The following is a 71,549-nucleotide window of genomic DNA, read 5'->3' as shown; positions in this document are numbered from 1 at the left end:
TTTTACACAACGCAAAATTGACGGAATGTGTACATCTTACAGCAGGGACAGTGCCAGCGCATTCCTGTATTTCCCTAATTTCTCTACTTAGACACCTGGCGTCCTTGTGTCTTAACCAAGACAGCACTAGAGTCGTAATCATACAAGCGACTTATTCAAGTCAGGACTGAAGCCCAGTCTTGACTCCAGTCTTAAGCGGCCATGCTAGTGGCCTATTCTTTAGACTCTAGTTAAGTCTGGACTTAGCTAAGACAGTCTTAAGATTGTTTTGTGCAAGCGGGCCCAGTTTTAGAAATTCTCTTCACAATGGGACGACACCACGAGCGAGCAAAGAAATAAAAATAATGATATGAAAATATTCATTTTCAAGTGTTCATATGGGCGTTAAGCGTACTTTTCAACCACGGCCGCGCGTGCTTCTTTGATTGTATAGAACTACATGTATAGAATGCCCTTGGTAACGGTGCTATGTATTAGTCATATCACCAATCACAACTATAAACGAAATAAAGCATCAAAATTCTACAGCTTGTAATTTCGCCTTGTGCCCTAGATAACAGGAATAGCTTCAAAAACGAAGTGGTTTTTAATGCGAAGAAATTGTGTGAGACGGTCCTGAATGTGGGCGGCATACATTGTTCCCGAATATAGTCTTCGCAAAGTGCCGTCAGCTAGGCACCAAGTGAAGTCCACGTTTACTCATAAGGAAATCTCATTTTTTACACGCTCGTAACCATCTGGTCTAGAGGGAACTCAGTTTGTGGAAGAGTTTTGCAGTTTCTTCCTCTGGTATACAGTGGGACTTCTGTAGTGTTATAACGGCTTAAGGTGTTCACCTACAGGACGCTGCTGCGCGCTGCAGAACGGCCTATGGCTGTCGCTGATTTGCTGTCTACTCAGCATGTGCGCCGCCATTCCGGTGACGTTGATGATCTCCCGGTACTTTCTGCGCATGCGTCACTACCTAGTGGATGGGCAACCGGCCGACGAAGAGTAAGTGCACTTTCCTTCCGCTTTCTCTTCCGATCATACAATTTTTTGGCAGCAGCCCTTGATTCTGCATCCCGATCAGTAACGTACTGCTGCCGCGAAACCTCATCGTTGTCCTTCAAGGACGACTTGAAAGTGCACAGGGTCTCGGATAGATTTCCCCACCTATGGAGTATAACCACACCGAGCGCCGAACTCTACACCTGGCGCTATGGCATTCAACCTAGCCTGCATGCGCTGTTACAATAATTTTGATCCAGCAGCGCGTGCAAATATTAATGCTAGTTTCCTTGGTAGGCCGCCATGAAATAGCTCCTCTGAAAATATATTACATATTGCTCTTAGGAGTAGAGTATACCACACTGCATAAAGTGTTCCGTGTAAAAATGGCTTACTGCGTCGCTATTTACCTGTGGCGCACTGTGTATACTACTTTGTAGGTCGGTAAATTGAGAGATCATTAATGATTTGTTGCTTGCTGGTTTTTGTTTTTTGACTACCACCCTTTCAGAGTTCGAGGCGAGCAAGAAGCCAGGTGTGTACGAGACCGCCTTGCTGTGCGCGCGTTCCATTTCACCACGATCGGGAACTTATTTATCGTTTCCCTACTTTTTATTCATTGTCAGAGTCAAGCAGGAAAAACATCTCAGGTGAGTGCAGTGTAGTTTGCGTGGTGCGAATAATTTGATTCCTAGAGTGACCTGTCCATCATGAATGTTTGCGCTTAAATATGAATAATCTGACCCTGTCTGTAGCCATGGACGGATAAAAGAAGAGGATAAAAGGGGGGAGGGGTGTTGACAGCCTGCCCTCTCACGTCACTCGGACTACAGTTCTCATTGAAAAGTTACGAGGACATGAGTACACACCGGGAAAACATCGCAAATTCCGTACTGAGCCTGCAGTTATTTCCCCCTTTAAGTGACACATGTTCCCGGCGACGGACAAATGAAAACTGGGCAGTATACAGCATTTGCCAAAAGTTTAGAGCACAAATGGTTTGCTTCTAAGCCATATATTATGACTGCTTTAACAATCGTGGAAGTCCTAGCCATTGTAGAGGGTAGGACGAAAATCTTCTTGCCTTCGGCAAGTTTTGAAACCTGTGAATACATTACGAGCCACATAGTATGGTAGCTCATAAGTATAGAGCCCTGGGCTCTAAAATTTTGACAAAGGCTATACATATTTTGTTGTTGCTGTTTCCGTGTGCGCTTTCTAAGACGGTTTCTGCCTTCCCCTTCAGGCGGATCAAAGAAGTGAGGTAAGTACTATCCGAGCTTATGTCGACCGGCAGCTCCTCATTGATCCGCGGAGCCTCCTCGACCTGCGGCCGTACGTGATACACCACATGTGATTTTGACGCCACGGCGTTAAAGGCGAACCTCTGCAGGAAATCCGGCGCTAGGTGTCGTCTTTTGAGAGAAAAATCAGGAGTATGCCACTGCTAGGTGTTATAGTTAGCAGGAAACATGCGTGGCCAAATACAAATTAGTCGGCAAGTTGTGTGACGTCATGAGACCTCGTGATTTCCAAGGATCTGCATGACAACTCGGGCAGCCCTGGCCGAGTCCTGGCATCGCACTGGCCGGAAGCAACGAGACTATAGAAGCTTCCAGTGTTGCTTTGTTCGCGCCGCCGCAAGTTTATGTCACCTAGGACCATCAGTATAATTATGACAGCGCCCGTTTTTAGGACTAAACGAAATCAAGTACGATGCAAGCACTGATAAAAATTAGTCTGGCAATACATCGCGCATTTCTAAGATGCACAGCGAAGTGGGAACAAATACACTCTGCGGTGCAGAGACTTGCAAATAGTGACTTCTCCCGCTCCGTTAAGTAGTCCTAATTTACAACTCATGGCCAAAACAGCCTTTGTTATTCATTATTCCTACTAAACTCTATGGGTGCATACTTGTGCGTATGGCTGAGATGAAGAGGGTGTCTGAAGGGTATACCCGCTGAAACCGTGCTTGAAAACTTGCGAAGTCAAATGCGTCTGAAGTGGATCTGATGGCAAATTATTATGGAGAGGATGTGGCACATCTGTTGCATGACACCCTTTCCCCCAATCTATCAAAGGTGGAGGAGGTCGCCCTGAAACGGCTGAGAGGCGGAGTGGCCCCTACACCCGCAGTTCGGCTGCAATGGCAAAGTGAGAAGATAGACAAATGCCCGCACTGCGAAGCACCGCTTGCGACACCACTGTCCAGCACCTAACATGGGGCTGTTCGTTTTCGAGTAAAACCAGAGTTTACCCGCTTTTTGCACCCCGAACATGCTTATAAGAAAATAGGGTAAAATATTTTCCTATTGCTAGAACAACTGCCCACAGAACTTGTTAAAAGCCCGTATGAAAGCACCAAAACAGAAGTTATTCGAGCGATACTTTCTGATAAAGAGGTTCTTTATGCGAATGCCGTCCTAAGAAGAGATGCACTCGAGCCGCTTTTATATGTCCAGATAACGCTGGAAAGCGGAAAACTCTTGATGCCAAGCTTCTAATACCTCGTAAACGCAAAACTACAGCAGACTGTCAGAGAATTTTTCACGATTATAGGTAAAAGAGATCGAGCAAAAGGTGTTTTGTCTGTGTTACCTAAGAGCTGTGCCACATTAGTAAAAACTTGTGAAACGTTTTGCGCGAAAATATCTACAAAATGGGGCTGCACTCTGACGCACGTTTCAGAAAAAGAACACCAGTTGACAATGTGGAAGCTGGGTGCCGGATTAGATCCATTCCAGAAACGGCTGCTGAGTCAATCGTTTGATGACTACCGACCTCGCTTTATTTCCGTGACGGGCGATGTAGGCTCGCTTCGCGAGGAGTTTAGCCAGTACTTGCTGGAAGCAAGCCCCACAAATGAGTGTTGAACTGATGGACTATTCAGTTCAGTTCAGGCGTTCAGTCGTGTCCGACTCTTCGTGACCCTATGGACCATGTCACGCCACGCTTTCCGGTCTCTCACTATCTTCTTAACATCACATAGCTTCATCTGCAATGCCTCGAGAATGCCATCTAACCATCGCGTTCGCTGTCTACCCCTTCTCCGGCGACCCTCAACCTTTCCCAACATCAAATCTTTCTCCAGCGACTCCTCTCTTCTCATCAGATGACCAAAGTAGCTGAGCTTTAACTTTAGAATTTGACCCTCCAATGAGCAGTCAGGGTTTATGGTCGACAATATCGACTGATTTGATCTTCTGGCAGTCCAAGGAACTCTTAAGAGTCTTCGCCAGCACCACAATTCAAACGCGTCAATTCTTCGGCGGTCAGCCTTTTTCACAGTCCAACTCTCGCATCCATACATCACAACTGGAAAGACCATAGCACGGGTTATACGGATCTTGGTTGGCAGACTAATGTCTCTGCTCTATGGACTATTGGAACGACGCAACTGTGAGCTACCCCGGGCTAGCAAATGCAGCGTTGACATCGCTGTGTCTAGCTATTCGCAGCTGTGACCTTGAGGGAACATTCTCAGCTAAGATTGCATCCGAGACCTATCTGGTCTCTGTAGGTAGCAGAAATGTTGCTCATGCGGATGAATATGTATGCTAATAAGGGCGTGTAAAACTTCGATGACCAGTTCACGTGAATGAAAAGTTTCTTGTCCAAAAACTGACTGTTGTACATCACTGAGAGTAATTAATAATTACGACAGAAACGCCGAATTGTGAAATACTTTCTTGAAAGCAACCCAAAATATAACCCTAATCGTTGCCCACCGATTAGGAGAAATCGAATAAATTATTAGTTTGTAAATTTAACCCGATAAAAGCCCAATTTCGGAGTGTTTCCACGAAAAACCCGATTTCTCCCATATTAAGTTGAAAAATAACGCCCGATTTTTACCCGCGAATTTGAAAAATTATGAAACCCGAAAACGAATAGCCCTAAACACATGCCGAGGAACTTCGCTTGTGCGCAATATTATTCTCCAAAAGGCAGGACTTTCACCAACTAATGAGTTTGATTTGCAGTTATGAATAACGAATAACATTTAAGCTCGCAGTTTATATGTGATTTCTTACATATGACTGGGCTGCACACATTTTATAACGCCGCCCCTTAGTACCATCTTTTATGCCTTGTGGCAAACTTAGCGCCGTAAATAAATAACGTCAAATACGTACCCCGAAAAGGCTTCAGCTATTGGCTGTTCTCGTGAGTTGCTTACGGTGATGAGCGCAATTCAACGTGAACAGCAGGGCTTTGCGGGTGGCGGTGAAAACGTTTTAATGCTCAAACAGTTTCGAAGTCTGAAGACCTCGCTACATGGTCAGTATCCTTAGTCCTGGACACTGTATGACGAGGTCCCGTATCGCACCCGCTTTTGCAGTGCCCTTTGGGCCTCCAGTGTGAATTGTAGTTGAGGAGGGCACTATCCCATGGCTCTCGAGGGGATTCTGAGCGCATGGCCACACCATGTGATACCGCAGATCTCTCCACAGTGCGGGCAGCGCCCATCGATGCTGGGATCAAAGTGTTTGAGAGTACGGCAGAACAGAGGAGTGTTGGTTTGTGGGGTTTAACGTCCCAAAGCAACTCAGGCTATAAGAGACGCCGTAGTGGAGGACTCCGGAAATTTCGACCACCTGGGGTTCTTTAACGTGCACTGACATCGCACAGCACGCGGACGCCTTGATTCTCGCCCCCAGCGAAAAGCGGCCGCCGAGGCCAGGATTCGATCCCGCATCCCTGGGAACAGTAGTCGAGCGCCGTAACCACTACGCCACCCCGGCGGGGTAAACAGAGAAGAGTTCCTGTTTGTAGGCAGCCATCAGCTCATCGCGCGGAATTTGTCCCCGCTATCGCCGCTTGCGGTTAGAGCTTCAAGGGGAGTTATTTCGCATTTACTTAGCATGCATAACACTAATCACCCAAAATTTAATTCCCCATTTCACCATGGCAGCTCACTTGCCAAAATTAACTGGACTAGCTCACCTACATTGCATTTAATTGGTCAAGTAGATCAAGGATTATTACTTTTTTTTTTTTTATTTCGCGATTCCTTTGAACTTTGTGGTTTCGCCCAGGAAATTCCTGGACGGTTTATGCAATGAGCTTACAGAAGCTTTTTTTTCTTTTTTTTTTTTCTGATCTCACTCTGAAAATGCGAGATAGACATTTTTCCGTCCCAAAGTATGAACAACGAAGGCCAGTGAGTAGAATTAATCGGCCGTTTAAAAGCGTGCTCCCAATTCTCTTCGCAGTAGCGTGTGCATGCGTGTTTGCACGTGTACTTGGTGTTGCCTGCTGCTCTCTGCGAGTGATCAATTCGTGACTGCCTCGTGAGCGGGGCACAGTGAGACTGGAATGAGCCGCAGAAGTGTTTGCATGTATTACATTATTTCGGTTTATCTAGTCGGCATCAGGTGAACACCGCACCACGCTAAACGAGTATGCAGTGAAGACGCGCGTGTCACGCCACGTGTTGCAGTGACTGGTCCAAAACAATAACATCATGAACAATAGCGTAGCGTCACGAATACTGTACAGAAGAGAAGATAAATAATAGTTTAATTATTTCGTTTGCCGCTGCAAGTAGCTGTCACCGAATCTCGCCTAACATAGTGGAAACATTCCTCTTTTTTTTTTTCGGCATTGGCAAGAATGCCAGCATACGCACTCGATCATGCAGGGAACACCTGCTGCAGCAAAGCCGCGACGCACGCTGCCTGGTGATGAGCTTCGACACGCTGGAGGCACCGTCGGCGCTTCCGGCCGTGTCGGCAGACAGCGGCAGTTCACAGCTAGCGCGCATCATCCCAACGTCCGTGGTGCGGCGCGTGGGGGTGGACGACCCCAAGGTACCCAGGGGCAAGGAGTCGCCCTTCCGACGGGTTGCGGCCCTCAAGCCCGCCGGTCAGTGGCTGGTTGAAAAAAAAAAAAAGTGTTCTCGACCTGCCCAGACGGCCTAACATGAATACGATTGTCACCTTACGAACCAGAAAGAGCTCTGAATAGGAGGGAACAACAGAAAGCATGAGCGCTGCGCAACAGAAATAATTCGCGGATTATCTGGTAGCCAAGCGCTTTGCACGGCAGTCGAAGCACTTTTGCTGCTACCGGCTCTCAGAACTAGGTCTCGGCCAAATCGAATATTTTTTTTTCTTCTTTTCTTCGTTATTAACGTGTTGAGGATAACGGCTGCAGTCGCTTGAGTTAACATTGTTGTTGCGCCGCGACTATATTCCCAGTCCTGTATAGGCCTGAGAATATTAGTGTGCGGACTGTGCATGCGCGACAACCCTCGTACCCTCGTAGCAGATTCTTGAGACGTTTTAATGCATGCTCTCCCCTGGCGACAGCACACCATGTAGGCGCCACGGAGCGTATGAGATTTCGCCGAAATTCGTTTAGGTTTGCCTCCGTGCTTTTCCCTTCGTTTTTGCCGCGACACACCAACGACGGTGCAGAAAGCATTGCATACTTGAAGCAGCAACGAATACTGTTTGTTACGTTGTGGCGAAGGTTACGAAGTCATCAGACCAGCTCTCTCTGGGCGACCCTCTGACGCCAGCTTGAACACAGCTCGGATCACCTGAGAAAGCTGTTTCCTCGCATAAGAATATATTTTATAGGCAGTTTCGTCGAAGGTACCTGCTTTAATTTCGATGCTAAATTCGCCGTGATTCGGGACGAAAATTGTCGAGAATAGCAGCTAAAAGCATGTCATGCACAATAAAGCCGCTTCAGTCGTCAGAGAGTCACTATCAGTAGTAGTATGTTGTTGTTGCGACTGAAGGAAGAAGGAAAAGAATTTGCATGGGCCTGCTACTGGCTCTGTGGCTGAGCCACCTCCGCTGTCTCGTGCGGACAGAAGAGAAAATAGAGAATACAGGAAAAAGAAGAGGGAGGGAAAGACGCGCGCCGCAACAACAGCCGTCGTCCACCACCGAATCAGTGGCGGGTGCAATGACGGCCTACAACAGATAAAATTCGGTGGCTGGCTAGCTCCCAACGCAAGCGGCATTGAGCTACCGTCCCAACCCCGTAGGGACAGGAACTGCCACCCACCTTGTTGCTGGTTTGGTTTTGATTTGTAGAGCTTAACGTCCCGAAGCGACTCCCTCATGCATATAAGGGACATCGCAGTGAAGGGCTGCGGAAATTTCGACCACCCGGGGTTCTTTAACGTGCACTGGCACCGCACAGCACATGGCGCCTTGCTTTTTGCCTCCATCGAAAAGCGGCCGCCGAGGCCAGGATTCGATCCCAAGTATTTGGGAACAGTAGTCGAGCAATGCGCCACCCCGGCGGAGTAGTAGTATGTTGACGACAGCCTGTCAGGAAGAGCACCTCCTCTAGTAAACAGAGGCGGCACAAATGGCATGCTTACGCGCGATTTTCCAGCATTTGAACACCTAACGTTAACTTTAACGCTACTGATTGACTAACAAGAGCCGCAATTGTTCCTGGCGTGTTGCAGTTCCGCGCGCGACGGTGCGGCCTCTCCGCAGCGCCCTTCAGATGTCCGGTTTCGAGAGCGGCACCCGGAGCGTAGAAGGCGGTGAAGCCGTTCCTGCAGAGGATGACTCTCCTCATAGTCGCGCCTTACATCTCTGAGGTAAATTGCTATTCAAAACATTTTGATATTTCTAATACATCACGCTGAAGTATTGCGCCTCGTCCTTCAGAGGCGGGCGTCAATGTCGCACCACGAGCGCAGGCACGACCTTCCTCAGAAATTTAAAAAAGAACTTATTGAACTTGCAGGAATTGTGCCTCGCTTATGTATGTTTTAGTCTTGGTGAAGCCGTAAGCTTCTTTTATGTATTTGAGCTTGATGGTTTCGCTAAAATTGTGGTGATAGTCAGACAAGCAGGCCAGAACGGAGGGAAAAATTTTATTTCGCTTTATTTTCGCTGCGCCAGCATTTCTTCTCTCATCAGTGGCGCGGACAGGATGTGTTAGTAGAGCCTGTCATCAGTGTGACCTAGCGTGTCCGCACGAATTGTCATGAGAACAAAATCCTGTCACCATCACGGGCCGAACCACCATTCTCCCGTTCCCCAGCCTAGTCAGCAAACCACCACTGTAGGCCGGCTTCCTGAGAACGAGTCCGTAATTGTCTTTGTCTAACCTAACGACGCTGGTAGGTACTGAGGGAAAGGACGACAGCGCCTTCAGTGAGGAAAAATGAAAATTAAGAAAAAAAATCTAAAAACAAAAATGGCCTCGGGTTAGGTTATGGAGCGCAACAAAAGCATTTCGAGATCTGCGCATGCAAAAGGCAATGAATCTCTCCGGCTAGGCGGGCTCTCGGGGCCATCTCGGCGAGGCCTAGGAAAGCGGCGAGGCCTAGGAAAGCGGCGAGGCCTAGGAAAGCGTAGGGGACGTTTTTAGTAATTTCGGAACGATAGTTAACTACAAAGTAAAAGGAAAAAGAACGCGTCCATAGTGGGGACCAAACCCACGACCTTCGAATATCGCGGCCGTTGCTTGCTCTTCCAACTGAGCTACATCGACGGCTGTCCAACCTGCAACTTTGGGTATTTAGGTTGCCTGTAAAGAAACCTTGCCCTATCAAGTCCTGGAGCATCAATGGACAAGAAGTGGAAGCTGTGACAGATTTTCTCTTCTTGGGCTCCAAGATTACCCCGGAAGGAGACTGCAGCCATGAAATTAGGAGACGCCTGCTTCCGGGAAAGAGAGCAATGGTTAGCCTTGACCGCCTAGTAAAGAGCAGAGACATTTGTCTGCCAACCAAGATCCGTATAACTCGTGCTATGGTCTTTCCAGTTGTGATGTATGGATGCGAGAGTTGGACTGTGAAAAAGGCTGACCGCCGAAGAATTGACGCGTTTGAATTGTGGTGCTGGCGAAGACTCTTGAGAGTTCCTTGGACTGCCAGAAGATCAAATCAGTCGATATTGTCAACCATAAACCCTGACTGCTCATTGGAGGGTCAAATTCTAAAGTTAAAGCTCAGCTACTTTGGTCATCTGATGAGAAGAGAGGAGTCGCTGGAGAAAGATTTGATGTTTGGAAAGGTTGAGGGTCGCCGGAGAAGGGGTAGGCAGCGAACGCGATGGTTAGATGGCATCCTCGAGGCACTGCAGATGAAGTTATGTGATGTTAGGAAGATAGTGAGAGACCGGAAAGCGTGGCGTGACATGGTCCATAGGGTCACGAAGAGTCGGACACGACTGAACGACTGAACTGAACTGAAAGAAACCTTGAGAGTGATCACCAGCGCCATCCTCATCATCAGCGGTGGACATGGAACTTCTTGTGTTACCGCCAGCTTCACGTGCAACGTGATCGACAGAGAGGGTGGAAGCTGTGCGAGAACCCTCTTTTGCTCAGTTGGAAGAGCACCTGGTGCGATATTCTGAGGTCGTGGGTTCGGTTCCCACCAACGGCGCGTTGTTTTTCCTTCTACTTTGTAGTTAATTATTATTCCAAAATTACTACAGCACCAACACTGGTCTACAGCAAAAACCAAAAAATAAAAACATATCCCCTACGCTTTCTTTGGCCTCGCCGACTGTGTGTGTGTATATATATCTTTATGCGTTTGTGTTGGGGTTTTTGGCACATAAGCGACTAAGGCTATCATGCGCCAAGAACAAGGTTGTTCGTCTTTACTTTTTGGATGTAATTAATTCATTTTAAATTGTTATAGCTTGTTAAGGATCATTGCTTCTTTTAGGAACCCGAAAACCGAAAATGTGAGAAATTTCAACAATTGCATCTTCTCCCAAAAGCAGTCTGGAATGAAAAGGGGTCTGTTCAGTGTAAAATGGTGCAAAATATTTCTGTCTTAATTTCTCTAGTTTAATGCGTGTGAGTAGAATGTGATTTGTTGTTAGTTCACCTCCACATCCTTCACATAAAGGTTTGTCTTCTTTTTTTTAAGAATGAAGCCATGTGTAGGTGCGTGTGCCCGATGCGAAGCCGACATAAAATGACTTCAACAAACCGTTTTTGGTGACTACACGATGCCCATTCTTCAATGACTGGTTTAACTAAGTGTAATTTATTGTTTATTTCATTGTTCGATGAAACCGGCCATTTTGATGTCAGTTAGTTTTCCCTTTATCAGCTTCATAACAACTCTACGTGGCATGCTGACTAGTTGTACTTCATCATTACAGGCTGCTGCGGCACCTGTGTCAGCTCTCTCGTTGCCGATAAGAGGGCATTTGTAGTCAATAATGATTGGTGGGTAGGGTAGGGTAGGGTAGGGTAGGGTAGGGTAGGGTAGGGTAGGGTAGGGTAGGGTGGTGTCGGGTCGGTCGGTCGCCGGGTCAGTTTTAACGTACGTCTCAATGCGACTCAGGCTATGAGAGGCGCCGAGTGGAGGGCTCGGGTCATTTTTACGTGCACTGCCACCGCACAGCACACGGGCGTCTTGTTTTTCGCCTCCATCGAAAAGCGGCCGTCGCTCATCTTTGGACACGGTAGTCTAGCACCCTAACCCCTGCAACACCGCGGCGGGGCGTATAGTCAAGAATGGTGAAGGTATATCGCTCAATATAGTCATGACACTCCTGTGCAACGTAGCATTACCCATTACTTTACTAGTATCATAGTTATAAGGTATGTACAAACATTACGCCTAGTCATGACTCAGTCATAGTTGTAACTGATAGCCATAGTTATTTCGCCGTTTCACTAGTAAGCAAAGTTAAGCGCCTCTGCCGATTTCTTTTTTTTTTTTTAATAATTTGGAGAACTTATTGTATGAAATGTATGAAAAGGAGTATAGTCACACGGTACAGTTTTTGTATGATGTTGGCTCTGCAGGTAACTCTACTTTGTGGTATCTGGGTGGGGTGTTTGAAGTTTTCGTTGCATTTTCAAGTACAAGCAGAGATAAACTTCGTTTTCACAAGCGAGTCATTGTATGCGTCTTCTGGCCAGAAACCTCAATCAATACCGTGCTGGTGACTGCGTTGGCTCGGGCGCGGTCAATCTGTAGCTACTGGTCGTCCCTCATCAAACCCCGCAGTGCGCAAGGCTGCTTCCCAAGAAACAGGGTATAGGAAATGTTATTGGGCCCACAACACACGGATGAATAGAGCATTACCAAATGTGTGATAGAAGCTGAGTCGCTTGGTCAACGCACAATGGACACGCCTCTCTCTGTAGTTCCAATTCACCACGTCCCACACTCTAGCTGCCGGAAAGTAGGGGCTGGATGAGCGCCATCTTATCCGCTCAGTGTAGGAGATTGGTTTTTCTTCCCGCAGAAAACTTGTCCGAAAAATTGATGCGGATATCGCTGTCTGCACCCGTCACATTTATAGTCTCTACAGGATCTTGCTTAACTGTGTTTTCCCCTGCGGTGTCTCTGACAGGATCCAAGCGCCCAGTTGTCAAGCCCACCGGACAGAGTGCTGACGACTTCAATTCATAACGGCCCGATATTCCCGCGGATATTTTGATTGGCCTGAATTCAAATATTATAATATACCACCTACGTGATGTGTAATTTAATTATAGGGTTTCTAAATGCACAGCATTATATTGTGCGGCAAGTTTTCAGTCCTTTAATGAATGTATCTGCTGAATTAAGAAGTTGCGTCTAGGATCCGTTTCAGTGCAACAGAAATAATTTAATAGAGGAGATACGTATGTTGTCGAGATTAAAGCCTGTGTTTTGAAGCAGGTTCTTAATTCTTCATCTACTCTAATAGTTAGGCGTAGTCCAAAATATATTTCGGGAACACATGCCTGTACAAAGCGTGTGTATCGTCGAAAAGAAAAATATCGAGGACTCGAGTGGAGCGACCTAGATACTCGGGGGCCATGCCTGTGAAAGATATGTGCCATTTCGGGAGAAAGTGAAGAAATTCGGGCATTTATGCCCGAACTATATCTTTCACAGGCATGGCCCCTGCATATCTAGGTCGCTCCTCTCGAGCCCTCGATATTTTTTCTTTTCAATGATACACACGCTTTGTACAGACATATATATATATATATATATATATATATATATATATATATATATATATATATATATATATATATATATATTGCAGAAATTGTTGGACATCTTCTGTCACAAATAAAATATTTTTCTACGATTGATGTTTTCAAGATTCTTGTGCCTGCGGTTATTAGGATGAGGCTCAAGACAGGCACGATATTCGCTTATACGTGTATTGTACATGTCGAGGCAAGGCAAGCTTTCACCTTCTCCTCCCCCCTTCCCCGACCCCTCCATCCTCCATCAACTATATATACCGGGTGTCCCAGTTAACTTGAACCAAGGGATACAAAATAATACATTTGAGGTAAGTCAGTGAAACCAATTGCATTCAACTGCCAGCCTCCTTGCGCACTACAGGCAATTTTTTGTTTTGCAATGACTTAATTAGCTAATTATGTTAATTTTTCTAATTTAATAAATATCGACTTTAGACCAAACATGTGAATTGGAAACTTGTAGAGCACCTTCAGAAACCCCCATTCGATTAATTGCGATAAAGAAAGTCTCACGTGTATCTTTTTTTCTGGGCTCAAAAGAAAGCCCGCGAAATACAAATAATACCACGTGACTAGCGCATTTGTGCGCCGCGATTGTGGTGCTCTCAGTCGTAGTTTCAGCGAACGAAATTAGCGGCGGCCGTGTCTCGGCCCCGTTAAAGCGGCAGGCCGATATGCCTGCAATGGCTTCTTCGCCTGCGTCAGACAGCCGGCCCACGTGACGGTGCAAGTAGCGGCGAGAGCGGCGAGCCGACACCACGGAGATTCTAACAAGGTCTGCTTCTCTCCCATCAGCGAACGTCACGACGAACAGATGAGCGATACGGTATCAGCCACTGAATCTGCGCATACAGGCTTGGGTAAAGGGGCGAGATGACACCATGTGACTCGACTAAAATTAGCGCTGCATCTTCATTTGCCGGTTCTTTATCGTCACCCGCTTGTCGTGATGTAGGCTGCTGCGGTGCGTAGGCCTGGCTAAGATCGCGGTGGCGACGGGCGAGTTCCAGCTCGCTCCAACCATCGCCAACATTTCTGCCTGCCGCTGCAACGGGAAAATCGGGTCACGGCCGCAGCTGATTTCGTTCGCTCAAACCACGACTGAGAGCACCACAATCGCGGCGCTCAAATGCGCTAGTCACGTGGTATTATTTGCATTTCGCGGGCTTTCTTTTGAGCCCGGAAAAAAAGATACACGTGAGACTTTCTTTATCGCAATTAATCGAATGGGGGTTTCTGAAGGTGCTCTACAAGTTTCCAATTCACATGTTTGGTCTAAAGTCGATATTTGTTAAATTAGAAAAATTAACCTAATTAGCCAATTAAGTAATTGCGAAACAAAAAATTGCATGTAGTGCGCAAGCAGGCTGGTAGGTGTATGCAAGTGATTTCACTGACCTACCTCAAATATAATATTTTGTAACCCTTGGTTCAAGTTAGCTGGGACACCCGGTATATATAGGGAAGCTGATCTTTTCGTTATGCCAGGGGTTCGAAAACTATAGTGGCATTTGCTTCTTTTTTTGCGGCGCAGCTTTGGCGAAGCACACATGATACTGATGTATGCGCAGTGTGTGTGTATATATATATAATATCAGCTTGCCTGGCCCAAGCACGAAAGCACTATGCCAACGTCGCAACCATTCACGCCTCATGTAAAACTAATATACATTTGCGCTGTGCTATGCGCTGTGCAGTGAACATTGTGGTCTTCAAGAAGTTTCATCTGTGCCGCTCCTTCACCCGGATAAATACACCATACATGCACACACGCCATCGCGAGGTCCGCAAGCATAGCGTCGAGCAAACCCACGAGCCCACGTGACAAAAAGTGATAAAAAGAGAGGCTGCGTGGTGTACAGTAAAACACTCTCGCTAAAGACAGAGACCGCAGCCGTGCCGAGCAAGCTGACGAGAACATCGAACAAAGAGAAACCAGACGCGCGGAAGCATGCCGACATCGAAGTGGCAGCAGCGATTGTGACCGATGGCTAAGTTCGTGAAACTTGGTTCAAGGACAGTTGAACCTCTACAATTTTCTCGCTTTTTTTTTTTGTCTATTTCAAAGCCTCGTAAAGGTAGGAAGGAGGAGAAAAAATGCGGCACACATTTGCGTCTTTCTGTCAATTTAATTCGTATTTTTCCTGTTAACGCTTTTTCATGTGCACTTCTGGTTCTTCCGTTCCCTGAAGAAAATATTCATGATTTTTAAGTTAATGCGTTCTGCGAACTGAACTAATAGTTCTCCTAGTCATTCCTAGAGTTAATGCCAAATTCACCCACAGCATGGTCTCCACCCTGCTTTTTTGCCTACCATAGTATTGAAGTCCACCATCAGTACAGCATACGGCGTTTTTAATTTCTCCCTTGCCGATTCTACAGTTTTCGACTGCCTGAGCACCACGAGTACTTAGGCACACAGGCAACCTTCAGTTTATACCGCCTATAAAGCTTGATTACGATGCCTTCCACTTTCTTATTAGTGCCACAGAGCTCATCTGTGTTACCAAGTATATGCTTTTTGACAAGGAACCCTACTCCTAGTTCTAGTTTGTCTTAAAGGGACACTAAAGATACCCAAATATGCCATCAAAATCGAATAAACGGCTTTTGGTGACACTTTCGCCACATATCCAGCAGCAAAAAAAAAATCGAATTATTGCTGAGATATTGTAATAAGAAGTTGAAATTTCTTTTTTGTTTCCGCCGGTCGAATTCAAACTGTTTTCTCCTACTACGTAGTAGGTTAGGATGACGCACACACTGACGCAAAAGAAGACTCCGTGATTGCTGGCGCGCGTAGAGCGATGAATACTTCGCAGGTGCGTGCCGAGTCATGCGATGCGCACTTAGGGTAGGAGCATCTGCTGCTCCGAGCTCGTATTTCAGGCGCCGCAGGCCCAAAGCAAACTATCCGAGCACGCAGGAAGTGCCTGAGCCGGAACATAACCGAAACTGAAATGGACGCCTGTGGCGCCGCCAAGTATATTTTTATATTTGCCTTGCAACATTTACGTTGTCTTTTTGCCGTCGTTTACGCGTGATAAAAGCATGTTATCATATTCGAGACAAAACATAATACGGCATTCAAACGATCAACGTAATTCGCATTTGTAAGCCTCCGGGATCCCTTGCGCGTCACGCGATTTGTAGTTGCGAGCCTCGGCCGTATCGGCTGTGGCGGCGATGCCTGTATTCCTGTTCTTCCTCTTTACTAGGTATCTTATAACAGCTCTGTTCTCAGTAAGAGTGGCTCTTTTGTAACCATGAAACTGGCATTCTATCGATGCAAGCCCCACTTCATTTTTCTCTTTAGTGTCCTTTTAAACTTCTTTAACACAGTACACTAACCTCACTAAGCCCTGTGATTTATTTATTTATTTATTTATTTAATTTTATTTATTTATTCATAGTGCCGGCACAGGTCGAGGTAAGAGTTGCATTTTGTGAGTACAGATATTATCAACATTTTCTGCACGTAATATACAACGACAACAAACAGATGTCAAAGAACTATTTGAACATGAACGAAATTGGCACGTAACGGACCGCACATGATTTAACAAACTATAATATAGTGAGAGACAAATGAAAAGTGCTCAAATAATCAGTCTCAAATAGTGCTCAAAAGTGCTCAAATAATCAGCTTTAAAGGATAGAAAACAGGGAAGCAATGCACCTATAAACAGGTGGTAACAAGGCAGGTTTACAAATCTTATCTTTATGAAATCATGAAATGCTCTCGCTGTGCAGTTTCAAAGCCCTTAACCTCTGATTTTAAAGCAAGATCTTTGGGTAGTTTGCTCCAGTCATCTATTGTCCTCACAAGAAAAGAATAACGAAAAGAGTCCGTCTTGTAACTCAGTCGTTCGACATGTTTGATGTGTTTTATCCTTGACTGGGGGGGGGGGGGGGGGGGGGGGAATTATCAGCTACAATGTGTCTTCTGATGTTTCCTTTTTAATGGCCATGCAATATATGTTAGAAGAAAATAATGCTATTGTGCTCCATCTTTTTCTTAAGTCGTTAGTGCAGCTTTTTTCCTAAGTTCTGAAACTGACTGCATTCTAGAATAAGCACTATAAATGAACCTAAGGGCCTTGTTCTGCACACGTTCGCATTTCAAGATATTTTGCTCAGTGTGTGGCGCCCAAACAGGGCTTGCGTAGGTAAGTAATGGTAAAATTGCCATTTTATCCGCCATCAACTTCACTTCAGGCGTGGCGTCAAAAAGCTTCTTAAGCAGTGTCCAATGCTTTCCAATCGCTTTGTCACAAACTTGATCTACGTGAGATGACCAGTTTAGGTCATGTCTAAGACACACGCCTAAGTGTCTAAACTCAGTGACAACTTTCAAGATGACATTGTCGATTTTATATGAAAGGCAAGCGGCTGTTTTTTTAAGCGTCATTGCATACAAATCGTCTTTGCTGTATTAATGTCCATTTGTCACCTTTTACACCAGTTGCTGATTATGTCCACGTGGTCATTCAGTCTGTTGTGATCATCACGAGATTGTATATTAGTACAAATAATAGTATTGTCACCATAGTGTTTAATCGTTATATCTGGTGAAAAACCGACGCTCATATCGCTGATATACAAAGAAAAAAACAAAGGCCCTATCACAGACCCTTGCGGAACGCCTGATTGTACATTGTTACTAAAGCTGGCTACATTATCAAGAGAAACAAACTGCTTTCTGTGGGTTAGGTATACCTCAATCCATTTTATTACCATATTATTCTTCAACAGGTTGCTAAGTTTTAGCAATAACTTTGGTGGGACATCCTGTCAAACGCTCTCTTAAAATCGATAAAGATGATATCTATTTGTCACTATTTCGTCAATACATTCAGCAATCTCATGTACAGCTTCACTTAATATAGTAACAGTAGAATATCCGCGCCGAAAACCATGCTAATGGCTACCCAGAAGCAGATTTGCTTCAGAAAAAATATATTAAGTACGTAATTAAGATTTTGTAGCACGTGCCCGTCAGAGATATTGGCCGATAGTTTGATACGTCAGGTTTTGATCCTAGTTTGTGTATTGTGATCACTTTCGCATACTTCCAGTCGCCAGGGACGTCACCATATAAAATAGACGTATTATGTATATATCTACAAGATAGTAAGAAAACCATTCTGCATACCTTTTAAGAAAAGTATTAGGGATTTCGTCTGGTCCGACGGATTTTTTTCGAGATTTCGAGATTAAGAAGCATGTTTAGGACACCCTCCTAATTTTTATATCCTGTAAGGAAGATGTACTAGGCAATTCGTCCAGCAGTGGTGTTGGGCCGTCATCCCATGTAAATACGGACTCAAAATAGTCGTTAAAGAGGCATGCCATTTCAGTACTATCACTAACTGTGCAAGTAGCAGTTTTTAGGAATGAACTGGAAGATTTCTGTTTTGCAAATAGCGCCAGAATTTTTCCGGTGAGGTTTTAATAAACGTTGCCAAAGATTCATCCCATTTTATGCCCGCTGGCTTCTCGAACAGCACTGTTAAAGTAGTCTCACTAAATAGGCTTCTATCGTTAAGCGTTGCCAGGACCAGTTTCCAATGTATCCTGTCCGAAGTCAGAGACTTAGCACCACCCGCTGCGTCACAGATCTGAGCGCTGCCATGATCAATTGCTCCGCAGCCGCTGGCGACTGAGGGCCGAATTTTTACTGGCGCTTTCCCGAGACTGGCCACTTACTACAGCAGGGTGCCCAAATCCTTTTCTGACGATGGAGCGCGTTTTTGGAGGTCTTCACCGGGATCAGGCAGCACGCCAGGCCTGTTTATGGAGTTGCATCGACAAGTGGATTTTTATTTTAATACAATGAGGAATCGCTCAGCATCGGGGCTTGAACCACGATCCTCCCATGCGTGAGGCGGATGTTCTACCTCTTCTTCACCACTGCCTGCTATCTCCGCTATGGTTCGCGTTAAATATATGCTCTCAAAGCAAGTTTCCTGGGTCAAAGGGCGACATTTGAATGTGGACATATCTGTCTGGACGGCGAATGAACGGGAAAGGCTTGCCTAAAGTGATTTTCTTCGCGTCCAACTATTCGACTAGTTTAGGCACATGATCCGGACAGAGGACCAGACTAACCACGCCCTTAACCCATAACTAATGTAACCCAAATAAGTGTTTTATACGACTACTACTACTCCTGTATGGCTGTATGGCGAATGTCAATAGTGGAGAGAGAATATAACCTTCGCTTCTCAAAGTATGTATTTGCGCCAAAGCGGCAAATTTATGCGTGCAGATATTTCTACTTGCACATAAATATCATTTGTTTTCATGCAGTTTAACCATGTGTTTTTGTTTTTCAGGTTTAAGAGTGCTTTCTCCATCGCTATAATTTGTACTCACTGTCATTAGCAGTGCATATCATTTATACAACAGGTGCGACCAAAAAGTTTTCCTGGATCATTCTAACACCCTCGCTTCATAAGGAGCGTTGTAATCTTCGGAGACTATCGGAGTTCAGGGCCTGCTGTGGGCCCCACTGGCATCATCATTCGTAGCCGTACTCGAAGTCTTCGGCGAACGTGCTCTCCTTGTCCCTCAGCTTCGCGTAGCATTCGGACGCGTCAAAGGGGCCCCGGGTTCCTCCAAACTCCTTTGGGAGAATCTTGGCAGGGAAGCGCTTGTGCAGGGACTTGACGTCCGTGCCATGGAAATGCACCTGCCAAGGTTAGATGCCAGCGTTGTTAAAAGTAGTCATCAGCACAATGTTTTCCATAAAAGGCATGTGAGCGAAATCGATTTATCGCTCCAATTCCTACATCGTTATGTTCGATTAGTGCACATGTGCATACGTATACAGGCAAGCAGGTAGCGCGTTTAAGCGTGAACCTACTAAGATCGCGAGGTGGGGTTTTTGAATGTTTGATGAACGTTCGCTTCGCAGTAGCCTTTACATGTATGCGTACGTGAATCACATTAGTTGCGCAAAAAATATGATTGCGAAACGGGGAAAGACCTCGGTCTGTTCACAGAGATGGTCCTCCTGTTTTAATCTGGCCTGATATAAAATATAAATGCCTCCAGGAATGTCAACTTCACACTGTGATAAATAGCTTCGCTGTACAACTATTTGTATTTTTTCAGAAGTAGTTTATAAAATAAATATATTCGGTACAAAACAAATGAAACGGGAACAATTAAATCAACAAATTCGACAGGTCTTAGCCCGGGGAAGCTTCATATTAACACATATTAATTCAATTTTGAAGACAAATAAGCTGTTGCTTAGAAGAAGGAATCCCTCTCGCTTTTATATGTTCTCTTTTAGAGATAATTTGCGTTTTTGTGCTGACATTTCAGATTTCTCGATAATATTTAATTGGCTGAATACAGTGTGTGGCACCTAGGGTGTGCTTCATACCTCCACGAGGAAATTAAAGGTGCGAGGCAGTGTGCTTCGCATACATGGGAAGCGGCAGGCAGATTTACTTTTCCTGATTTCGTTACCTCGTAATGCAGGGGCAGTACAAGTAGAAAACAGCGTGCCAAAGTACATGTTCTAAGCATTCGTGCAAAGTGATATAGAAAGCCGATCGAAAAACTTCTGCTCGTTGTGCTCCGTGCGTGATGAAAATGCTCCGCGATTGCTGGCCTAAAGCAAGTGCCGGACGGGAACGTTGCCCAAAATGGCAGTAAAATATAGATTAGCATAGTCGAAATATATTGTGATCAGCACAAAAAGCTGCAAGAGAAGCACACTAATATTTCTGACCAGCTATTCACTGTCCGCTTCAGCGAAGAGAGACGAAATTCATTATACATACTATCAATGGCGCGGTGAAAGTAGACTTACCTTTGCGATCGATGATGCGTCCAGGAAAGGCGTGATCATCTTGAAGAATATGTTGAAGCTGTAGGGCTGCTTCACGATATCGACGCGTCTTTTCTTAACGGGATATCCAGGCTGGAAAAGAGGCGGAAGTGGGGTGCACATGAGCGCTGGCACAATACTGATCTTCAAGTCCAGATTTCGCTTCCTTGTTGACCCCATCCATAATCGTTCAGAAGTCCATTTGTTTCGTGCAAGCTTTCGGTGAATTATGCTAGCTCTACCACGTGACAGCTCTAAGGCAGTTTTCCGTGCCTGGGATCAACCAACTACTTTATGTGCTTAATGCAGCTTGTTTCTGGAGAACAAATATTTTGATACCGGGATTGGCACAAAGCATGAAACGTTATAGGGTGTAAGAGAAAGCCACGTCGTCCATAAGCGGTGAGAGATCGTTCTGAGATGTCACTTTTGGCAGGTGTGACATTGTTGTGGACAAAAACGTTCTCACTAAACCCGCCTGCTGTACTTCACTTCTGCCGCCACGCCACCATCTGCACGTATCTACCTTCCAACAAAGAGAAATTATTGGGGCCTCAAGTACATTCATCGTTTTCGACAAACATATCAGCAGACTATACCGTGCTGGACAGGAGCCCCATTATCTTCGTACTCATACGTTATACCTAGTCATTCCCTCATCATTTACGCATCTTTGTTTCTGTGGTGTGCCACCCATTGTCTCATGGTGCTTTATATTGCGCAGACAAGTACCGACAAGGTGGTTAGCCTTTTAATCTCATGTATTTCTTTGGCTTATGGTTAGATTATAGGCTTGCAAAATTGAATGTTAGAAAACAGGTGATTTTTTTTTCAATGATTTAGTCTGTCCCTTCATGACACAGCACGCTCGCGCTGAACGCGCCAGCAGGAATTAATACTGTTGAATACTGTGGGTAGTAGGACTAGCAACGAGAATAAATGGATCACGCGATGGTGAGCGACGCAAGATATCGCTCCCAAAGGTATAGAGGGGAGGAAAAACAAAAGACCGCAAACGTAGGGTTCTCTGAAGTCTGCTGACTTCTGTTGCTTATGAAGATACGCCATGAGATTGCCATTTACTTCCTCTCATGTAATTCACACCAACTTTACGATACATCTATTTCTGTTTTTTCTACAACAAGATTATTGTATACCAGCTCCAATGATGATGCGCTGCACAGACATACCTATAGATTTTAGTGATTTTCTGGGAAAGAGTCTTTGAAAGCATTTTTTTTTCCCAGAGTCTGTATAACTTCATGATGAAATTGAAATATCCCTCGGCATGATTCTTGAATTTTGCTTGTTCCAAAACCTTGCTCTACTGGGTTTCTGTGGCAGTCTGGCCTATTCTTGAGAGCACAGGATAAAGTTCAATAGCAAAGCGTCCTGCAATGTTACACACTTGCCTTGTAGTTATTTAAAAGCTCAGCCAGTTGGGCGTATGTGGCATTTTTAACAACTCGCTGCGAGCGGAAGAAATTCAACACACATTTTTGCCAGGCATTTAAAGCTTAGACAATTCCCATAAAGGTGTGCATAAAGATATCTGGTGATATCCGCACTTCCCTCACAATTCGACGATGTTCTAGGATCCTGGCTCTAAGCTCCTCAACTCACAAAGACGCTGGCGATGCCCCCCAGCCTCGTGGTAGGCACGGCCAGGATGTTGCCGTAACCCCAGCCGTCGAAGTCGCACAGCATGGCGAGGCCGTTCTGTTGCGCCGCCTTCTTCGTGATGGCCCACTCGAAGCACAGCAGGATGGCGCGTACGGCGTCGATGAATGTCACCTATGACCCAGGAGTCAGGCGACAGAGGATGCTTCTCAGATAATTTGATATCAGAGCTGTTAATATAGGAGCACACTGCTGCCCAACTATGCCTAATAGTAAACAGCTTTATAGTAGCGATTTTTTTGGCTAGTTAAAGCTAGTTGATGGTGAAAGATATAAAGTCACACAATGTGAGAGTGCCAAGATTCGAATGATTGACATAGCCGCACTGATAAGACTTGGTATGCTCGGCTGTGCACCCTATATTTCAGACAAGACCACGGCAACATCATGTGCAATTTGCGGCCATAACAATGCGATCGTATCCGCTTTTTGACACGCAGTATTCAGTGTTTGTACATGTTTAACAAATGTACAGTGACAAGCAGTCTAGAGAAAGTATCACACACTTATATATGCTGCTGTTTCTATCAGAGCATGTCATGTACTTACGCGGTCGTGTTATTCCAAACATTTCTTTTTGTTTCATTTCATTATTCTCCCATCTTTTTACTGCTCCTGGTGACGCAAGCCGTGGGAAACGAAGTCACTAAGCAGGCTGCAGCAGAAGCATGGCTATGGTGCAACTTAGCTACTTGCATAAACACATCCCACTGGCGGATCGGCGATGACACAAATGAATGGCGGAGTATGACGACGCGTTTTACATGTCTCACGAACTTTATCGGCCCTTAAAGGCTTGCGCAAGGACCTTGCGGTGATTGGGATGGTGGATTGGTGGGCGTGTTTTATGTCGCGGCAAAGGCGGAGTGGCTAGCGCTGCCACCACTATCATGCTAGCAATATCTATCATGGGAACTCGTAGGCGCGTGCGAATACCTGAATATTTTCGAATAACGATTGGGATACGTCAACCTATGGGACTGTCTGAAGAAATCATGCGCTTGTTAGAAATAACTCGAAACAGATGTTGTATATGTTTTCAAGTTATCGAATATTCTTGGAATGATTGGCACGAAGGCGGCATAAGGCACGCCATAGTTTTCTTCGACGGCTATTTCGAAAACAGGGCCCACTCCGAATAGCAATCCACGCGCCCTTGATCTGTGTCCACGGGAAGGAGAGCTCAGAGCCACGAAGCTGATGAATCGTGTTGCGCGCTCATGCGGGCTCCAACATCGAATGACGATAAAGGATTCAGTCGGTTTAAGTATAGAATTGGCCTTCTTGCACGATATCGGAGGCCATGGATGATAACTCATGACCCTCTCCTCAGCTGAGATGTCGCGTTAATTTCCTTGTATGTGGTCGTCATCATATGCGTATGACAGGCGAGTCGCAGATTTAATATGTGGTTTTCATGTTGCATGCTTCCCGATGGACATCAGTGTTACTTCATTAGACAAATACAGTTTTGACTTCTTGAGTTAAAGCGTTGCGCCTGGAGCTTAATTGGTTTGCACGAATTTTTGTATTTCACCATTATTCGCGCGAGAAGCGAAAGTTCATACAAATATTCGTCTCACATTCTATTCGGTTGTAAAGTTAGTTATTCGTATTCGATTTGGTTACAAAAAAAGTATTAATCGCATACCCTTGCTTATTCACTTCCTCAACCTCTGTTTCGTTACAGTTGACGTCATTCGCAAATGTAAAGGAAACTTTATTCGTCGTTACAAAACACGGCCCCTGGGTTACTTCCCATGTGTTCAGTTATGTCCGTAATGTGGGCTAGAATACTGCGAAATTTAATTCCGCGGCAAATGGTCCTCGCAATTTTATTGTATTACTGAATATACAGATGTGTCTTTTATTTATTCCCTGTATTTTTATTTCCTGCTTCTACTTGGCTGCTTTTGTATTCTGTGTTCATCACTAGCAGACATATTTCACTGACTTCTATGGGACAGCTAGGTTTAACAAATAAGGATCCCTGCTGTGAATGACTCTTAGTACAATGTCGAGGTTTGTAGTCTGAGAGCTGTTAACGATATGAAATTACACGATGACTATATGGATGCGTCGTGTTTTCTTTTGCAAAAGAGATGCTGAAAAACACCCTGGTACATTTAGCAAGAATAAAATATGGTATTCGAAAAGGTTTCAAAATATCTCTCCACTCTTTTTCACGTCCTTAATTTTTAAGAACTCAGTCGTTCTTATCTGATTAATTGGAAAATTATGGTCCACTTGGCCACATCAGGCAGTGATGCATACTTTTTTTTTAATTTCGCGAATATTCCAGTGAATTGTCGAACGCTGTTTCATGTTACGTAACAATACACTGTATGGCCAAACAACACACATGTTGCGTTCTATAGCCGTGCAACTTGTGTCATTGCAGACTTCTGTATAAAGGCGCTGCTGTGTCGAATTTTAAATTTCTGCAAAAAGAAAGAGTAAATAACATCAATTCTATGGTCATTGCTTTCCCCTACATTCTGATGTGAAATGGTGCAAGCGGCTCGGAGAGGCGGCTATAGGCTTCCCCTGCTTACAGACGCGTCCGCGAATTGTGCTTTTGACCTTGCCCTAAGATGAGCGCACTGTTATGGCCGGGAAAGAGAGAGAGGCATTTAATGAAAAACAGAGAATTTAGCCTGCGTTTAGATTTCGCTGGCATACTACTCTGCGTAGGAAGGGGAATTATGGAGGGAAAGATTGAAAAGGAATGGTGAGGAAAATAAAAGAAATGAACGGGGAGATAAAATGCGGCCATTAAATGCGTTGTAGGGTGCATCGTGGAGGAGTGGTATAAAATGAAATGATGAAATGCATAATCTGACAAATGTGCTTATAGAGTTCATAGCGTGCAAAATACCTGAGGGTAACATACAAGGTGAATTTAGAGTTTGTCAAAAAGTCGTCTCTTTCAAATACGTAAATAAAAAGTTCATTGCGAGTCTCTGTTGCCTAGGGCAGGCTAAGGTACCTCAAACACTGTCCATTGTTAAAGACACTGGGAAGAGCATTTCCATGCTATGTTCATAGTACGCACGCTTGTCAGCGTACACAGGGCACTCAAGCAGGATATTTTCCACAGTTTCAATCGAGCCACAGTTGTCACAATGCGGACAGTTCATTTGACCGAAACGGTATCGCAAGCAATTTGAGCATGCACAGTTCAGGCGAAGTCGGTGGTAAAGAGTTTCTAGTTGGCGAGGAAATTTCGGAGGGAGTCTTGATCTTATATGAGGGTCATTTGAGTAAAGAAATTGGTAGTGATGTGTCAGCAAGCTCCAAAGTCAATACTTTGCTTCGCAAGCAAATATTTTAGCCAGTTAGGATGCATCAGATTTCGTGTAGAAAGCCCGAATGTATCTGTAATGTTGGTGGCCATTATGAGCCACTTCACCTGCTTTCTCATTGGCTATAATGCCACAATGAGCTGGTATTCATTGAAATGTTATGCAGTGGCCTGCGGCAATAGCCAAATGATATAGATACCCGATGTCGAGGGAAACAGGCAGATGATTGGTTTTCTTCAGCAGGTTATATAGGATTCGCAGAGATGATCTGGAATCAGTGAAGATAACCCATCGTCCGGGTGTTTGGCGCAGGATATAGGAAACAGCTTCTTTAATGCCATGGAGCTCAGCTGTCGTAGATGACGTGTTCCGCTGCAGCCGGTAAGACTGATACACTGTTTGTTGAGAGGACTAAAGGCCACATGAAGAAGTGTCTTGAGTAGTTGAACCGTCGGTGAGTATGTGGGTGTACTGCATATATTCCTTGGTTATGTAGGCGAGGGTTACTTTCGAAAGTGCTGCTTCGGGCTTCTATTCGCGGTTCGCATGGCTCCTGCAGCGGTCGACAACTGGAGCCGAGCGGGTGCCAGCGAACGCCTCACGCCCCTTTACAAGTCCCTTGGCGCACTGAAGGGAAACCTCGGCGTTAGACAACTCCGGACCACAGCCGGTCTCGAGGGAGAACGCGCTTCTCTTCCTCGAGTCCGGCCGTGTCCGGACACGACCTAGACTTCACGACGCCGAAGCCCGCCGCCGACGTCGTAGATGCCCGCCCTCCTCTCTCCCTCGCTCCGCGGCCGACTCGAAGCGGAAGACTAGCGCACCCAAGGCTGCGCCGACACGCTTGTGCCCCAATGAAATCGCCCGTGCCATATCCTATAATGTAAAATATATCGGGTCTATAAATTAAGCCCTGCTTGCTGCGTGGTCCCGTGCGGAGAGTACCTGTTCAGGGTTCCAGGCGCCTGCCCTAAGGACGAGAATGAAGCGGCCCTTGGTGTCCTTGTCGGGCAGCAGACCGACGAGGTTCCTGGAGAAGACGTGATCCAGCTCCGTGGGCATCAGGTTGCGGTACAGGTCGGCCTCCTTCCTCTTGGAGTCGTAGTAACGCTTGATCACCTCCATGGCGCGCTTAGGCTTCATGTGGCCGAACCGCAGGAACCGCATCAGGAACTCGGTGTCAGTCTTTGCGTTTAGTGACTGCTCCTCTGTGCCGCGCACGTATAAGCTCAGTTAACACCGCGAATTCGACTCGCGACTGACAGCTGCCTCTCTGGCACTGAACAGACAGCAAAAGAATCCCTTCCCCAACACACATGGCCACATTTGAGGAGGATGTCTATACAAGAGATTACTGTCATCGCAATTTGCAATCGATAAAAAATATGTAAGTTGAGGACAACCCAGAGGGCTATGGAACGAAAAATGGTAGGGGTAACATTAAGAGATAGGAAGCGTGCAGAGTGGGTCAGAGAAATAACTCAAGTTACCGACATTCTAGTGGAAATTAAGAAGAAATGGGCATGAGCAGGACATGTAGTGCGAAGAGAGGATAACCGATGGTCGCTTAGGGTAACGAACTGGATTCCAAGGGAAGGAAAGCGTAGCAGGCGGCGGCAGAAAGTTGGGTGGGCGGATGAGATTAAGAAGTTCGCAGGGGTCAAGTGGATGCAGCTAGCACAGAACCGGGTTAAGTGGAGAAATATGGGAGAGGCCTTCGCCCTGCAGTGGGTATAATCAGGCTGATGATGATAATGATGATGATGATGATGAAAAAATATTCCACTGGTGGGTACCTCAAACTGAAATTTTATTGCTTTCACTTCGCACCTCCTCTAATGCGAACAGGGCTTGCCTGGAGCTGGCTACTTGTTATACTGGAATAAGCAGCGCAAAACTTGGCTCAATACTGGCACAGTGTCACAGTGTTGGCAACGTCCGGCCTCATCTGGGGCCAGACAATGCTAACACTGGCCCATGGCCTGTACGTGCTACTGGGGATAGGCAGTGTCGTGCGCGCTGTGTGTTGCCCCAAGCACCGGGAGAACGAACGGTCCGGTTTCGTGTGTTTGTGTGTGCCGTGCGTTCCGCGAAGCGTTGGCGGACTGAACACATTCCCGAAACCAGGGCAGCCTTCCTTCTGAAGCGGTGGTGAAGACCCGAGAACCAGCGCCGGGAGGACGACAAGGAGAAGAAATTTATGGGCTCCCGCAGGGCGCACTGCCCGTGTCATCTGAGCTGGCCGCTGCCCGCGGCTGGGAGCGGGAGCCTGCAACGGTCGCCGGCTTCTCGGAAGCGTTCGAACCTCCGAGGTGTCGGGAGCTTGGGACGCCAAGACAGCCGTGGACCTGGCAAGGAGGACTCTCGGAGGGAGAGAAGGATCGGAGGCAGCACGGTGGGCGCAACGACGAGAGGAGAGGACAGAAGGGACTGAACCGGAGTGTCGTGCGGAGAGGCCGCACTCCGAGTGATACGTGTCATATGCGCGCAACATGTAAATAAATTCCTAATAATCAAGATATGCCAAGTGTGGTCGAGCTTCGTCGGGAAATGCCAGAGGGGCAGAGCAAGGGACCTGCCTGACTGGCAGTATACGAGTAATGTGACATTGCCTGTAAGCACGCAGTTCCCCTGTCGAGCACGGTCCCCGAGGAAGGGTTTAGAACGACCAACGCCGCTACAGATTAGGGTGGACAGCATAATGAACACTCGAACGAGGCACGTCGCGCACATCAACAGCCATAAGTGACGTTTTCGATGCCAGCAAGTCACATATGGGCTGAGAACATATGTTACGAAGTCGGGGCACTACTGAGCAGCTGGTGACCGAAAAATACGGAATTGGCAAATCTATGAAAAATGTCTTGAGAGCACTACTGCTTCACATGAAACTACCTAAGCAATTGACAAGTGGCCACGACGAAATTTCATTTTTCCATATATTGACGAAATCATGGCATGTGCAACACATACACAAAGCCATCACACGTACGCTAACTGAGCCTGAAGTTTTGAATCTGGTCTTCAGCACTGAGAGTTGCAGCCGCAAATAAATTTCGGATTATAGAGACCCATCGCCTTTCCTTCTACAGGGAACCCTATGCAGTGTATACATATATGACACATGCAATCCTTATAAGCTAGCCGATATCCTTAACTGGGGTGCACATTGATTATGTTAACTTCTTTCTGCCACGACGGTATTTGTGAAAACTTCTTTTACGAAAGCACGATGATGTCCCTCATTCGCAAATGCATCATCTGATCGAGTACAACGCAAATTAATCATTACATGTTCAGCCGGCTTAAAAACATTGCGCTCGATCCTGTTTTATTGCGTAAGCAATACTACGCCAGGTTTCAGCCCATTTCGTAAACCCGGCCACGTTTGACATTTAAAGCGACCGCAGATGGGGCCCCTCTTCAAGCCGTCGGGTAAACCCGGTCGTTGGCCACACCGTGCCGCAGAAGCAGCAGATAATGAAGAAGTAAAAGAAGAACAGAAAAAGCTACGTCTGCTTTGCTTACACAACCTACCGGGTTTAACTAAAGCTAAACCTCAGCTAATTTTATTGCTGATTCTTTTACTGATTCGCTAGATTTGTTTTTTCGTGCTATGGAAAAGCTACGCGGTCATTTCTATCCGGCCTTTGTCATCGCGAAGGTAGACAGAACGGCGGGTCAATGCACTCACGGTCAATGAGCCGCTTCAAGGCTTTGATGGCTCGCGACTCCGGCGGACTCGATACAGGCGACGTTTCATCCGTCTCGCTTTCGTCTGGTGAGGCCGGCGACGGTGGAGATGTCATGTTTCGCTGGCAGCGAGCTGTCTGAGTAGCTCAGAATGAGAGCAGAACGAGGCAGGTGCTTGCGCTTCTTCTTCCTTAATTCGGAAGAACGCATAGGTGTTGTTGCTACTGCTGCCGTTGCTGCCTTTACTGCTGAATGGCGCATACGCACAAAGGGGCTTGGATGTAAGCAGACGGAGACTGTCATTTTATGGTAAAGGGATAAATGAAAAATAAAATATAGTAGACCATAAGAAGGAAGAGTAATTAATAAAATCGAATTCAGTCACGGAAATGGTTGAAGGAGGAAAATTTACGTCACAGACTGCACTTTGGGAGCTGGTAAAAATAGAAGAAAAAATTTAGGGGGCACCTAAGCTCTGCCATTAAGGGTATGACGCGAGAGCGTTTGACACAGACGGACGATATTTTTTCACTTCTTATTTTTAAATTTCTTCTACGCCGATATTTGCATCGGCAAACATTAGATTTCCATTCTGATCAGTTTGGCACCTTTGAACTCCCTTTCCCATTCTTTTTTATATTTTTAATTTATTTAATTCAATCAATCAATAAATTAAAACTATTTCATTAAATAGTCGTTGCAATCACATACCAATCAATCATCGATCACTAGAACCATAAATCACCGTGATGACAGATAACCTTTATTCGCAGTCGTCAAAAAAGACGGGAAAGAAGAGTTTATACTAAACCCCCTTTCATTCCCCTGACCGTGGGCCCGAATCCCTTGGGATTCAACAGCAGTCAGGGCGAGACCACTGACTTGCACGTCTGCTTAGGTCTCCCAGTAATCTACGTTTCTATTCGGGTATACGAAAGGCAGGTCCAGACCATGTGGACTGGATCTGCAATGCCATTGCAGTGCGTACGTCTAGGATTAAATAGATGTCATTTACTCTACAACTGAGGGTTTGGAAACACCCCGGTTTGCGATTTCCTCCACGTGATTTCATCCTTTCTGCTCGGCTGTTTACTCGCTGCTGGATGGGTCTCATGACCGAGCTCGGGAATCTATTGAGTTCATCACCCGAAAGGAGGGGTTCCTCGCATGGAGGCGGCGCGCATCAACGGCGATCGACCAGGAAGTGAGGCCTCGGGTGCGCCTCCTCGTTAATTCCCTCACAGCCCCTGATAAGCTGGGGACTAGATCAGTGTTCTGATGGCACTTGCCTTTCTCACAGAATTTTGGCGGTTACAGCAAAAATTTTGCCCATATAATTCTTAATGGTTGCCTTAAGGTCCCTATCACCCTTGTATTGTTTTGCGTTATGCATGAAATAAAATCAGTGATCAGATTCACATGCAGTGCGTTGAACTTTGAAGGCGATGATTAGGCTGCTCTAAAGGTCGGCGTTTTGTGCATGTGATATCCTGGAAACTTGCTTTGCCTAATTCAACTGTCCGCTTCACGAAATGAATTTTGTGACATATTTCTGCTCGTTTTACTTCCCCCATTCAGCTGCACCGCAGGACGGCGATTGAAAGATGTGGATGGAGTGGCGATGCTGTTCATGATACCAAAGCTTCAAAGAAACTACGAGACTGGAGAAACCAATGTTCTTGAGATAGCCAGCCCGTCGGAACTGAAATAAATGCATTTGCTCGTCAAACCCTGTTTTGGTCATTATTAATATAAACAGCGCGAACACGAAGACAAAGGACAAGATAAAAGAAGCCACAGTACAGCGCTTGTACTGCGGCTTCTTTTATCTTGTCCTTTGTCTTCATGTTCGCGCTGTTTATATTAATAATGAATAAGTACCAACTCGCCCAACAAAGTATCTTGGTAAGCCTGTTTTGGTGTCTTCTATATTGCCAACAGTGTGCATGCTATGCTCAGCGTAACTTTTGACATGCGCCACGCATTTGGCATATACAAACTGGCACAATAAATACCAACTGGCAGTTGGCCTTAGTTGCATGGTCCAAGCTGGGACCAGTTCAACTGTGTTATGAAATAATTCCCAGTTGGGACGAGCTGGCAGATGGCAGCAACTTCCTGTAGACGGTCCCACTAAAAGCAACGCATCTCGCCGAAAGTCGGCCTCAAGGCGGGAGCCCATGCAGAGCACGTACGCACAGCATCCCCGCAGAACGCGTCTCCCCCTTGACGCGAAAGCTTCACTTGCCTATATAGTCGAGCGAATTTCGTTGGGTGCATGCAGAGTGACCTTGACCTGATGTGCGACACGAGGAGCCGAAGCCGCTACTTCTTTCCTTTTTCGCTTCTTCTACTTTGCACATTGCGTGACACAATGTCATACAGCCTTCTAGCCCTCTGCCTATTCCCTTTCCTTCCACCGTCACTACTTCTCATCTGGCTCGCCTCCCGCGACGTTCCCCTTCAAAATGCCCTCGTCCAGACCCGGATGTTGAGGTTCGGAGACAGCAGGGGATGAAGTGCTAGAACCAGTGTTTCGGTTTTGTTTCTCTGACGTTCGCAGACGACCATTGAGGAGTTAAACAACAGCAAACCATGTATGGTCATGCTAATCGATCTTCCGCTCTGAAAACTAGATTGTCTATATGAGTCTAACCTGGCTCAGCAACACAACATAACCAATAATAACAACGCTTCCGCGTGTATAACCGGGCTTAGCTGAGCAAAAGCCGCGGCATTTTTTATGTTTTCAAGCAAACACGTCCAGGCGCCTGTTGAATGTACTATTAGAGCACTATCGCGTTGAGTATGACTTGCAAAGCCCATGCAACAGCGTGGCCGCAGCGTCTCCCGGAAGCTTGGTGGAGTCAAGGGAGTCAGCGTAAGCAAAGGGAAGGAATTTTTTTTTCTTCCAGATATATCAGCATTTCCCCTGCGGCGTCTACTCTTGGCAGTATCAAATTATCTCGTGTCGATCAAGCATTACTGCTTTACCGGTGCCCGCATGACGATGTCTGTGTGACAACGCAAGGCGTAGGTCGCAATTGAGCCTGTTTACAGTCATGGGCGTTTATCAAGTCTGCATCTTGCTCCCGTGCTGCAGAAAGTTTGGAGGCAGCTGCAGGTTGCTTTCCACAAGTAGCGAGATTTCGGGGCTCCAAGCGGTCAAAGATTTACGCTTTCCGGTTGCTTTAGGCAGATGATAAAACAAAATACTAACTATATGAGGAAAGGCTCGTTTTCTAATGCCCGGCTCGAGTGTCAGCACGACTTAGAGCCATTGGGGAAAGGGAGATGCCGAGGGGAAAACAGCTGAGTTGAGGTGCACCATGGCGGAGTCCAAGACCGCTTGACAGGCGGAGTGGTCGCAGCAGGATTGGAGGCTTGCCAGGGACAAGTTGATTAATCCAGGGCAGTGACTCGATGGAGGGACGCCAGAAGAGCAGCTCCGATAATAGTAGGGGGCACGCCGTGGCCTTCAGGAAGGCCAAGAGGCTACCGGAGAAGACCCGGAAGCAAGGTTGTCACTTGCCTGCAGTGGCGCGAGCGAAGCAGAAGGAGGCTTGCGGCGGCAAGCATGCTGGCAGAGGCCAGGGGCCCCAGCGGTAGTCCAGGAATGTGCCCACGAGGGGCTACAGTCGGAAGGCCAAGCCGGTAATCTCGGGGAAGCCGGGCAGGTGGTTTAAGGCAAGAAGGAGGGTCTCAGGAACATGATGTCAACCTCCGCGTCTGCTGTAAGCCCGAAGCCGCGCGCGCGCGGTACCCGCCCCTCGGGAGACTGCGGGCGGTGGCAAAGGAGAGACAGGTATTAAAGGCAAGAGGGCCATTGTATTGTCCTCCCCACAGGAGGAACAGCACAAGGAAGGAGCCCGGCGATGTCTATGCAGTCCACGACCCCGTTTTTCCAACTAGTCATCAAGCGCGTCGCTTGCGGCAAAACCATGCGTCCGGAAAGAGCTGCGGCCACAGCCTTGCTGAGCGCGATAGGCGATAGTATGTGTTCCGTTAACAAGTGAGCTAGGGAATGATATTGGCTAGCAGCGAAGGGCCTTGAGGCCTGGCGAGGTTGTGGTCGGGTCCTAAGAGCCGGCCCGATCCTCATGATGCGGGTGGGAATTAAACCCACCTTAAGAAAAAAAATTACAGGCGACGTTCCCAACTTTCTAAGAATGTGAATACCACTGTACGGTCGTTTCGTTAAACTTTCTGCATGGGAGAGCTGAACATCTTTCAGTATAGATCATCACTTACAGATACACCTTCCGCATCCACTTCCCGACGGCGGTTATACTACGAGCGGCATTCGAGCTTTTTCAGTGGCGGGCCTGGTGCATAGTTGTCACCTATAGCGATCCCTGCAAGCGTGATACCACTGTTGACATATTTCCATCCAGCGATGCGCCCTACCGCACCGCTGCTGCTTTTTTCCTTTCTCTGAACGCCCTCCAGCATCACCCCAGGTAGCACCGAACATTAGAATTAGACGCATAGCTGCTTACGTATAGCTACTTTTGTTCATTTTAATCCAAATTTTTCTCAAGCCTGTACAACAATAGGAATAAAAAACACTGTATGAGCTGTGATCACATTTGAGCTTCTTCAAGGCTAACATGACAGCAGCTCGTCTCCAACGGCAAATACGTCTTTTCAGCGCGAGATTCGAAACCATCCAGGTAGCGCCTCAGTAAAAAAAAAAAAAATCAATGGGTCTAATTGGGACGACCAGCCAGATTAAATTGGTTCTGCCAATCCCAAATGGTTTGTCCAATGGGTCCTGTCCAACCCAACTGATTTCTTCACTCCAAATTGGGAAGCCCAATGGGTTTCTTCAATCCCAATTGGGATGCCCAGTTGGATTCTTCATTCCCAATTGGGAATCACGAAACCAAATGGGCTTCCCAACTGGGAGTGAAAACCATCTGGACTGCCAACTGGGCTCCCCATTGGCTCTAATTGGTTCAAAGGGATCATTCCCAATTGCGAAAGTCGTCAGTGATATATCCTTGACTGAGATATGCACATATATACATACCTCTATAAAGAGACAACAGTGAAAATTTTAAGTTTATAAAAAAGTATATGCCACTTAATCTTAATAATTGATTTTACCGTGTCCACTGTAATTGCATGCATAATTAAATAAGTTAACTCTGAATAAGAGAGATGTGTCACTGGTCCCAGCAGCACTGTTGAACGAATGGAGTATACATGTCTGCAAAGTCCTGTGGATATCGGATAACTCGCCCTGATGGGGCAGGGACAGGTCGGTCACCGCCGCTTGCGGCGGGGGCTAGCCTGCCACCGAATTTTTATCTGTTGTAGGCCGTCATTGCACCCGCCACCGCTTTGGTAGTGGACGACGGTCGTTGTTGCGGCGCGCGTCTTTCTCCCCCTCTTCCTTTCCTTTTATTCTCTATTTTCTCTTCTGTCTGCATGAGGCAGCGGAGGTTGCTCAGCTACCGAGCCAGTAGCAGGCCCGTGCATTTTCTTTTCCTTCTTCCTGCAGCCACAAAAACAACATCAGTCTTGTGGTTATATACATTGAATCTGTTTTCTGTGTGTACATGCTTGTCTCTCATGATTTCTATAAAAACTTGTAATTTCAGTTTACTTGTATAAAAGTCAAGGCTCCCCTAGCTGTAACGCCTCGATAGAAAACATTAAAACTGCATCTCTATTCTTTTTTTTTTACATCTATGTGAATCAAACCATTTGGGCTCAATGGGTATGTCAATTGAGTTCCATTGGTGAACCATTTGGTTTTCATAAGTGACCAATTATTTCCAAATGGAAGCATCAATTCATGTTAAATGGTCAGGCCGAATGGTTGGCAAAACACAATTGGTCTTTGACCAATTCATTTCAGTTGGAGAATCCTTTATTGGACACATTAATTTTTTTCACTGCGAAGATTAAAATAATTTTATACAAATATAATGTAAGTTGCATACTGCTTGGATGATAGAGTATTAGTAAAAAAGTCCAATTGAACGCTGTAAGGTTGAGCTTTTAAAGTTATCATTTATAAATTAGCAAATGTGTTATGTTGTATATAAACATTATTTTAAATTTGCAAATAACTGTTGTTTGAATGAATGATATTATGCTTATTTCATAGGTATGAAAAAACCAGTAGGTCGTGTAAAAAACAGTGCTTGAAATACATTTGCTAAGTCCTAGAACTTTTTCCTTTCTTTTTCTAGTAACGTATGCTGTCTTTCCATTGAGGCTCTCATCAGGAAAGTAAGGATAATGTCCGGAGGGAACGACATACATTGTCAAAACGGGCGTTTTATCTGGGAGTAAAATTAAGTGAAATTTCTGCTCTGCCGCAATCAGAAACCGAGGAAGTGAAGAAAGTGATAGCCTCTAGCTGTCATGCCATTACCCGGCCACTGTCACATTCCGGCAACGCTCCTGATACATTGTTAATACACTTGCGATATCCTTCTTGAAACTAGCGAAAGCAGCAGCCCCACGTGCACTCTTCTATGGGGACAATATTCTAGTGGACTGCATCCCGAAACCAGAGCTTGTAGACCACAGCTCTTGGACAAGGTTTGAAAAGGCTGTCGTGCACCTATCACACACAAATGTTCTCAAAGCACTTCAAATCCTGATTCAACCAGCGCTTGCAAAAACTCACCATTGCTGAGTTGCCCGGAAGGAATTGACAACATCCAAGGTATAAGGTCCTGTTCTTTGGCATCTGAACGATTTCTCAGGCTCTTTCTTGTCAATTATGCCTTCCAAGAAAGTAACAGACAGTAACGAGAGGTCAGCTCCTTGTGTGCAAAAACCGTCCAGGAAGGTTTTGAGATTGATTTTTCTAGCCGCAGGTCGCGCTTCGATGAATTAGTGAATATATGTAGTAAATGTGTAACATTTAAGGACATTTTTTTTTTATTGTTTGTCGCTCTTTTTAATTATGCATAACGTTTTACGCACATTTCCATGATTAAAAGGGATTCTTTATCTATGTATTAAACCGAATTTTATCAAAAGTTTACATCCCAGGGGGTCTACTTCTGAGCGATACTATGTGGCTCGTAATGAATTCCCAGGTTTTCATACTTGCTGAAGGCAAGAAGATTTTTCTTCCTACCCTCTCCGGTGGATATAGGACTTCCACAATTATTACAGAAGATTATTATACGGCTTAAAAGCAAACCCTCTGGGCTGTAAACTTTTGATAAAGGCTGTACGTCTGTCATACATGTGCGCCAGTCGCGGTCTTTCAACCGACTGATTTGTTTTGATCAAAGCTAGGACAGCCCACTCCACTATACAACTGAAATTTTAACTATATGCGTAAATGTTTGTCTTTACTCTGAATCTGAGACGCGCCATCAATTTTTGCCAGTGCCTCTTTTGTTCTAAATGAAAACGGAAGCGGTTGAGAAAATCTCTACCCAACAGTTTGCCATACACTTGCGTCAGGTCGCGTTACACCTGCTTAACAGCTTTCAAAGGCACACTGCATAGCCTAGCTGGTACATATATTTTTGTACAAAATTTAGGGGCAAAGAAGTGTTGAGGTAGGTGTACCTGAAGCTTCATTCGATCGTGCGCGGCCGCACTGACGAAGGCGCGCACGCGCGGATTGTTGACTGTATTTTATTCCTCATACAAGATAAATCTTTGACGCTGATTACAGCCTCTTTGTATAAACCATAAGGGGTGAAATGTCAGAACCTGCCGGTTGCAACTGATGCGGGCGGAGCGAAGAGCGAGCGCACGTTTCCCTTGCGCGTGAACGGCGGTAGCAGAGGAGAGGCACAGCAGTGGGGCGGTGGCGACCCCACCGCGGCGCGGTGGGAGGTGGAAACAGTCCCCATTGGACACGGCCAGTCTCGGGGGAGAGCGCGCGCTCTCTCTCCCTCGAGACCGGCCGTGCATTGGAGAGGCCGTTAGAGAAGCGCGCTCTCCCTCAAACTAAAGGCGTTCAGGGAGCCTACATGTTTCGCCGCGGCGCAACATGTAGACTCCAATATGTGGCGCTATCTATCGGTGTCAAGACGATCTGGGCATGCGCAGTGGAACATGCGGTAACGGATCACGGTAAGCGCTCCATTGTGTTGCCCAGGGTGTTGGTTATCGCCCTTGTGAGCAGCGGCATCAAACGTTTGCCAAGTTTCGGGAAGTACGAGAACGGAAGCTGGCGCGTAGAGCGACTGTCGTATCGTCTGCGGCGTGCGCGCCGCTTGGACGCCGTTAGTCTTTTTCCCGCTCATGCTTACGGCCAGGGGAGCTGTATCGTGATCCACCGCCGGTGCACGTGCATGGTTCGTGTGTGCGGCCATTTTTTTGCTTTTGATTTTGTGTGTATCTGTGTGCCGTCTACACGAGTGGAAAGTGTGAACGACTTCGTGGAGGCACGTGCGGTGCTCGTGAGAAAACAGCTGCACTGGCGCAGCCCTTTCATTGACTACCATTGATGGTTGGCTCCAAGCTCTTTTCTTACTGCTAGAAAATTGGTCCTCAGGATGCTGGGAAAGTATATTAGGCGCAGCATTTTGGCACGAAAGGGTACAAAGAGGAAAGTCGGAGGATATTGAAAGATTCTGTTGGGAACTCTGAGCCAGATAGTTCACTGAAAAGAATAATGAAAGACAAAGCATTATGAAAGACAAAGCAGCATCAGTACCACTTTAACCTAGCGTTAACAGATTTTGCGCTGTGTAATAGTTGACAGTGACCTCAGTTTAGTCCAGTTCAGCATGCGAAAGAAAAGACCACTGAACCATTGGGAACACCATTGGGGAGAAACATTTGACATCCAACATTGTGATCCTTCATCTATCCATCATGATTGGAGAATATCACACTCGTGCGTTAAGAGCTGCCTTATCTGCTGCCTTTGGTTTCACGAGACACAATAAATAATTTTGCAACCACTTCTATTTCCTCATCCAGGGGAGTTTTGATATCTTTACTTCAAATGAACTGATTGAGTTGGTTGTGATCAGCGCTCATCTGTTACTCTGCTTTTCTCATTACGGCAATGAGCCACCACGCAAACAGCCCAAAGTTGGTAACAAGGGGCCATGGTACACAGCTTCCTGCGTTACTCCGCTCAACGTCACCAAAGTGGGTAAAATAAGCTCTTGAAAATCAGGCCAGAGCCACCAATATTGTCACGAAGACAGGGATTTATGGGAATCGGCAACAGGGGCAGAGACACACAGTCAAGACAGAGGCTCACGGGAAATGGTAACACAAAGACACAGGCTGAAGAGTCCACAGTCCTAGCTAGCCGAAGCACGAGTCTCCAACTTAGTCTTTCAAGCGCTACCTCAAACCGTCAGGTGGCAATATTTTTGAGCTCCATATAGTAACCAGTCATTTGTTTAGGCAACAAGAAAAGGTGCGAGATCAGACTACTTTTTTCATGAAGGAATTGTGTGTGCAGTTACAGCAGATAAGAGTTGTATCCATCCGTACAGGTCACAGACTTTTATCATCTGCTTAAGAGTTTTCTCGCTGTATGTAAGACACTGACAGTTTTAGTAACTGTAATGAATCACTACCGATGAACGGTGTATAAGAGGCAAAGTGTTGCATTTCCATTTCCACAATTAATCAGCGACTGTTCCATTGTCATGTGTGTGGCTTTTTTGTGTGTGTATTTGGGTATTTTCTTGAAAGTATACAAGAAAATGTTTCCAGTTCATGGCCCAGTGATTAATGCAATATTACTCTTTGTGATGACAATAGGATTTCCTTTCACAGGGATATCTTTGCATGATAATTACCAGTAAATGAGCTGCTCATGCTCATAAAAATGCCAGAGTACTCTCAGACTAATTTTTGGTCACTCTGAGGCATCACATATTTCACCGGAAAGAAAAAATAGTTATCCCTAAAAAATATTATTGGCAGAAAATGATCTATCAAAAGTAAAAACTAAGAGCTCAACACTTTACTGGTCGCATGCTGAAGACCATGCACAAACATTGGCCTGTCGAGTGCGTGTTTTATTCAATCCCTGGCAACACATACGGCACACGTTTCGTGGACAAACAGGTCGGGTCTGCGCTCGGCGACCACGCACAGCAAGATGTGCTTTGTACCCAGAGGCTTCAGTGGCACTCCATGGAGACTGCAGCGCCAATCCCACAGGTGCGCACACACAGCAGACAGTTCGGCAGGAACACACACACACACACCAGTTCCACACATGTATGACTGTGGCAGCTTCCAGTGGGACCGGTCATGGCCGCTGTCAGGAGGTGGAATACAACTTTCGGTGAGGTGCCGAATCCACACAACTCGCTGCACGACCAAAGCTGCCATGACAACACCCTCCTGGGCAATCAGCGGACAAACACACGCGCATTTGTGACTAACTCTACATTCCTAGTGAAAAGCACATGTGGGAAAAATGTGTGGGCAACGCGTCACTCCCTAAGGTATACCAAACTCGACTCTACTATGTCTTTGGTGCCACTTTGATATATCAAGTTGACAGCACCGCCGCTACGAGGCGCTGCTTCATGAAAAAGTATACGCGAGGGCCGACTAACGTAGACTGCACATGTTGACATGTTGAGTTCCATTTGGACTACGACCTCCAAAGTTACACAGAGCCCTGCACGAGGCAGCATGTAAGAAAGCAGGGGGACTTGGGCTCCACTCCATGACAGTGCAGCACAAGCAGGACAGCCGTGACAATGCAACAGCTCCATGGGAGAAGCATGACACGCACGGACTTCAGAGGCGCGGCTGCCAAATCGCAAAACCTACGATGACGCATTACTACAACGCTTTCCTCATTTTGTTTCTGCATGCTAGCTCACTACAGAGGAGCAAATAAGTGAGAATGAAAGGCAGTCAGCACCACCACGCGGCCTGCCAGCCACAGTGGCGTGACACATAGCCGGAGCGCTCACTCTCACTGAGGTCTCCACAGAAAATGAAAGCAACAATGAGAGGCGCTGGGTAACAAGTCCCCCACATTGTTGAATTGCAGTTCCTCATGCTCCTACGGAGACAGCTGTTACGGACATGTTTCTAAGTCCTGCATCGTCAGCATAACAAACAAGAAGCAAAGGGGAGTGGTGGTGCCTTCTGCGTGCAGTGGCGTGAAATAATATCTCACCATTTGCACCTTTGTGCATAGGGGATGTCACTCCATGGCGCAGCAAATGGTGCGACCACCACCACAAGCAGCTATCGCTGAATCTCGCATTACACTCGTGCAGTAACCAGCGATTAGTTTTGAGACTGCAAATAGACTGAGTGGCTAGCAAATACAGTTAGGGTTCGACATACAAGGGTTGGATTCCAGGACGCAATCCTTGTATGTTGGAACACTTAAAAGTTACGTTTGCACTTATTTCCTAACATACACATACACACCTCATAACACATACAAGTCCCCTTCATGAACTTTCACTACGAGGACAAGGTAAACTAGACTGATGCAAGATGAAATCTTTAAATCTTGAATGTGCTTCCTCATATTGTTCTGGAACAATGCGCGCAAGCACGACATATTATTTGATGCCGCCCACCCCTTCAACCCTGTACAAATAAAAACAGAGACAGCAAGATGAATCACTGTGAAGGAACAAACTCGTGCAGTCCCACTGCAGGGCCAGAATGGCGTACACAACACAGCTGTGCTGCTCACGTGACTAGCATCTCGAGCGTATGTTGCAGCTCAAGTCGTACTGATATCTGAAAGCTGGTAGAGTTCCCTTATGCCTCTTACTCCTCCACCTAAAAAGGTACTATAAGAAGGTAAAAGTGAGGCTTATCCCCACACTTTTAAACAATGCTGGTCATTGGATATATGACTTCAGATCAGACTAGCACAAAAGGCAATGACGCATACCTGCCCTACAAATGTATACTCTAGCCACTGCCAACAGCGATTACAGAGCAAGCCTACTAAGGCATGCAAGCAAATGTTAATAGAATGCAGTCTTCTTGCAAAGAAAAGCTATGTAGTCACTATTAATGCGCCTTCATGGCAGTTCCCATGTCCAGATGGTGGTGTCATCATCAGGTCCACCTCTGATCGTTCAAGTGGCCGACCTTACCTCATCTGCATCATTCTCTCTTGCAGATTATGTCGCTAAGTGTAAAATGTACCTTAATTTTTTTTAAAGCCAGGTACATATATCCACGTGAAAGCTGTTTGTACTTAAATGAAATCCTAATTTGCTAATCAGCTGATCAAATAATAACACATCTTAACTCACAAAAAAGCACTCAGAAATTTCTATTTGCATGCCACTTAAAGGCTGTTCTAAATTTAATTACTAACCACTAACTTGTCGAGATAATTAACTGGTGTATGCTCTATGGAATACCATAGCAAATAAATTAGTGTCAGGCCAGGCATAGCTGCTTGAATGAAGTAGACAATATGGATATACAGCATGTTAGGTTGTCCAAGACTTTCACAAACATATGTCACACTACACAACTTGCCAAGAACCAGACTAAGCAAGCTGTCAAACATCACAATACAACAGTGCACCACACTAGTGAAGTGCAGAGGAATGTTTTCAATTAGCCACTTTAGCTCAACTGCAGCAAGTTCCTTGACAAAGCTGCGCCTACCCCTAACCTGTACCCTCAAAGCTGAACACCAACTCATCTTCTCAAAACAGCCATGTTTCAAAGCATGAAGAATGTGCCACAAACAAAGGATGAGTCCACACAAAGGTGCTGACTAGAGCCCCAAACAGCCTGAGCAGCAGCATCACGAGGCTTTGGAAAAGGTGGTGTTCAATTTCAACTGCCCCTCGTACTGAGTCCTTAGTGAAGCATTGCTATGCTGTCACTGAAGCAAGGTGCAGTGTAGAACACATTGTTCTGCTTGCATGCTGCACCTTTGAGCACCCCTGAAAATGTGTTGATGCTCTGTTTTCACACTGAATCATCTAACTCGATAGACATTAAATAAAAATGTTTACAATGCGAGAGATTAGGTTTGTTGTCCGGTTCAATATTGTTGCAGGATGTTAGGCACGTCATACGGCATATGCCGGTCTAGTGCTCTGCGCCGACAAAGAAGAGGTGCGGAGGGAGCGCGGGAAGCGAGTACGAGACAGATCACGAAGAAGAATCGCCGCTGCCTGTTGTGCTTCTCTAGGTCTCTTGTACCCTTGTATGGATTCTGGGCAGCCCGCCATCCCGGTACAATATAATTTTGAACCTGAGCCACTCAATGCTTTCTTTGATTGGATGCCTAAAGCCACATGCATGAAATTAATGAACCGGAAAAATCAGCAAAAGCACCTAAGCTTAGGAATGTACACCAACCATGCAAAGGAAAGTCTACACCTTTACTACAGTCTACAACTGCATAATAATAATTCAATTCCAGAAGGGTGGATTTATAGCTGTTTGAAACAAATGAAAGATACCCAGCAAAACCAATTGCCTAAATCACTCATCTCCATGGTTGTGAGCAATTCTCAATAAAGCTTCCTGCTCTGTGAGGCAGCCATTGCATGAATTATGGAGTCAGTGACAAGCATTATTATAGGGTGTGCAAGGTACAGCTTTTGCTAGGTGACACCTACTCATCATGTGTAACACCAAGTAGAAGAGTAGACAGTAATGACCTTACAACCTTCTCCACAAGTTTAAAATCACCATCAAATAATATGGGGTTAAGATATGCCACCACAACCACCGTTAGTAGTACGCCGCATATCACAAGGTGGCACTGACAATGTTCACTAGCTGTGCACCCTAGGAATCATCCAATGCTTAAAAGTGACACACTTTCCAAAGTCACAAACAAAACACCATCCTTGGCCAAAACAGAGCAGTGTGTGATCATCAATGTCAGCAACACCCTAGGCTAAAGGACACTTCTGGCCACTGTGCAGTCTTGAAATGTGCAAACATATCAGTGGACAAAAACCAGCTGCTGCAACCACAACCAGATGCTGCCCCAAGGAACAAGTGGAATTTCATCAGCCAGCCATGGCAGGTACACTGCCGCTGCTTTCACACCACTGTATTTGCATAGTGGACGCAGAGTTACAGGGATAGACGGTGCAATTCAGCAGGCAATCTGCAACACAGAAGCTAGGACCAGACAGTGTGCTGGTGCATTAGAGACTACCTTGGCAGTGGCAACAAACCAAGGGCAGTTGAGTGGGTAGTCATGTGGTTCAGAAGAGTGGGGCAGCTGCAAAGGTGTAGAGTACTTGCAACACATCAGCAAATGAGTCATGCGGGATTGAAGAGATCAATAGCGCAACAGCAGGAGCCCTTCAAGCCACTGCAAGCCAAATGAAGCGCAACAAAGGATTCCCATGTATTCAGGCGCTGCAACAAAACATAGAGAAAAGGAGGAGGAAACAACTGCGCCATTGACTTACGTGTAAGACTGGGCCTGCTGAACAGGTCCATGCAAAGCCTACAATGGAGTGAACTGAGGTGAAATTGAGTGTCACACTGAACAAAACCCGCGAGTTCCTTGTTGGCTCCTCCGGATGGGGCTAAAAAACATGTACGCACACGCGCCACTGTTCACAGTGTGTCCATCTGCTCCAAGCTGGGGTCCCAGGATGCATGGTGACCCACAGTGTCGCCAGTGGCGTACAAGTGACTAGATGGGTTGGCAGCTCGGCCACTTGCCTCCCAGGCACGGCCTGCCCAGGGACACGGCACGTCGCCCAGTGAGCCGCCGCCACAGGCAGCCAATGGGGGGCGTGGGGGACGCCAGGGCCGCGCCCAGCGGGGCCGCCGTTGCAAAGGTTTGCTCTGGCTCCACAGAGTCAGCGGAAGCACCTCAGGCGGCAACCGCCGATCGCTGCCGAAGAGCTCGTCACGAGGCCCGCTCCCCATTAAAGTCACAGTAGTGGCCACAGGTCCTGCTGGGGACGTCACGAGGCCATCTGAGGCACGACGACCCTCCCTGAAGTCTCCGGCTGACCGGTGTGGTCCCTCGGCACCGCTGCGACATGGCTCGAGGCAGGCAACAGGAGGTGGTGGCACTGGTGATGGGGCGGGCGGTGCGTCGGACAAGCTCAGCATCTGAGTGAGGCTGCACAGTGGTGGGCTGTCACGGTGTTCAGGCCGTGGTGGTGTACCCGGGGGATCCAGGTCCTCCTCGACGCCCTCGTCGATGGAGCCTGTGGCCGGTGGCGTGGCAGCGTGGTGAGGCCAGCCCTTCAGCAGCGCAGCGGCCGGCACGCGACATGTGGCCAGGTTACCGTCAGTGGTCTGGCAAAACGTGTGGCCACGCACACTGTCAATGGTCGGGTGTGCTGCCAGCGCTGCCTGTAGGTGCAGCACGGCTGCTGGCTCGTGCCGCAACGTCTGCTCGGCTACGGTGCTGGGCCGCCGGCTCGGCTCGCCCGCGGCGCCAGCCAGTCGGCGGGCGCGCTCCAGCAGCAGGAAGTAGATGGCCGAGTGGTGGTCAAAGCGCTCCTGCACCAGGGACTGCATGCACATACAGTAAACTTTCGTTTATATGAATTCGGTTCAACGAATATTTCGAAATTATGAACTTTTTAAAAATCCCCGGCAGATTTCCTATGCATTCTATGCAAAAATGTTTCAGTTGAACGACTTTACGAATAGCGAAAATTTCAGTAGAACGAACTGAATCGGTAGCCCAGGCTCGTTTTTGCAACCACTTCAACGAAGTTTTAAGCTGTGCAGCATTGGCATAGCCGATGGTAGCCCTGTGCAAACTGCCCCTGCAACGACGGTAGTGGAACGTCGCTGGCGCTTACAGCGCCACTGAGGCAGAACGACTGAGAAGAAACAAAACCGAACTGCGTCAACCACATGTATTTTTTTCTTCCTTTTTTTTTTCATTGGTTCGGGTAACATGTGCAATCGCAGGAAGACGGTTCGTTCGCCGATGTTCGCAATGAGTGCTACAAAACGGAAGTGGTTGTCCATATCAGACAAGGTGAAAATCCTTCAGCAATTAAAGGACAGTCGACAGCAAATGGACGTTAACAAAGGAGTATGGTATTGCAGCGTCGACGTTGTCAACGATCGTAAAGCGAAAATCGAAGATTGAAGGAGAGACTTCGTGCAATCCTATCAGGAAACTGCTCTGCACAGGATATTTCAAGAAAGTAGACGATGCCGTTGCGATATGGCTTCACGACTTGCGATCCTAAAACGTTCCAGTGTCCGGCCTAATGACACAGCCCAAAGCGGAGGAATCTGCTTTTCTTCTGAACGTTTGGGCCTTCGAAGCAAGCAGTGGATGGCTAACTCGATTTCAGGACAGGCACGGGATCGCGTGGAAAACGATTTGTGGCGAAAGCAAGCGAGAACCTGGAGAGATAAAAAACTTTGGGATGCAATTAATGGATATTCACCCAACGACGTTTACAACGCCGATGAAGCAGGCATATTTTATCGGACTCTACCAAACAAGACGATGGCATTTCAGAACGACAACTGCAAAGGTGGGAAGCAGTCTGAAATAAGGATTACTGCCCTGCTGTGCTGCAAAGCTAGTGGCAGCCACAAGCTCCAGCCGCTGGTGGTACGAAAATATGCGAAGCCTCGATGCTTTAAAGATGCCCCTTCCCTCCCCTGCACTTAAAGAAAAAAACAAAAAACCATGGATAACCAAGCATCTTTTCACCGAATGGCTCTAGGGCGTGAATGAAGGAATGAGGAAGGCAAAAAATAAACATTCTTTTGACTGTAGACAATTTCTCTGCACACCTCATCGATCTCTATTTAAGCAGTGTTCGTGTTGAGTACCTCCTGCCAAACTGCACTTCTCTCCTTCAACCACTAGACCTGAGCATTATTCAAAACTTGAAGGTTGAGTACCGATGGCGGCTTGTTTAACGGGTTTTAATCAACTTACGGATTGGCAACAATCTTCCAATCAATGTCAAGCAGGCAGCCGAGATGGTAACAGGCTCCTGGTGGAAGGTAACACTAGCTACGATTCGAAACTGTTGGCTCAAGTCTGGCCTTTGACCTCTGTGTGGTGAAAGTGAGCAAGAGGAACAGCAGCGCGACAAGGTGATCGACCTCGGGATGTGGTCGGAGGTCTGCCATGAGCTAAATGTTGACAGTAACACTTCATTTGAAGACTATGCTCAGTGTGATAGTCAACTGGTCACCTGTGCTGAGCAAATACATCAGGAGATTGTTTCCAGTGTTCGTGATAAAGAAGAGCGCGACGAAGAAGAGGAAATGACAGAGCCAGATACTAAACCTGTGACTGTAGTTGAGGTTGTAGGATGCCTCGCAAAGTTGCGAGACTTTTTGTCTCAGCAACAAGCTGTGCCAGAAAATGTTTACAAAAACATGGACTCTCTGGACAGTTTTGTTTTTGTGACCTGTGCAAGCGAAAATTACATACATATAGAGATGTATTTAACTCAATAAATTGGATTTAAAGTTTTGATTTGATGTGTACGGTGTGTTATGTGATTCCATATCTTTTTCTATTTATTTATTTATTTTTTATTTTTTGTGAATAAGCAGTCAATGATGTCACTGAGAATTGGAAAACTAGAAAGCTCCGCGAGCATACTGCTGCATTTGAGCCGGAAAAAACTTTCAATGATGGCGAAACTGCGCTTTTTTTTTTTTTCAAGGAACTCCCGAACAAAACTATAGCATTTAAGAGGGATCCCTGCATCGGCGGCAAATGCAGCAAAGAATGAGTGACGATTCTTCTTGCAGCAAACATAACCAAAACGGAGTGCCTGCCTCTGCTTGTGATTGGCAGGTCCTGAAAACCTAGATGTTTTCGAAGAAGCCTTCCAGTTTACTAGTACACGAATCGTGAGGCATGGATGGCCGTGGAGATATTTAGAGAATGGCTGCATAAGCTGGACTGTCAGTTCCAGGCGAACGACCGGAAGGTGTTGATGGTTGTTGATAATTTCAGCGCACACTGCAACGTTTCTGGACTACAGGCTGTAAAGCTAGCCTTCTTTCCTCCAAACACTGCTGCTGTCTTGCAGCCTGTGGACCAGGGGGTTATTCAGTTCGTCAAGACGAAGTATAGGAGGCCTATCCTGGAAAGGATGCTCCTGTGCAATGAGGCTACGAAAACGTATGAAATGTCTCTTCTCAGCGTCGTGCACATATTAGCTTATGATTGGGACAGTACGCCACCGCAGGTTATCGCCAACTGTTTCTGTCACTGTAGCTTTTGCTCAGTCTGATGCAGATGAACCAGTGCGCACTACTGACGAGTGCGCCAATGCACTGTCTAATGACGATCGTTTTGAAAGCTCACTTCCTTAACAAATGCATCTTGAGGACTATATCAACAAAGGCACGGGTGTGGCCATCGCTGGGTCATTAATGGAGGACGAGGTTGTCGAAAATGTGCTCGGTGCCTCGGACAACGAATCCTTAGAAGGCGACACCGCATGTGAGAAGCTGCAATAAGCACCACGCACACGGTGAGAGAGGCCACGGAGGCTCTTGTCGTTCTGGAACAATTCTGCTTCGAGACTTACAACAGCATTCGCGCAGCGAAGCATCTCACAGAACTGTGCAAAATCGTAGCTGACACACAGCTTTCGCGTTAAAGGCAGGTGATTATTTCTGAGTTTTTCTCCAAATAAATCTGCAGCAATGGAATGGTTTCGCACAATTTTCTCGAGGTCATTCGATAATTCCAACTTTTTTCCGGTGCCTTGAAGTTCGAATTAACGAGATTTTACTGTATCAAAATATTGTGTTTAAATTTTTTTAGGGGGGGGGGGGGGGGGGGGGGGGCTCTTTTACAACATTTTGTGCTATATGAATGCAACAAACTCCTCTATTTTAACTAACTGAGCATCAAATTTTAAAATTTTCACTTTGTTATACTAAAAGCTCCCCCACCCCCCTCCCTTAGAAAATTTGATACAGACAAAACTAACTCTCCTTTTGCTTTGTTTCATTCGATAATTCACTATATCTATGTACATTACATCCACAAAAGTTCAAGCAATCTGCTGCAGATGCGATATTACCTCCAATTCTTTTGCAACACGTCCTCCAATTGCATGCTGTCAAGCAGTCCCTTGCTCGTATGCTAGACAAGATGTGTAAACCAAATTTAAATCCCACTAGCGAGTTTCAGCTACTGCTGAAATTCACTAAGGTGGCATTCTAGTCTAGTTGGTGTAACACAGCAAAAACACTGCGCGGGACAGAGAATACACAGTGAGGGGAAAAGTGTCTCTCACTATGTCCCGTTTTTCCCGCATTGTACTTCTTCGCCAGCACTGAAACATTCTTTAATTGCCACCTCGTAATTCTTTTTTCCATCTCAATGTGTTTACAGCATGTTTACAGAGACAGTCTTTAATGACGAGGAAGAAAAATCACAGCACGATCTGCAAGTAGCGTGTGTTAAGAAGAAAAACCTGTGCTTAGTGCTTCCCTGCATTTTCAGCCAACCCGACACGGAGGCTGCTTACCTGCTGCGTGCGGGCTGGATCGATACCGAGACTCTGCATGAGGCGTAGGACACCATCGTCGAGAATCCCTCGACGTGCAGCCTCCCGGTCAGAAGGTGCAGCCGGTGCCATGGGAGCATGCATGCCCGCCGGCTGGAGCCAACGGTGCCGCTTGACCTGCTCCACGGTCAGCCGCCGGCTCGGTTCCAGCACCAGCATCTTGCGGATCAAGTGCTCACACTCTGCCAACCAAATGACATATAAAAGCACCCTTGATCCACGCTTCCATAAATATGCATTTTATTCTCTCATATCAAAGTTCAGTGCCTTCTAGTATGAAGGGACATCTTTTGAGTACACTTCCTTCACAGTCCTTAAAATGATTAATAATTTTGAATTTTTGCTAGAGGTCAAGAAATTTAAATTGGCCTATGACCACTGAGACTGTTCAGTTTAGTTCATACGGTTTGATGTATCAAAGTAACTGAGCCTAAAAGGAATGCCCTAGAGGTAGGCTCCGGATAATTCAGACTACCTGGGTTTCTTTAAGGGGGGGACCTGGGTCTTTGTGAAAATCGGCCTAAAATCGAATTTTCAATGTCTCCATTTTTGGTATCCTGACATATATCTGCACCTATTTACAAATTTTGATGCAAAAATAATCAGTATATTTTACTTTAGATGAGCCGAAAGAACTTCAACCGCGATCACGGCTCTTTAAATTGAGGACAAATTGTGGCCGAATTCTGCCATCCGTAGCTTGGGAACGACGCCTGCCAGCGGCGCCATTTTGGCTTTGTTTGAAAGTTTGTGCTTCAAGCTTCCTTTTTATATCTAGCAGCAACATTGAGGTTGCACCAGTCGCGAAGAAAACGATCACAAAGAAAATGTGCAGTGCACATTGCTATTGGCCAGTTGGAACACGTGACCAACTTAGCGGCTTGCGATTGGCTGGATCAGAGCAGGTGACCGCGGGCGTGCAACGAAGACGCCATTTTGTCAAGTCCTGTCCAATGCTGTACCAAGCCTGGAGGTCTGACAAAATTCTATTCTGAAAACCGCTTTGGGCGGAAGCAAAGAAAAATAAAAAAGTGCGCAGATGAATCCGCGATGCTATGCAATCGACTGAGGGCGCTATGTCACCGAAAAACATCGCATCTCCGGCTTTGCTGGACTGCCTGAGCAGCGCGTCAGTGCACGACTTTGGCACCGAAAAGTCTGAAGGAGAATTGACGCCACTTCGACATGTAGAGGATGCCCGGCCATTGAGTGCGGACACTGCAACACCGGCAAATTGCACCTCGCCGGCACCGTTCGGCTGCCTGCATAGCGAGCCTCTTCGCAGTAGCTCCGTTGATCGCATACGGATTAACAGAGCACTCATGACAAGCAGCGCAGTGCAACACGTGAGTGCCCGTAAGGAAGCTGTGCTTCAACAGATTGATACAACGCCAGCAAAGGAAAGAAAGATAAAGCATTTCAAGAGCAGTCACGGTGAGGAAGCATCACCTCTGTCAGCTGCCAATTATGTTATAGCCGATCTTGCCGCTGTGAACGCGCTTGTAAGCATTGTGGCATGCAAAACGTGCCGTGGGAGTATGGAGGTAGTGCGAGATGATTGGGATTATGACCTTGCAAAACCTGTGGTGAAGTGGTGTCCGAGTGAAGCTCACCGAGGATTGACGGCGCAAAGCGTTGCAATCAAAAGTGCAATCTCATTGAAGTAAACATTCTCGCGGGACGAGCAATGCTTTCAGCTAGCAACGGCCAAACGGCCATGAACGATACATTTTCAGCCATGAGGCTGCCTGGACGAGCCATGCATAAGAAAACTTTTCAGGATCACCTGAAAAACACCCTAAAGCCTGCTGCCACACAAGCTGCAGAGACCGCGATGGGGCAGTGCGCACGTGAAGTGGCGACTCTGTACGAAGAGTTGTGGTTTGGCCACCGAAACAGTATCGCTGTATGCTTCGACATGACATGGATGACGCAGGGCCACTCGTCGCATATTGGCGTTGGAGCTGTGGTCGAGCTGCCCATCGGCGATGTGCTGGACTATGTTGTCCTTAGTAATTTTTGCTTAGGCTGTGAACTCGGTCCCAAACCTGACACTGGGGGATATGAGGAGTGGAAGAAAAAGCACCAGTGTCAGAAGAACACTGAGTGCATATCGGGGCAAATGGGGGTTGAGACGAGCCTCATTTTATTCCAAAGATCTATTGAGTGCCACAATCTCCGCTACATAACTGTTCTCTGTGATGGGAACAGTCGCACATTTGATGCCTTGAACCAAGCAGAAATTTATTGGGTTTATCCCAGTGCAGAAAGAAGACTGTGTAAATTACGTAAAAAAAGAGAATGGGAACAGCTTTGCAAAATCTTGTGCAAAAGCACAAAACTGAAAGCGGTCGAAGCCTAGGAGGAAAAGCCTGGCTCACTGGGGACTTGATTGCAAAGTTGAACACATATTATGGCGGTGCCCTCAAGTTGCACAAAAGTGATGTAAGCAACATGCAAAGAGCTGTCATGGCTACATATCACTATGTGACATCTACAAATCATCACCCTAACCACTCATTGTGCCAACTGGCACAGAGTCATGTTGTCAGCACAATGCTGTGCTTGCAAAAGGAGAACAACCACCCAAACACAGCTACAATTTTCCAAGTAAGTTGCCTCAGCCCTCAAAAGCACACCATGCTCTGTGATGCTGAGGTAGCTGATGTGCAGGCCAGAGTGCTGTGCGAAAACTTCATTGCTGGGAACCGGCTGAGTAAAGGTGCCTGCGACACCAGGCTGGCAGTAGTTTTGATAATGCCTGCTTCTCCGCTTTCCACTAGCAATCAAAGAGTCAGCATATGCATCACTTTCGGAGTTTAAGTCGTGAAAATTATCCGTGTTTGCATCAAAGCTGCAGAAAAAAAAATGTTTTTCAACTTCAAATCCAAATCTCAAAGCGGTAAATATGTCGATTGTAGCCAGACAAGTGACACAAAAGCCAGGAAATGCCAAACTATATGATTTTGCTAACAACAAAAATTTGGCAGCTGTCCACAGTGTCCCTTACAGGGAAGTGAATAGCCCAACTTGTAGTTTGAACCGTCCAAAGTACTACCTTAAAGGAGTACTATGTGTTAGTGAGCAGATGTTTGAATTAGTAAACTTTTTATTCTGCACTCATAATCCAATTCCAAACTCAAGCCCTTTACTAGACACGTGTGTATTGAAAGGTGAACACTGCACATTTTCCTACATAGCATAAACTCCACTCACCGGTCGACATGAAGAAGGGTATGCGGAAGCGCCCAGAGAGCACTCGACTGCGCAACACCTGCAGGCTGCTGCCATCGAAGGGCAGCGCCCCGCACACCAGCACGTAGAGTACCACGCCCAGGCTCTGCACAGAGTTCCCCCGCAAGCGTGTCATGCCTTGTACACGAACTTTTCATGGGGCACCTTGTCCAACAGTCACTAGACACCTCAACTTGTGCCTGTGTGCATGAGAGCAGCACCAGGGCGATTACAGCAGTTGAGTCTTATTCCCTTTCAGACGGCCCGCTAAACTCCCGAGCAAGCATCTCTACTGGCCCACAGAATGAAGGAGCCAGCAGATAAGAGGAAGTTTTCTGCTAAGTGCTGTCGGGCTGCCCAGTTGAGCCATCAGCTCAGCTCTTCTGGCAAATCGTGTTACCGGGGGACGTAAATACCCAGGAGAGAATTAAGAAGTGCGCAATTGTAGTTCTCAAAGGTTTTGCACCTGTAACCCCGAGGCACTTGTGCACTCCTTCCTTGTTAACGTGTCCTCTTCCCACTGGTTTTCACCTTCAACTATGCACCAACAGGCCCAACAAGCTACGTTTCTTGAACACTGTAAAGAAGGAACCGCGTTTTTCTCCAAGTCGTGTCACTGCCGGAACAAGCCTGTCATATATTGGTATGTTGTTGCTTTTTCTTTGCTTTCCCCCTTTTCACCTATGCAATGCAGATAAGTCACCACAGTGGCTGAGCGCCGCTGTCCTTCAGTGTTTCCTGTCACTCCCCTTCGGTTGTATGTATATACGTAATTGAGAAATTGAATTTTCCTGGAATGTATTAACCACGAGAAAAATAGTGCAACTCTATGGGAGATCTTTTTAATGCCTAAGACTTTGAGCATATAAACCGGGAAATCATACGAGCCGGCAACGTATCAAAGTGCGACTGTGTTTGTTCTTTTGTGTCTTTTGTGCCATCATCCCTCCGTGCACTTAGCCCTTCCCTCGTAATTTAACTTAACTGGAGGAGGTATCCCATAGAAGAATAAGGGCTGGGGCGGCCCTAACCCCGCCGGTCATATGCCGATGGGGTTCACAAGACATAGGACTGACCACCTGCCCGAACTGTTCCACACCGGCTGCAGAGGTGGATGTTCGCCACCTGCTGTGGACTTGTGCAGGGACAAAGGCGTCAAGGATACGGATTCTACAGGAAGTGGGACTGTCGGCGACAAAGGGGGAGGATTTCTCCAAGAGGTAAACAGACCACACCAAGAGCAAGAGTCTTCTCGAGTTTCTGGAAGAAAAAGCTTTACATGATTTTCTACAATATGCATTATGACAAGTTTGCGGGAAAAAAAAAAACTACTACTTTCATTTTTGAGGCACAGTCGAGCCCAGACATATTGAAGCTAGACATCTTAAACTATAGGCTGTACTGAACACACAGATCACTTTATTGAAGATACAACAGGAAAGCACAGGAAAGTTGCATGTTACATCAAACCCCAGTTTCACTGGTCGTTCAATATAAAGAATGGCACGTTGGACGGCTGCAAGTGTCACTTCGCTTAATGGCACTCTTCAATCACTTTTCACACATGAAGACAAGTCAAGAGAGCAACCTTGGACACCAGATGGCAGTTATTGCCATCAGGTGTGAAACTGACTACCTGAACTTGCCGTTTGCCTGCGGGCGGTCTTGGATCTCTTGTAACCAATTTTCAAATACATCAAAGTCATGATGTAAAGCGAACCTAAATAATTAATCCATACTGATGGCCCTCGCCAGGTGAGCTCTTCGTTAGCTTCACAACATGAGGCAGGGCGGAAACCAAGTGAACTTTAATTTTAGTGAGACTATTCGATTCGCTGGTAACAGGATTAGACATCCTATGATAGGCAGTGACTTGTCGTGAAGAACCAACTATGATGGCTCTGATGCAAAGCAGCTTAGGACTAAGAATGTCTAGCGAAAAGCATGCACCTACCATGCCGGCAGGGTGGCTACAGAAAGCATCAATGTAACCTTGCTACTTGGTAACAAGTAGTGTTATCTACAGTCCAGCCCAGTTATAGAGAAGCCACTTATAGCGAAATAGCAGTTATAACGAAGGGATTTCAATTTCCCACTCCCATTTTTGCATTTTCAATACAATTTGGGTATGGCTCTAACAAAGTAATGAAAGAGTCTCAGCGAATATAGGAAAGAGATTTTGTAGCAGGTGAAAAAATATATACGTTTCTACTGATAAACAGAAATGTTTTACACTTTTCAGAGAAATTTTGGTACGAAAATAAGAGCGAAACCTGGCTGATGGCCACGTGCCCGCCGTCGTCTGCACAGCCGCAAAATGAAAGGTTACTGCACTGCATAGCTTGGCTCACTGCACCCATTGTTCCTTGATTTCTCGGCTATGTTGAGTTTCGCAAGCTGATGACCACCTCAGTGGTTGATGCTCTAGGGATGTTCCTCGGGAGTCCGGAGGAAGACTTGACTATATATTTGGATGTGGAGGCTGCAATCCTGAAGTCGGTGCTCAGGAAGCATGTTCAGGCAACACTGGACCACTTCTTCCAGCGGCGATAAATCAATTTGCCCACAGTCGACGACCAATCTTTCGGACTCACTAGGGACCACAAACACATACGAGAAATCAAATTTCCAATTGCCACATAGTGGAGGAAGGAGGCAGCAGTTTTGTGCCCATTCTGATACTTCACTGACTGACTCACCGTGCAGTATTCTCACAGGCAGTGGGCAGCAACTGGTGTTTCGATGGCTGCATTACCAGCGACATTTTGCGAGCGAACGCACTCATATACTCATAGTATATTCAAGCACTCATATACTATGCAGCATGCCACGATGCCGTGAAAAAGTCAGAATAATCAAGCATGTCAAGCCAAAATTTCGGTCAGCAACTTTTTTTTTCTTTTACGAGTTTACATATAGTGAAATAGCAGATATAGCAGTCATTTTCCATTCCCACCGGCTTCGTTATAACCAGGCTACACTGTACTGCTATATTTATTTTTCATGTTATTTATTTAGGAATACTGTCAACCCTCATTTGAGGGTCATTACAGGAAGGGAAATTAAAACAAATATATGCACAAATATTAAGTTCTAGCTCTGTTGATCTACTTTGCAATTTCCTTTGAGCTCTTAATTTTCAGAGCATTTAATTGTCATCACATCAACCCAGTACATTCCAAATCGTAATAAAGGATGGGGACAAGTATACGTAATAATGTGATCCAGTGTACGCTGGCCTATAATGATGGTTCTGACAATGGCTAAAACTTCGTGCATGCGACCCACAGTCGCCAATGTGTGGCAGCTCTTTCCAGTGCACTTCGTTGATGAAGGCATTACGGAATTCAATTTTATACTCTTAACAGCAGGACGTTATTGTGCTGGCAGCAAACAAGATTAGACGTTTCTGAAACAAGCGGTGGCTAGTTTGAAACCGTCTTCCATTGCAGCTTCAGCGGGCAAGCACATTAGGCCCAGCAACATCGACTAATACAGTCACCCGGCATGCCATGCATCACTGCAGGAAAAGCGCTTCTGGTGTAGGTACAGTCATGTCGTTCCTCTACGCCACAGGTAAACAATGAAAATTCTTTGTTTTTCCCATAATGATGCAGATGCCTAATAAAGACATTTGTGCCGCTGAGTGAAAGCAGTTCTACTTTATAAATGGGGCCTTGGCAGAAAGATATGTTGCTGACGTGGTCGTCCCGCACGTCGTAAAACGTCTTTGAAGAGTTCGAGCAGGCAAATTCAAGCCGCGTCGTCAAAATTATCGTTTTCAAGACGTATGTGTAGCCGACTTAACACGCAGTCACGGGAGTGCACGTGGGACTCATCAAGCCATCGTTTTAATGCCAAAAGTTCTGATTGTGCAGTCTCAGTACTAGTACCACATTTCCTCGCACAACTAGCCATAATCTTCCACCAAGGCTTATAAAGAAGGCTTAGCCAGGTTTAACTCTTGTAATACCATGAAAGGTTATGCGCAAAAAAGACAACACAAAAAAAGATAAACATGACAGGACGAGCGCACGTCCTGTTGTGTTTATCTTTCTTCGTGTGTTCTCTTTTGCGCATAACCTTTCATGGCATTACAAGTTTAAGCCCACTAGCCCGACAACAACTATTGCTGAGGTTTAACTCTGCTATATCTAATGATACGAGCGAAAGTTCTGTTTTGCATGGAGACACTTGGTTAGACGTGGTGAATCTCAGGGCTGACACAATCGCACAGGCCGCAGCACTCAGCCTAGCACAGCGTTCTTGATGATAACCTTTATTGTTTGGCCAAGCGAACTTCCTTGTATTTAGGTGTCTCTTCTCGTTTAGCTCGTTGCTCTCGCAAAAGTTTCACATGGCAAGCAATGTCGGCCGAGTTGTCAGATGCAGCCTGGCGTCTGTGCTGAACTGCTCTTGCACTAGATTCGTTGCGCCGCTAATAACAGTTCAGCAAGTGCAGAGCGAGAGCAGTTGCAGCGCTCGATATATGGCTAGTCACGCCGTCTGGCAAATGCAGCGCCACGGCAACGCAGGAGACGAGAACACACACACAGCCGCTCCTAGTGGTTTCAAGATCACTGTGTGAGTTTGCTGACCTTGAAAGTTGTAGCTCAGAAAGTACAGCTTTCGCCTCATAACCTTTACTCGCATATTTTATGCTTCCTGGTGTGGACTACTGCAGGTGCATGAGAGGCAGGCTTGAGGTGATCGGTATGACTGCACTGTCAAGTGTTCCTCCAAAAAGACCTCAATGTTTTGGAAACCTTACAAATGAGAAAAATGATACCGATGATGTCAACACGTTTTTCAATACTTCGAGTGAGTTGGTCAAAATGGCCTCAAAGAGGAAACTGAGGCACAGCCGCAAATGTTCCTCAGGTACTCTTTGGCTTCTGAAGTAAAGTTGGGCAGTGACGCCATATCCTCAGAATCACTGCTGCATACACAGATCATTCCTCATTTAGTCAATTAATCTATATATTAGTTGGTTAATCAGCACAGGATCAATCAAATCAACCATTGGCGTAACAGAATCACGAGATCTGCCACATTTCATTGCACGTGCCATGCTTGTGGAGCAGCCATACCCAACTTCAATGTTCCACTGCTCCCACAGCGAATTTAGAATCGATACCATGCAGGAAAAATAAGAAAAACAACCAAGAAAATTATATTGTAGTTCCCTAGCTTCAAACAGATACTACACCATATTTAAAAGTTGTACCGGAGCGTTCAAATTGACAATCGCACGGTCTACGAGTGCAGCAGGAAAATAGCCGTGGCCCACAGTTCCTGGTAGGCAGGGTAGCGTGACATGACAAAAGGCATCCTCACCCAGACGTCCACCTCTGGGCCCACATATCGCTTTCCCTCGAACACCTCGGGTGCTGCATACGGCGGGCTGCCACACCACGTTGTGAGGTGACCCGTTGGTGAGAAGAAGTTGCTGAAGCCAAAGTCTGCATGCGGGCAGGCAGTAAAACAAACTACTGCACTTCTGCACTAAACCCAAGAGGTATGAACAAAAAAAGTGGCCGTTAAACAAAACCACACAGCACACTTCCACAAGAAGCTTAACACAGCAGGCTCCCTCGAACAATTTCTGACAGGTTGACTGCAACAACGGTTTGCACCCCTTCAACTGAACCACTTGAGTATAGCCACCTGTGAGTGCCATTAATTTTGAGTTGTTGCATGAAGGCAAATCTCAGATTTCGAGTCCTTATGTTGTGGAATTTCGTTAAATTAGAATCTGACTTATTTCAAGTTTACTTGAACTGGCATTTTGATCTCACTGAAGTTACAAGCACTAAAGTTACCGTGAACACCACAGAATGCTTACAAAACACAGGCCCTATGCAGTTATCACAATTAGGCTAGGTTAGATCGCGAAAAAAAAAATTGATTTATAGGAAAGGAAACGAGCCGTATCTGTCACTTCGTAGTGGACACCTGAAGGGTGGGAGGTCCGAGTGAGAGGTGCTATAGTGGAGGGCTCCGGAGTATTTTTGACCACCTGGGGTTCTTTAGCATGCACTGACATCACACAGCACAGAGACGCCTCTACGAAGCTCCTTAACCACTGAGCCACCGTGGTGAGGGTTGCGTTAGGAACATTTTCTGTTATGCATATAAGTCGCATAGATGGCTCTAATTATAAAATGGGCAGATCTGGTTAGGGACAAAGCTAAACATCGGTGTCTGCATTTGTTCCAGCCTGCAGCCCTGCAACTGCATGTGAAGAAACGCAATGTTGACAAGGCACTCTATTGACAAGCCATTGCCTAACTCAGAATTGAAAAAAAAGTGTCAGAAAAAATGCGCACATGAATTCATAAGCATAGATATCTACCAAAAAGTAAGACAGATACTGTTCTTCAAGTCCCCAAAAAACAAACCAATGAAAGATGTTCAACACTTTACCAAACTTTGTGTCAGTCTCTCAATTCCCAAAATTCACAAAATTAAAAGGCAGCATTAAAGGTGCTACCGCATCTACTCTCAAAATGAAGCTCAAGCATCATCCTAATTTCTTTTTATTTCTGCTCTCACTAGATGCAAGCTACCTCTTGGTAATGAGGACCTAAAACCCTTTTGTGCAATCAGGTGCTTGTTTACAAATGGTGCATTTTCTTGCTTTGTGTTTCTATATGTTGTGGCATTTCAGCTGGATGCCCACTAAGAAAAGGTGCAATATACGAAGCAGCACACTGGATGGCCCAGTAGTGCCTGGCAGGCAATTCTTACCAGCTAGCTTGACGTTCATGTGGGAGTCCAGCAGCAGGTTTTCCGCCTGAAACAAGGGCTAACGTTTAGGGCCAAGTGGGACGACAACGAGTTAAATTAGTGCAGGTTTGTAGCCTGTGTAGTGCAATTTGGTTTGGTAGCAATCAGGTAGTCAGGCAACATGGTGCCATGCGTTCTTGCAGGACTAATGCTTACTAACGTTCCAGAGCCCGTGATACAATTGGAGTCCATTTATTTTGTCAGAGTGAGAAGGAGAAACAATTTTCCTTAAAGGGCAACTGTGACATTTCTTTCCCTGCCAATTAAGTATTCTGGTTAAACAGATCCCTCACGCATTCCAGGCACTAATGCAAAAAAAAAAAAGAAGGTGTAGCACAACCACAAAATGAAAATATGTGATTCCTTTCAGAAATTTCCAGATGAAAAGATCAGACGAATACACATTTCATTTACAATAAGGGAGTAATTACTTACTGACGTCCACTCAAGCACAGCCATAAAACTACAAAGGAAAGCTATACGGCTTTCTCAGAAACTCGTAAAAAATTCATCCTGGTGCTGGACGAAGTTTTCTTTAACTACAAAGTTGCTGAGAAAACTGTATAGCTTTCCTTTGTAGCCGTATGGCTGTACATAGGTGGACGTCAATGAGTAATTGCTCCCTTATTACAAATCGACTCCACCTTGGAGGACTCCCCTAATTATTCGATCAACATTTCGTTTACCCATTTCACTCACTTGATGCCACAACGACATACTAGCAATCAGAATTGCACCTTGAACATGCAAAGCGGGAGGTTGAATGCAATTTTTGCTTTTCCAGGGCAGCCCATGTCAAAGCATTGTGACATCCTCATTGTTTCATGTAAATATCCGTCGCAGACAGGGCACGGGCAACTACCTCAACGAAAGAAGCTCCAGATGTTCCCATGCTCTCATTTTGGCGTCGCTAGGATTAGAAAGCTACAGCCTCACCTCACCTCACCAGCCATGCTTATTTTTTGCATGTGTGGCAGAGCTCGCTTCTTCTACTTCACACAGCTGCTGCTGCTTCTACACCCACCTGGCAAGCTTTATTCATACCAGCACATACCTTCATAAACGTACAACATTGCCTGACACAGTGCCACATAGCCTACCAGTCCCCTGCCTACCATTTCTTTCCATCACCACTATTGGCTATCTGCTATCTGGCTCGCCTCCTGGGACCTCCGCCTTGTATATGCCCTCAACACCTTCGCTTCACCTAGACCAGTCTGTGGTGTCCCAGAGGGTCGAAGACAGACATGATGAAGTGATCTGCTAGAATGCTTCGACTATGTTTTCTTGACGTTTGCAGACAGGTATGAAGAAGTTAAACCACAGCAAGCCGTGCCTGACCATGCTTAATCAAGCTTCCACTCTGTAAACTTGGTTATCTATATGAGTCTAATCTGGCTTAGCAACGCAGCGTAACCAAGCTTAACGAAGCTCTCACATGCATTACCAGGCTTAGCTGAGCTAAGCTGCAGCCATTTTTTTTTCGTCCAGGGTGTGTCAACCAGAGTTTTGTTTTGCTGCCTTCTCTGAGCAGTTTGAACATCAGAGATGACAGTTTTCAAGAGAAATGAAAAGTATCAGCCCTAGTGCCATTATTACTCATCTTTGTTTGCTTTCACTGATAATGAAGTCTTTGTTCCATGGAAAGAGCTTACAACATTCAATAAAAAAGTTTTAACCCAATTTCCCAAGTATAAAAGAAAAAGACTCAAACTGGGCACATGATCAATAAAAAAAAATTGGCAGTGGCTTAGCTTGGTTAAGCCTGGATATCAGAAGTGAAAAGCTTGGGTGCGCTCTTCATTTCTTCGCCGCTGTTAAGGCAACACACAATGCATAGTTGTTTGGTCGTCTTCACTCATTTTGCTGCTCTCAATGGCCGTGGACGCAGGTAAAAGCCGCTTTTCAGCTTCTTTTCTGCGTCGTTTAGCGAGGCGTTCCTTCCATTCTTCGGGTGTTTCGGCCGTTTGTTTAGTTTCATTTCTTCGCTGCTTTTCAGCCAACTCCCAAGCTAGCACTTGTGGATCGGTAGATTTTCTGCGTCGTCTAGCAGCAGCCACACTCTCTTCTCCTTCCATGGCGAGTGCGCATGCCTGTTCCCTGGCAAGCGCATTTATAGCCCTCCTTGTGCATGTGTAGTAACTGTGGTAATCATGCGGCTGCAGCGAAAGGTAAAATGGTTGAAAGGAGGCAAGCGCACAGTAGTAGCGGCGGCGCACATGCGCAGTAGCGAGCAGCTGCGGCGAAAGATCAGGCAACGCAGTCAGCGACGGTGGCCACCTGCGCTCCGCGCGACGTCACTCGGTATCGCGCATGCACAGAATATGGCTTTTGCAACATACGGCCCGTGCGAAGGTTGGCTCTGACCCTCGTAGTGAAGCTTTTCGCTTCAAAAGGCAGCGCCCAGTCCAGCTGCCACCTCATTTCCATTTCTGAAACTCATCGCTACATCTTAACATTATCAGCTTGAAATGGGCACATATGGCGATATCACAATGTCCTGAACAGTATGCATACACCGACTAAAATACCACGTTTGATTAATGTCACAGAGCCACTTTAGAATGACGAGACCTAGGACGACATCCATTTACTGTTCAGTAAATATAGATCCAGTGGCTCTTTCTGGCTACGCTGACGTTTGCCTGACTGACAACAAAAGATGGATTCACAGATTAGAAAACTGGATTTCAACATATTTCCATCAGTCCAGTCAAACTTGCAATGTACTTAACAAAAAGAATGGGCTGCCAACATTTTCAGGTGAATTAAAAAGTAGCATGCCCCAGGGATCCGTGTTCCCAAATCAGTGTCACTGCATGCACTTTACTTGCAAAATAGGCCAGTGACACGTCTAAATCAGTTTTGAGTCTTTTCTAGCATGCAGCAGCACAGTTTTTGGTGAGAATGTTGCACTGGTAACTAGACTGCAGTACCATGTTGATACAGTCCAAATATCTTCAGTGCCGTTTTCATTCCCAAAAGCTGAGACGGCTCCCTCCTATGCATTACAGCATGCAATTTCAGAGCCGAGGTCCATCAGTGAAAGTGAATTCAACAGAGCTCTTATACCCACCTTAAGGTCCCGGTGAACAATGTGCTGGCTGTGGCAGTACTCCACGGCCAGTAGTACTTGCCAGAATTTGCGCCGGGCCATTGGCTCAGGCATGCGACCATGCCGTGAGATAAACTCTGCATAGAGCATTCAAGAGAGATGTTCAGTCCTAGAAAACAAGATGAAAATATATTGGCTGCTTACTTCTGCAAATAGCATTCTTGCAAGCAAAACAAAGAATGATAGTTACATAATTGTAAGCGTTAGTTTACATATTAAGATGGGAGCCATAGAGCAAGCTTTAAGTTATAGCCATGACGTAGGGTATCTGATATCTCGTTTTCCTTGCTTTTGTTGATGGTACCATGCTTTGGTTCTGACTTAATTCGACCCCTCCCCCCATTTTCCGGGTGTTCAAATTAAAAAAAAAAATAATAATAAGTCAGGTAGACTTACAATCATGTAAACAGTACAGTATTGCTTTCAGCGATCACCAGCAAATATACAAAATGCTTCAGTACTGGACAGTCTTCATGTATCAGTAAAACCTCATTACAAGAGACACTCAAGGGACTTGAAAAAGATGTCTCTTGTCTCTTGTAACCAAAAATTATAAAAGCACTGTGTTGATCAGTTTACAGCACATCAGCATATAAATGCATTCACACGCATTAACAGGAAATTGTTCACGAAAGCTTAAAGTTATTCATACTAGTATGTATTTTTATGAGTGCAGAGTGTATTCCTTCCCAAATTCTGGAGGTAAAGCACTTCACTTTGCAGGCCTTCCTGTTGCTCTAATACCTTTGAATCACTCTTACATGCTCGTTACCTTCAGATGCTGACACTTGTCCTCTGAAATGTCCTCGTAGTCACCCTCTATGGCACATGTGCCACTTATTTGCGTGAGAATTACAGTCTGAAAGCTCTTTGGGAGCACACAACATCCACATCTGCAGATACGAATTCCTGAAAACATTATGGTACCTCAGCAGTCTCTTGGATGCTCACCGAAGCTTCATCTTTAAGGAAGCTTTCTACAGTATCCATATATGGGCCCTCTTACATCATGTCACCACATTTAAAGCCTGCTTGTCTGAAATGGTTTTTCACAGCTTCACTTCTCAGGCCATTCCAGACACCTGAAATCACCTGAACAGCAAACTTCGCATCAATTACTATTGTACAGTCTTGCATCCTGTCGAGCAACAGGCGTTCTACCAACCTTATTTTGCACAGCAACTTGACAGAGCGCATAATGCCTTTGTCTATTGGTTGAAGGTGGGGTGTGGAGTTTGGAGGGAAAAAATAACTTTGGTGGCCTTGAGCACGAGAACTTTGGTGTTGCAAGAAGCATTGTCCACAAAGAGAAAGATGTCAGGATTCCAAGCCAGCATCTTGTGATCAAATTTTGACAGTGAGGAGTTAAAAATGCTGGATGTCATTCATGCGTTTTGATTTGCTTCGCAGGTCACAGCAATGCGACGCCAGTGGCAAAGGGGTCGCTTTGACTTTCCAATCATGGGGAAGCACTCCTTCTCAGTTCCTGACATATTGCAACAAAAAGGATGCTGATATCAAACAGAATTTAGCTAAGGGAATCTGAAGTGCATCATGTACGAGTTGGCATGCTTCAGCTGCATTGCATGAGCACACCTGGGTTGTGTCTCTTCTAAATAGCCAAGTATTTATTCTAGGGACCTGCAAAGCTGCTCTTAGTAACAGAGTGTCTCTTGTAACCATGTCTCTTGTATGCAATGTTGTTAACATGGCAGACATAGGGAAGCCAACCAAACCATTTTCAAATGTTTCTTATAACTGAGTGTCTCTTGTAACAGTGTCTCTTGTAACGAGATTTAACTACTTCAGACAAGGAATACAAAAATTGCACCTGTGTGTACAGGCAACTAAGCCATAAATACTACTGGGTACAAAAACCTCTTAAAGCTCAGCTACTTTGGTCATCTGATGAGAAGAGAGGAGTCGCTGGAGAAAGATTTGATGTTGGGAAAGGTTGAGGGTCACCGCAGAAGGGGTAGGCAGCGAACGCGATGGTTAGATGGCATCCTCGAGGCGCTGCAGATGAAGTTATGTGATGTTAGAAAGATAGTAAGAGACCGGAAAGTGTGGCGCGATATGATCCATAGGGTCACGAAGAGTCGGACACGACTGAACTGAACTGAACAAAAACCTCAGGCCCTCATGCCTGCAGTCCTAATGAGTGCAGAGTGATGCATTTATCACACTTCCTCGCTGTTTGGATAGCGAAATAGAGGAACGAAAATTCCACTACTGCCACCTTCAAGCTTGCCGAGCAAGGAAAGCAGGCAGGTAAAATTCTGTTTCAACCATGTTGGGTATGTAGCCCTGGAAACATTTGCAGAAGACATTCCTCCAGCGTGCACAAGAAAAAATAAAGCCTTTTGTGGAGACAGTATAGAGAGAACACTGCTTAGAGCAAGCATATAACGAATCAAGGAAGCTGTGGCTCCAGCTGTCAGAATAGCTCACTCTTGTGCACATTACAGAAAATAGAAACAGATTCCAATAACAATTACTTTATCAGCAATGTAAATCATTAGAGTGGTCAATCACAGCCTCTGAAAGATAACTGAACAATTAAGTAAAAGTAATAGATTACTAGTCCATTACTTTCATTCCAACCTTTGCTGCCATAACACAAATTTACCCAAGCTGCAACGAACTAGTACAGCTTGTGTGATATTTTCTTATAGTATGTTGTCTGTTTTCGAGGGGAGCCGTGTTTCGTGTTTCAAAGTTGTTGCTAAATTTTTGACATTTTCCCGTGAAGTCAGCAGCTACATTGCACTCTCTCAATATATGCGCTGGAGGAGCCAATGAAAATGTTTATTTGTTAGCCCAGTAGACAGATTGTTGTGGGTGGAGGTCCCTTGTCCAAGACTTTATTGGCTGCCCAATAGAGTCCTGCCCAAGTCCCCTTGAGGAGTTTCTCCCGACTTAATGGGTTTGCAGTGGTTCAGCTTTGTGCACGTTAGCATAGAATATAACAAGTTAAAGTGGCCAATTACAACCCCAGAAAATTAATTGACTACTACTGCACTATTTTCTTTGCAATAATTATTGCAGTAATACAAATTTATTCGGACCACCATGGACAAGTGCAGCTTGCTTGATACTGTGGTGGACACTTAACTTCCAAGGTCAGCACATATGAAAAGAGCCAGAGAGCCAAGGGAATTTTTTGTTGCATTGATCAATGTGAAATAGTAAAGTAATCATGGATATAACTGGTTAGAAAGTAGAAGACATAACAACCAGACATGACCATGGCCTCCAAATTTTGAGTCTGTTGCTCTTGTGGGCTGGATCCCACCGGCCACATCTGGTTATTTCTTCTACTTTCTAACCAATTCTAATAAGGCAGCAATTACACATTGTCGTCTACTGGAGCGCAGACATACGGCTACAAAGGAAAGCTATACAGCTTTCTCAGAAACTTCATAGTTAAAGAAAAATTCGTCCTGATCCGAGAACGAATTTTCTTTAACAACGAAGTTTCTGAGAAAGCTGTATAGCTTCCCTTTTAAGCCGTATGGCTGCGCTCGGGTGGATGACAATGAGTAATTGCTCCCTTATTAGAATTCTACTCCACCTTGGGGGCTTCCCCTAAATATTTCTAACCAATGATATCCATGACTATTTTACTATTTCATGTTGATCAATGCAACAAAAAAGTTCCCTTTGCTCTCCTTCACGTCAGCGGCTGTTGGTATCCTTCGTATGTATCTGATAACAAGCCTCTTCATTCCCTGTATATGCCAATTTTTAAGATGAGCAGTTTTTAAAGTCTCAAATTTTTCCACATTTTATCATCAAGAGTTCAGTGCTACACTGATCACTCTCTCAACGATAATATGCGCTGCAGGGATAGCAGTAGCATACTATAGTATGAGCATTTTGTGCACTGACTCGTACACGAAACCCTTTAGTAGTAGTATGTGCTGGTTTAAACAGAATACTTCCTTTGCATGCATCCTTGAACTGCATCTGTGTTTTCGCACTTTTGCATGGTGGAATCTGCTAAGTTAGGTATAGTGATATGCAAGTTGCAGTCGCATATAGCAGAGCCGGGTTCCCTTGAGAGTTGAAATGTAATATCCCTGGGGACAAGAACCACAGTAGCCGGCCTCATTCACGCAGAAAAAGCAATCTTTTCTTTATGATGCTGGGTCAATGGCATCTAGGGAAGAGCAGCATTACAACCTGTGAAGAACTTGCACACCAGCTCGTCACTGCGCAATGCTTCGATGCTAGCGATGCTCGGCTCTGACAGTGAAAAACTGTTCGCACTGGCAAATATCTGCATCTGGCGCCACTGAAAAGAAGGCATGACCATGAATACTCTGACTTTAAATTGTTCTAAAAAGTATTCCAGAATTATTATCATTCCGATTCATTCCACATATCTGGGGTATACTAACAAAAAGGCAAGCAGATGAATCATGGAAGCAGATTAAAAGTTTGGTTCCATGCAACTTGAAATTTCAGGGCAAGTGCACTCCATCGATAGACTACCCTTATTTTTGACAGATGGTCCTTTGCCTGCTCCTGATTTTTGGTTCCACTATTAGGTGCCTCTACAATAAAACCTTAAAGGCACCAATGATGAACTTTAATCTGGTTAATTTTACATAAAGAAAAAATTAATTATAAAACCAAGGGAAGGTCTCTTAAGCTTCACCTCAAGAGTCAAACAAAATAGTGCATTCTTCTCGATAATTTTAACTCCACTTGGACCTTTTTCTGATTCGTTGACTTAATTTTGTGAATCTCAAATCATTATATTTAGCAGAGGCTTGATGGTGACGGATTTTTTTCAGCATGAGCTCCTTAAGATAGACAAGGACTAAAAACACATGCACAGCACTGTTTCTTGTCCTGTGTGTCTTTTTTAATTTTTACTGGACTGTTATTATTAGGCATGAAATTATTTTAGGGCCTGTTGTAGGTATGCCACCAAGGAGAACATGGTGCCGAACAGGAGGAGATGTCTTCCTTCATTTCACACCAGTTTTTGTGGCGCAAGACTAAAAAGGTGTAAACTGTCGCACTTCTTAGTCAGCACCTCAAACACAAACAGAAAAGGTGCAAAAATGCCTCAGTTCTCTGACGACACATTAAAAGCACTATAACAGAAATAAGATGCCCTCAAGCGCAGTATGCTTTTGCTTTAATTCACACTGTGAATTTTTCCTGCTGAAGAAGCTGACACGGTCCACACACTTTTCCTTTTGACACTACAAAATACTCTAGCAGTAGTACTGGAATCCTCGTTTTGTGAGACTTTTTGAGCTATATCCATGGCTTCGTATAGAAGTCGCCCAGTTGGGAGTGATAGGAAATTGCAACGCCATCTGACAAAACAGTTGATCTCTACAGAGTGGACGCATGATATTCCTCAAGACGAAAACAGCCTCAAGGGGCGGCCATGGCTCGGTCATGGCATTGACATGATCAGTCACGATGCTACTCTGCAGCTGGTTCGCTGCCACTCTGTGATGAAAGAAACATCCTTGCTAACACAGGTGTTTCATGTTAAGTTGAGGTTCTCAAAGCTGTACCATAGATTACTTGTTTTCAGAAAAAAAGAAAAGAAAGGTAACTGATTGCTGCTTATCAATTACAGGACAAAGTAACTGAATTATCTGGAACATTGCATTTGAAGCAAGTAATTTATTAAGCACTAGCCATCAGGAAAATATAATTTAGTAAAAGGAATCAGTTACTTGGAGCGCTCTACACACAACTCTGGAACAGCTTACCGAACACCTCCCCCTGGCTGGCATACTCCGAGACCAGGTACAGCATGTTCTTCGTCTCCATCACCTGCGCTCAGACACAACTGCCTTAGCGTGCTGCATCATCTGCTCACATAACCCATCAACATTCTAGCTCCACAGCAACCTGCAAGAGCTACACAGATTTCCAAATAAACAAAAAAAGATAAGAAATTATTGAATGTTTCACAGGCTTTTATTTCCCCTTGTTCGATTACTGAACACTGGCATTCTTTTTTCCAATTCTCTTTTTTTATACTTTGGCACTTCACTCTACATTTTTCCTTTTTTATATGTAGCATCAATGGCAGGCTCCATTAGGGAGCCTAGGCTCCCTAACCTCCATCAACTCCAGTTGATATTGTACGTCTGATACAAGGCGCAAGTGAATATCTCAAGAAGGGGCATTAAGATAGATATACTATGCGTGCCAATATCATGAAGCTATGAGCTCGGCAGAAAAATGAAGAAACTAGCCATACATGTTCCTCATAACAAAGACACCTGCATGCTTCTTCCACACTGAATGTTCGCATACGATAAACTTGCATATCAGCACACTACATACCTGGTACAGCTTCACGATGTGTGGGTGGCTGAGCATCTTCATGATGCGCACCTCACGAAATACTTTCTCCAGGCTTGCAGCATCCAGCTGGGTCTTGTCAATTATCTTGATGGCCACCTGCACATCATGAGAAAATTCTACACAAACAACCAAGGTACTTTCTCTCCTCTTTCGAGACTATCGTGCACTGCTGTTCAAAGATGGTAGGTTGGTTGGTTTGTGGTGTTTAACGTCCCAAAGCAACTCAGGCTATGAGAGACGCCGTAGTGGAGGACTCCGGAAATTTCAACCACCTGGGGTTCTTTAAAGAGGAAATGAATAAAGTCAACGGAGCAGGCAACAGAATGACGCTCTTCTTCAGTTAAGCATGCTGTACCACGAGACAACTTTGAGTATACACGTTCGCAGCAAATGTGGCCACAACCAGGTACACTATATCATGTGTTAACAGGAAGGTCGGACACGGTCACCAAAAAGTTTAGTTTATGGGGTTCAATGTCCCAAAGCGACTGAGGCTATGAGAGACGCCGTAGTGGAGGGCTCCGGAAATTTCGACCTTGAGGTTATTTAACGTGCACTGACATCGCACAGCACACGGATGCCTTGCTTTTCGCCTCCATCGAAAAGTTGCCACCGAGGGATCTCAAAAAAGTGGTTGTATCGAATTTTCAAAGGGAGTTGCAGTCAAAGAAGGAAACGCGTTGCCCTCTGCTGCAAAGAATTTTCCACTTCTTTTCTTTTTCTTTTTTTTTTCACTTTCCCAGCAGGCATCCGCGTCCGGCTCTCACGCACTTCAGCTGACATGAGCGTCTACTGCGAAGACGTAACCGGACTCCGTAGCGGACACGTTGCTCTCCTTTTCAGCACACAAAAGAAGCTTGCACTCCAGACGGACGTTAGTGCTTGACTGCACTTGGAAAGTAATTGGCACAGCGTCCAATCTGACGGAGGGATACGCCGGTCTTCACGGCAGACTGTATTTGCGGGTCCGGCACTACTGGCCGTGAAATCGAAAAGCAGTCTATGAATACATAACTGCGAACTTCGCGACTGAGGAAGGACGTAAAACAGCCTCAGTGGTGTGAATGGCGACACAGAAAGTCACATAGAGACAGTTCTGAACATAGTATCGCGCGAACTAGCACGCACGCACAAACAGCGGGGCTAGCGTCGCGAGCGCGAGCCGCTACGATTGAGGGCGCTTTTCAGGCTACAAGTGATCATGAGATGTAGCCACTCTAGGTGATCACGGTCAGTCGAGCAGTCGCTGCGTGCGATATGACACCTTCCTGACCAGCTCTACTGCTGCCGGTGCTAACCTCGGTCTTGGTGATGCGGTGTCTGGCCAGCTTGACGACGGCGAAATTGCCCTTGCCGATGGTGCGCTCGATGTCGTAGAATCCCACCCGGATGGGGCCTTTGAGCTTGACTGCCATGCCCATGGCTAGTAGGGGCCGGGAGCGCCCCGCGAGGGCCCCAACAGCGCACGCCTGCTGTCTTCCAGCATGCAGCACCGGCTGGCTGTACAGGACCGAGGGCCGACAGCCAAACGACAGCGTCCCGGAAGCGCGTCAAACACCACCTACGTGACGCATTTCCTCTACGCACGAAGCCATGACCCCTAGTCTTGGGTATAGAATGGAAAACGCTGCAATAAGCGCAGCCATGTTCAAACGTCAGTTTCGGTTTCGGGAACGGTGCGCCACTAAATACGCTAAGTCGTGAATATTGACTGGACAACGTTTCAGCCATGCTTCACAGCGCTTACGACGCTATCAATAGAAGTGCCATACATACTGGATGCGAAAGGGACAAGTAGGGCACAACAATAGCGGTGATAGACCACATCACTACAAAGAACGGAGATTCATTGATTGATTGATTAGAACTTTATTTTTCCCCGTTTAGGAGGCCCCCTACTCCCCGCCCCTGGCACGCAGACCTGAGAAACGGGGTTTGGAACCTCCGTGACTAAGGGCTAGCGAATATACATTGGTTATTCACGGCCTCAGCCGCCAGGCAGACGGCAGCAGAATGCGCGCGCGCACACACGCACACACACGCACACACACACACACACACACACACACACACACACACACACACACACACACACGCGCACGCACGCACACATCCCAGCTAAATCGTTGAATCCTTCGTGCTCAAGTGCGCGCCGGCGTGGTGCAGTGGTAGGACGCCCGACCACTGTGCCGGAGTACCCGGGTTCGAACCCGCCGCGGCGGCTGCATTTCGATGGAGGCGAAACGAAGAGGCGTCCGTGTGCTGTGCGATGTCAGCGCACGTTAAAGATCCCCAGGTGGTCGAAATTACTCCGTAGCCCTCCACTACGGCTCCTTTTTCTCTCTTTCCACCTTAACTCCCACCTTCCTCCCTTCCCTTACAGCGCGGTTCAGGTGTCCACAGAAACAAGTGTGACAGATACTGCGCACTTCCACTTCCCTTCCTGTGAACCAATTATTATATTATTCGTGCTCAAATTTCGTACGGAAATAACAGTTGGTAGCCAGAATTTTTGATGACAAAATTTGTTTGGGGCATCTGCGGGGACGGCGAAGCAAAACAAGCCGCGCAATCCGCTCTCCCATTCATTAGCTCTATGCATCCATGGTTCCAGGGATGACACAGGTGGCGATGATCCATAACTACAGCGCAAACGACAGGACAGAGATGAAGGAGGTGTCCCTCCTTCATCTCTGTCCTGTCGTTTGCGCTGTATATAGTGAACTAGAATATTCTAGTTCACTATAGCGCTGTAGTTATGGATCATGAAAAACACCAACTCGCCCAACAAATGCTTTTGTCGAACAGGTGGCGGCATCTCTTTGCGGTATAGTGCTTATTTCTTATGTATAGCGCTTTTATTTCTTAAATAGTCGCTAAAGCAGACTTCAACAGAGCCACGAGGTGATGGCATGACAATGGTAACACTAATCAATTACTTTCACCGTAATCATTTCCTGACTTCAGTGAGTGAGTTACCTTTAGGTTGCGTTCGGAGACACCTTTCGGTAACTATTTCCGTTTAACCCATTGAGAAGTAACCAGTGAGGAGAAAGAAGTTGCGGGACCCAACCGGTGAGGAGACGGAATTACGCTCCCGCGCGGGAGCTATAAAGGAAGGCGCACGCCGTCGCCTCTTCTTCTCTTCGCTCTTGGATGACCCGCTGGCCGCT

General features: G+C 46.0%; 3 protein-coding genes across 5 annotated transcripts in view; 1 reads left to right on the top strand and 2 right to left on the bottom strand.

The window, feature by feature from the left end:
• The window catches only part of LOC146185094 (uncharacterized), a 49,917-nt gene extending 37,107 nt beyond the window's left edge, over window positions 1-12,810 (top strand). Inside the window, exons 17-22 of the mRNA XM_084605469.1 lie at window positions 863-993; window positions 1,502-1,525; window positions 1,617-1,640; window positions 6,638-6,861; window positions 8,429-8,566; window positions 12,306-12,810. Coding sequence (XP_084461595.1) covers window positions 863-993; window positions 1,502-1,525; window positions 1,617-1,640; window positions 6,638-6,861; window positions 8,429-8,565 — 540 coding nt within the window. The 3' untranslated portion in view covers window position 8,566; window positions 12,306-12,810. The remainder of the gene's footprint in view (window positions 1-862; window positions 994-1,501; window positions 1,526-1,616; window positions 1,641-6,637; window positions 6,862-8,428; window positions 8,567-12,305) is intronic.
• A 6,652-nt stretch (window positions 12,811-19,462) lies between these two features.
• On the bottom strand, window positions 19,463-26,937 carry LOC146185093 (alpha-tocopherol transfer protein-like). Its single transcript, XM_084605874.1, has 4 exons — window positions 26,716-26,937; window positions 22,409-22,579; window positions 20,768-20,878; window positions 19,463-19,633 (listed from the first exon to the last, which is right to left on the bottom strand). Exons 1-4 carry the CDS (start codon window positions 26,935-26,937, stop codon window positions 19,463-19,465), a joined length of 675 nt encoding a protein of 224 aa, XP_084462000.1.
• Window positions 26,938-39,419: 12,482 nt separating this feature from the next.
• On the bottom strand, window positions 39,420-69,926 carry LOC146185092 (serine/threonine-protein kinase SIK2-like). Of its 3 annotated transcripts, none has more exons than XM_084606080.1 (9): window positions 69,675-69,926; window positions 68,356-68,472; window positions 67,773-67,836; window positions 61,990-62,105; window positions 58,875-58,920; window positions 57,462-57,586; window positions 52,107-52,230; window positions 48,852-49,072; window positions 39,420-44,880 (listed from the first exon to the last, which is right to left on the bottom strand). In XM_084606080.1, the coding sequence occupies exons 1-9, from the start codon at window positions 69,795-69,797 to the stop codon at window positions 43,966-43,968; spliced, it is 1,851 nt and encodes a 616-aa protein (XP_084462206.1). In that variant the 5' UTR covers window positions 69,798-69,926; the 3' UTR covers window positions 39,420-43,965. The 3 variants fall into 3 exon arrangements, with proteins under 3 accessions (XP_084462206.1, XP_084462209.1, XP_084462207.1); XM_084606083.1 differs by lacking the exon at window positions 69,675-69,926 and adding an exon at window positions 69,392-69,662; XM_084606081.1 differs by lacking the exon at window positions 69,675-69,926 and adding an exon at window positions 69,148-69,366.
• Window positions 69,927-71,549: the final 1,623 nt, after the last annotated feature.

This window comes from Amblyomma maculatum, chromosome 6, assembly GCF_055883805.1.
Source record: "Amblyomma maculatum isolate TAMU_Amacu chromosome 6, ASM5588380v1, whole genome shotgun sequence".
Taxonomy (NCBI): domain Eukaryota; kingdom Metazoa; phylum Arthropoda; class Arachnida; order Ixodida; family Ixodidae; genus Amblyomma; species Amblyomma maculatum.
The sequence above is the reverse complement of the archived record's forward strand: the minus strand, read 5'-3'. Positions and strand labels throughout refer to the sequence as shown.

Excerpts from the sequence above, each read along its gene's own strand:
- LOC146185093 (XM_084605874.1), bottom strand. The coding sequence starts at position 26,937 with ATGCGGTTCCTGCGGTTCGGCCACATGAAGCCTAAGCGCGCCATGGAG. Across the intron at positions 22,580-26,715 it reads GCGCCTGGAACCCTGAACAG|GTGACATTCATCGACGCCGT; the intron begins GTACTCTCCGCA and ends CCTGGGTCATAG. Across the intron at positions 20,879-22,408 it reads GGGGCATCGCCAGCGTCTTT|CCTGGATATCCCGTTAAGAA; the intron begins GTGAGTTGAGGA and ends CCTCTTTTCCAG.
- LOC146185092 (XM_084606080.1), bottom strand. The coding sequence starts at position 69,797 with ATGGGCATGGCAGTCAAGCTCAAAGGCCCCATCCGGGTGGGATTCTAC. Across the intron at positions 67,837-68,355 it reads ACATCGTGAAGCTGTACCAG|GTGATGGAGACGAAGAACAT; the intron begins GTATGTAGTGTG and ends GTCTGAGCGCAG. Across the intron at positions 58,921-61,989 it reads TTGTTCACCGGGACCTTAAG|GCGGAAAACCTGCTGCTGGA; the intron begins GTGGGTATAAGA and ends CCCTTGTTTCAG.